At 33.4% G+C, this 72,089-nt stretch overlaps 3 protein-coding genes across 11 annotated transcripts; all 3 read left to right on the top strand.

Annotated features, from left to right (window-relative positions):
- The first annotated feature begins 16,007 nt into the window (after positions 1 to 16,007).
- Positions 16,008 to 23,318, top strand: LOC136224119 (protein ENHANCED DISEASE RESISTANCE 2-like). 6 transcript variants are annotated; one of them, XM_066012376.1, is made up of 22 exons: positions 16,363 to 16,461; positions 16,874 to 17,089; positions 17,912 to 18,014; positions 18,247 to 18,300; positions 18,383 to 18,448; positions 18,531 to 18,580; positions 18,863 to 18,990; positions 19,059 to 19,105; positions 19,183 to 19,280; positions 19,961 to 20,056; positions 20,137 to 20,201; positions 20,295 to 20,366; positions 20,577 to 20,723; positions 20,826 to 21,085; positions 21,585 to 21,648; positions 21,728 to 21,903; positions 22,103 to 22,204; positions 22,283 to 22,333; positions 22,421 to 22,564; positions 22,712 to 22,807; positions 22,885 to 22,986; positions 23,062 to 23,318. In XM_066012376.1, exons 3-22 carry the CDS (start codon positions 17,961 to 17,963, stop codon positions 23,152 to 23,154), a joined length of 1,965 nt encoding a protein of 654 aa, XP_065868448.1. In that variant the 5' UTR covers positions 16,363 to 16,461; positions 16,874 to 17,089; positions 17,912 to 17,960; the 3' UTR covers positions 23,155 to 23,318. The 6 variants fall into 6 exon arrangements, with proteins under 6 accessions (XP_065868445.1, XP_065868444.1, XP_065868446.1 ...); XM_066012373.1 differs by lacking the exon at positions 16,874 to 17,089 and having other exon boundaries at positions 16,008 to 16,461; positions 17,912 to 17,986; XM_066012372.1 differs by lacking the exon at positions 16,874 to 17,089 and having other exon boundaries at positions 16,008 to 16,461; positions 17,909 to 17,986.
- Positions 23,319 to 26,571: 3,253 nt separating this feature from the next.
- LOC136223624 (protein-tyrosine sulfotransferase) lies at positions 26,572 to 35,276 on the top strand. Of its 3 annotated transcripts, none has more exons than XM_066011735.1 (14): positions 26,572 to 26,722; positions 26,801 to 27,002; positions 27,251 to 27,309; positions 27,389 to 27,554; positions 27,652 to 27,723; positions 28,291 to 28,576; positions 31,301 to 31,441; positions 31,533 to 31,637; positions 31,745 to 31,892; positions 31,979 to 32,028; positions 32,130 to 32,198; positions 32,290 to 32,409; positions 34,151 to 34,285; positions 34,718 to 35,276. In XM_066011735.1, exons 3-14 carry the CDS (start codon positions 27,252 to 27,254, stop codon positions 34,853 to 34,855), a joined length of 1,488 nt encoding a protein of 495 aa, XP_065867807.1. In that variant the 5' UTR covers positions 26,572 to 26,722; positions 26,801 to 27,002; position 27,251; the 3' UTR covers positions 34,856 to 35,276. The 3 variants fall into 3 exon arrangements, with proteins under 3 accessions (XP_065867807.1, XP_065867809.1, XP_065867808.1); XM_066011737.1 differs by having other exon boundaries at positions 26,801 to 27,006; XM_066011736.1 differs by lacking the exon at positions 26,572 to 26,722 and having other exon boundaries at positions 26,742 to 27,002.
- Positions 35,277 to 57,376: 22,100 nt separating this feature from the next.
- On the top strand, positions 57,377 to 63,547 carry LOC136222922 (GATA transcription factor 11). Of its 2 annotated transcripts, none has more exons than XM_066010610.1 (3): positions 57,377 to 57,667; positions 58,712 to 58,948; positions 62,481 to 63,547. In XM_066010610.1, the coding sequence occupies exons 2-3, from the start codon at positions 58,721 to 58,723 to the stop codon at positions 63,174 to 63,176; spliced, it is 924 nt and encodes a 307-aa protein (XP_065866682.1). In that variant the 5' UTR covers positions 57,377 to 57,667; positions 58,712 to 58,720; the 3' UTR covers positions 63,177 to 63,547. The 2 variants fall into 2 exon arrangements, with proteins under 2 accessions (XP_065866682.1, XP_065866681.1); XM_066010609.1 differs by having other exon boundaries at positions 57,380 to 57,672.
- Positions 63,548 to 72,089: the final 8,542 nt, after the last annotated feature.

Genomic DNA, 72,089 nt, shown 5'->3' with positions numbered 1-72,089 from the left:
TTTTCCCCACCTACCATCCTATTGTGGTATGTAATATCATTTTTATCTTTTGGAAATCTCTTTTCCGGGGAGGTGGAGGTGGAACTGGAGATGGTGATGGATTGTGGTACCTACGTGTAGCTTGTTGTGCACATCGACAGGCACGACGTCCATCATCTTCAGGGGTATGAGAGGTAGCTCTATTTTTAGACATAGTTTTGTTCAATGGCGAAATCTCTGCTTTTAGTAATGCTAGTATTGTTTGGTGCCTTTCTTGTGTGGATTGGATCAGATTGCGAGCATGCCAGTAGTTTTAACTAAAACTATAAAAAGAGCTATGAATTGAATCTAACTTCTAATCAAACGAAGGTGTAAAAAGCTTAAAGGACATAAAAGTGCTTAGAGTTCGTAGATGAATCTAGAAGACTGATTATGACTAGACTAAGATGTTGCATAAAAGAGAGAATTCAAAGGTAAAATGTTGCTTGCATTGCATTGAATGAGTTGGTTGGCATAACTGAGAGACTAGAGCTAGAAATTACAAGTTGAAAGTTAAATCAATATGAATAAACTAAGGCTGTAGAATAGCTAAAGTCCGTAATGTGAGAATTGTTTGAATTCCATTAGCATTAGGGTTGATTTGATTTCATTTTGTTGGATTGGTTTTTATTGGATCTCGTTTCTTGCTTTCTCTCTTCTCTAAATACCATGGTTTGCTAGTGCTAATAACTGTCGTGCCCACGTTCTTGCTCCCATTAACCCACGTTCCTTCAATTAGTTCCTTTGTGCGACAAGTTATGTTTCTCCATTAACTACCCATGTTCCCTCTTACCCACATTCTCCTGCATTCAAGCTCCTCCAGCGTTGGTTCGTGGGGCGTGTTATTGGTTTCTCTTAAACTCTACTTCTCCTGTCGTTTCGATCAGCATGCTCCGTTTCTTGTGACTAGTTCTTGTTGAGCGGTGTTTTCCAGCTCTTTCTCTGGTTGATACTTTTTCTATGTTGATCCCTTCCAATTAGTCCTCACATAATTGTAGGGGAAACAAGTATGTGTCCAAAAAAAGAAGATAATAGTGTAGTTAAAAGGTTTGTAGTTAAACTTGTCAGGAGTTAAATGAATGCTTTTATTACCGGGAAAAGTACAAATAAAATTACCTAAAAGCCCCCACTTAAAAAGTATAAAAGAAGAATAAAAGTAAGACATAAAAGTAAAATTACAATAAAATAAAATATAGCATTTTAGCAGGACTTTGGGTTTTTAATTTTTAATTTTTTTAATAAAAACATGAACTTGCATTAAGAAGAACAATCAAAGAAAAGAAGGAAAGTCATCAATAGGGGAGATTAGACTGAGACCCCATCTAGAAAGTTCATGAAACTCCCATATTCTGCTCTATTCTAACTGGCTGAAATGGATTTGAGCATGTTCTTGAGTAAAAGTGAGGGATGTGTTTAGCACAAAAAGCTACTTTTATAAGCTAATTGTGAGAGACTTTACCAGCTTTAAATTTGTGTAATGTATGAAATTCTTATTTTTCTCATTCCTAATTGTGTAAATCTATGATTTTTTTAATGGTGTAAATGGATGATTTTATGTAGTAATTAAAGATTAATACCCAAATTTTACCATATCTTTTTCTTAGCTAGGTGGTGTAACTTCATTGGTTGGTTAGTGCAAATATAAGTGTATCTAATATTATGCTAATTAATGAAAATAAAAGTGTTGATATTTGGATTTTTCAAAAAAACAAAAAAAAAAACAAAAGTTTTGATATTTGGATGTTAATGTATGATTCATTAATTAATGCTCTCTTATTAACGGAAATGATAATTTAAGTTGCATTATTCTTCGCATTCTCTGTTCTAAAATATTAAAATCATACTAATAAAATGGTGATGTTTTCATTATTTAATTAAGGTGATATTCTAGTACTCTATCAATAGCATGCACATAGAAAAATCATGACAAATAAGAACAGGTGTAGGTGAAGTTTCACAACGGATGACAAACGTATGTCATATGGTGAAATTGAAGACGAAATTCATGTTCTTCGGGACTGCAAAGATTCCTTAGTTGTCTGGCAGGTTCTTGTTCTATGAATGCAGCTACACCAGTTTGTCTCTAGCATGTATGATGAATGGCTCCTGTCAAATTTGTCCTCTGCAGTACGGATAGGTAATGTGTCCTGGTATATTTTATTTGCTTATACCGTTTGATGGTTATGGAAATGGCGGAATGAGGCTGTTTTCAAGGGTGAGCAGGTTCGGCATTACAAGGCAGAGTTCATTACAGCCAAAGCTAAAGAATGTATTTTTGCAACCTCTCTTTTGCTTCCTGAGACAGGACAGGTGAAGACAAAAATTTGGATCAAGTGGCACCCGTCGGACCAGGGATGGATCAAATTAAATACTGATGGCGCTTGTCAAGGTAATCCAGGGAAAATTGCGGCAGGGGGAGTGCTTCGCGATTTAAGTGGCGCGTGGGTTAGAGGTTTTACCGCTAATGTGGGTATGGGGCCAGTAACTCTAGCTGAACTCTGGGTCTCTTTTATGGCATAAAACTGACATGGGAGAAAGGCCACCGATGATTGATTGTTGAACTGGATTCACAAGTAGTCATTCATTATATGACTCACCCGGTGGAGATACGTCGCCTTCATATTTGGGTCATTCAGCAGTGTCTGGAAAAGAAGAACAGAAGTTGGGAGACTCGTTTTGTACATGTCTAACGAGAGGGGAACAGAGCCGCTGACTGGATGGTAAGCTTCGCAGGGAAATTACCATTGGGTCATCACGAGTGTGATACGCCTCCTGCAGGCATTCAGGACATTCTTTTCGAAGATTGGAGTGGCTCAGTTCTCAGCAGAGTTGTGGTTGTGTAGTTCTTTCTTTTAGTACTTTGTTTGCTTTATTGTTTTCTCTTGTTTTTCTGTTTTTCCTGTTGTGTTGTCGGGTTCTTAACCCTCATTTTATTACAAAAAAAAAAATAGCATGCCTTCCAAGAATGTTTATGCATTTTCTTTGATTTATTTTATTTTAGTTTCCTCTATATCATCCTCTTTTGATTTTAATGGTTGAAATAATTGATTTTTCTTCTTATATTTACATGTTATTAATTTATTAATACAGATGTTGAGCGATTTCCGCAAGTGCACGGTTTTGCTTGTAGTAATAAAAAGATATCGATCCCATAGGGAACGTTTTTTAACAAAAACTTATTTATGTGTAGATTAAATACGACTTAAGGTTTTATAAAAATAGATAATCGTTATTTGAAATTGGTTTTGAGATTGATTGAATAAGAATTAGGTTAGAATATGTAGAATGTTAGAAATCAATTCTGTTTTGAATATGAATTACAAAACAGAAACGTTTAGTGTTTAAAATAAGAGAATAATTGTATTCGTTTGCATTAAGCAAAGAAAACAACTTTAAACTTTGTATAAATTATAAAAGTGTAATAACGTAAACTCTTTCAATTAAAAGGCTTTGAACCGCAGACAATCCTCCAACGGTCGGGTTAGATTGCTACATTAACCAAATTAATTCTCAAAGAATGATTTTGCCTAAGTGTTCAACAAAGATTGCTTTTACAAAAAATGAACTCTAATCTCTGACTCATTTCTGAGTCAGAGTTTCTACATAAATTCTGCACTCTTCTTAATTAATCCCACTCTCTATGAACTCTGAAATCAATTCTTTATTTATAGATGTTGAAGAGTCGTGTCTAAGGGTCGTGTCCGCTGCGAAGAGACGTTTCTATCCACTCGAACGGACGCGTTTCTTTGAAATTAAACATGTGAAAGATGTGCTGCAGGAATCTCTGATGTTACCGAGATCATGGAATCCCTACCGAGATTAGGGGAGCAATTTTTATCCTTCGAAACGAACAGGCGAAGTGCCTGAAAAAGGCGTGTCGCGACCAAGATTAAGGAATCTCGGTCGTGACCCGGAATCTCTACATAGATTCCAGAATCTCTGCAGAGATTCGGGATTTTCTTCTTGGTTCTGACTCCGTTCCCGTCTTCCTCGTATCGGTGTGCTGAATTCTCATCTTTTTGGCTCATAACTTAGGGTTTTTCCTTCGTTTTTGATCCATTTTCGTTCCTATTTGGATTTTACCAAATATTTAGGTACCTTGCATGAAAAAAAACATATTCGGACATAAAAGTACTTTAAATAGATATAAACAGCATAATTTTATAGCAAAACTGATGTAAATATTAATGATATTTTAGGTATATTTTGGGCTTAACAAATCTCCACATTTAATCTTTTGCTAGTCCCGAGCAAAATTTCACTGAATTTATCCTTTAACTAATCTCTTTATGAAAATAAAACATATATCTGTGTATTCCTTTTTAAATTAGTTAAGCCGAAAAGATAAACTTCGCATGGCAATTTTATATGCAAAATATCAAACTAACTAGTATAAATGCGATATATCATTCGTCTTGTATTTTCAATGTTAAAATTGAAGTATTCGGATTGATATAAGCACGCATGTTATTGAGTCTTTCGTCTCAAGGTATTTCAAAGCACAAAATTTCCTTTTCCCAAACCTAAACTATTATATGAATATAAAATGAATAAGTACTTAGGTTAATTTATTTGCTTAGTTACGCCCGTGATAAGGGTGGTCTCGATCGTAACTTTATATGCATTTTATTTGTGTTTGCTTAAGAGGTACCGACCATGCCATAGGTGGACGCAATCGTTACTTTAAACTTTAAACACGTTTAATTTTTGCTTTTTAACGTTCCTTCCATACCTCGATTGTGATAAGATTGGTCTCAATCGTGGCCAAAAGTACCGTTTACTTAGTTTTTCTTCCCTTTCATACCTTGATTGTGATAAGGTTGGTCTCAATCGTGGCCAGAAGTTAAGAATACGACTACTTGATTAATTAACATGAATTATAAAATTAAAATTGTAAAATTGGGAAAAAGAAAAATAGCACATTCATCCTATATTGACTTAAAATTCAACATGTATTATGACTAAAGTTTCCTTAAAAACTTCAATTGGTGTTAATGTAAGACGAAAATCAAACCGAGCTAAAAATTATTAGTTCAATTTAATGCCTATAAACCTAATTGAAAATTTAAAATAAGATTTATTGTATCATGAATTTACATGATATAAAATAGAGATTAAAAATAAAGAATTTATTTACTTAAGTATATTTACTCGAGACAATTTTACTTAAAATTGTATCGGAGATTTGTGAAAAATTTCAAAATATTGCCCGTATAGAAATATCATTTCTAACAATAATGATAACCTAAAAATATTCATAAGTTAAAATATTTTTTAAACATATGAAAATATTAAGTTTATGAAAAATAATGTTTATAAAATAATATCATTTTTGAAAAATGTTGCAAAATGTGTTGCATTTGCATAAAACAATTGTTACATATTGTATATTACTAAAAATTATTAACATGCATTGATATTTAAATAAATGTCAATCATTCTTATTCGTTGCATTTATTCGTACTAAAAATAAAACGATATATGCAATATCTCCTCTCACACTTAATTTGGACCATGTCCTCATTGGTGCAAAAATTGATAAAACACAAAAAATTTGTACGAAAATAAGCATACGAAATAAGATAGAAAAATATGAATTGAAATCATCCATCATAAGATAATCAAAATTGTACCAAACATAATATGAAATAGAAGCATTGTACCAAACTTTAATTAAAAACAACAAATCAAGATAAATGAGTTGAGAAAAGATAAGATAAAGCCTATTCTCATGAAGGTGAACCCGGTGGAGATGGTGTGGTCACGACGCCTTGATGACGGAAAAATGATAACAACCGGCATCGGGTTGACGTGTGCTCTCTCCTCAAAGAATGTATATTTGCATCCACCGCGTTTAATCGTGAACTCATCTCTTGATTGTTCTCCACAATATCATCGAACATAAATTCATTTGACGGTTGTGTGCACTCATGTGGTTCAAAATTCGTTGCAAATTAACTTGATCATCAACATTGTGCTCGTCACCTACATGCTCTTGTGCTTGTGTTTGGGCTTCAATATGCTCTTCCTCCTCACCATCATCCTCTTCTTCATTCACCCTCGAAGAGGAGCCAGAGTATCCAAAAGAGGTAAATCGCCATGGTAAGAGAGGTTTTGAAAATCCGTCAAGTCACCACGTGCTCCCATAACAAGCCCGGTAATAAAATTTCCTAGAGGCACGTGCTTGGTGTGTGATGTGGAAGCATGATACAAATTATCAAATAGCATTCTGATGCTATCAACCCGAAGACATTTCAACAAGCAATCAAGCACAAATAAATCCCGAACTTGAACTTTGGAACTCGCAACTCTCCCAAACAATGAAAACTCAAAAATTTGTGAAAATAAAACACACAATTATCCCTAATCATCTTGCTTGAAGTGTTTTTGGGATAAAAATAGTCGTGGCTCGAAAGTGCATGCCAAATTGTGTGTGAATCAGTCTCCCTAGGCCTATCAACAAAGCCATTAGTTGGAAAGCCAAATATGTATAAACCTATCTTTGTTAGGGTATGTAATTGGGTAAAATTGGAGGTGAGCTGATGTTTGTGTAAGGGGTAGGTATATATAGGGTGAATATAGGTGTTTGGAATTTGTGTAGGAATAGGAAAAGACAATTTTGTGTGCAAAAATCCGGAACGAACCCGCCCTACAGGTCACGACACGGAAATTTCTGGAGAATATTTCTCCAGAAATTGGCCTGTCTTGCTGAAGTTGTAGGGATTAGCTAATCCTTACCGAGATTCGGATCTGGTTGCTTCAAAAACGCGTCGAAAAACTCCATTTGGCGTAATTTATGTGTAAATATGTCCTATAATTAAATAAAGGTCTAAACCATACGCAGCCCCTTGAACTTGTCAATTTTGGTCATTTTACCCCCTGAACTTACGGGACGGCCTATTTACCCCCTCAACTGTGTAAAAATGGTACTAGCAACCCCCTATTTTTATTATAACGGAAACAAAATGAAATTCCAACATTAGTACAAGTGTTCATGGAAGTATTAGAACCAGCCTGCATATATGTAACCTTATTTGTAGCTTGTTTTAGTAGTGCATAACCATATATGTCATTTTTACAAGAGAACTTGTGTACTGTCTATACTAACCTCATTTGCAACTTATTTTAGTAGTGCACAACCCTTTTTATTATGATATTGGTGTTGGCAATGAGAAATATCATAATTGTTTCCGTTATAATAAAAACAGGGGGTTGTTAATACCACTTTTAAATAGTTGAAGGGGTAAATGGGTCGTCCTGTAAGTCCAGGGGGCAAAATAACTAAAAGTGACAAGTTCAGGGGGCTGCGTATGGTTTAGGCCTTAAATAAATGTAAACCTGAAACTTAAAAACACAAATCAAAACATTAAATACAAGGAAAACCAAAGGTTTATCCTTATTAAATCTTGAGTAATGAAACATGAAATGCCTTAATTAGAGTTAATGTATAATCAATGTATATTAATTCATATAAGTTAAATAAATAAGCATTGAATGCAAATTAATCTTCTAAGAGGTAATAAATGTACATTAACTTAAGTTCAATTAGTCACTTATTCATGTTAAAACTTAAACATTAAAACATAAGCAAATTAATTAAATTTTATACAAATTCATATGAAAAGATATACTGTTTCATTTTAGCAATTTATACTGGTACATGTTAATAATTAGCATGGTTAACATAAATGAATCAAAAACAACTAAAGAATTAATGAATCATATAAAATGAATATTAATTATTTTGTTCAATAGTTAATAATGATTATAACCTATTATCATTTAATATATATATATACAGATTCATTGATAATAGTTTATAAATTTAAACAGACATAAACCAGAACAAAAGATGAAATGAAATTAAAGTTTTATTGCATGAACATATATTTACAAAAATGAACTAGAACATATATACAAGGAAAATTAAAAAAACAAACCTATGTACAAAAATATACACAAACTGAAAACAAACAAAACAAATTAAACTAAATTCGCATCCCTTTGAATTGAGATTCGCATAGCCCGGTAACAATCAATCTTCGCATGCACGAAGATATGTCTTTCTTCTGCAGAAAAAAATCTTGGGCCAACTCGGAAAATTCTCTCGACAAATCCCTCAGTTTTCAGGAATTCATAGTCAAGGATAGGGAATGGTTCTTTATCAGTCCATGGAAACGAAACAACGTCTTTGGTTCCTAAAATAATTCCACATATTATATTCCTGTATCCAATTTTCATGTCCATGGAATGTGATGCGGCAACTAATCCCTCCATTAAGATCTTTGAGGAATTAACTGTGTTGCCTTGGAAGTGTCTCCCAAAACACATAAATCTGTATCTTGGACCTCAGATAGCAATCCATATCATTGCTGATCCTGAGTTCATCATTCAAGAACTCGTCCATATACATCATTCTGACGAACATAGCGTATCAGAATCAATAATATCACCGACCTTCATCATGGTTGAAAATCGGAAATGGTGCACCGTAGCGTTCTGACATATCAGGACGCTTATTACGTACAGCAGCATTCTTCTTTGAAGATTTATGCTTGGTGGTCATGTTTGTAAATGAAGAAAAAGTCTATTTAATTCTATTTGGAAATGGTTGATAATTGAGAAGAAATCAGAATTTGTCTGATAGAGATGAAAAGAAATGGAAGTAAAAGAAATCTGATCTTCTTCAATTATTTATAGTGGATCCAAGACAAATCAAGGTGTCTGTTGGGATTAAAAAGGTGCAAATTCACACCATTTGAACATGTGTTTGATCAAATATCGAGCTTCCCACATGCCACGCCAGAAGAAGCTGGGATTCTCACTACAAAAAATTCCTTATATTGTGACTAATTCTATTGGGACGAAATTTATTTTGTCGCAATAAATATGGTTATTATGACCAAATAAAATATTGGTCACAATATTACATTAAAAACAAAAGATTGTGATGAAATACTTATTCTGATAAAATTTTGTCACTACATGTATATATATTGGGACGAAATCAATTTGTCACTATTGTTCGTAGCTATATATATGACGGAAACTTTTGACGCAAAATTGCAAACATATGGAGACAAATATTTTGTGTCAAAAAAATACAGTTTTCTTGTGACCACTAGTTTTGTCAAAATAGTATACTTCAACAAATTTTGTTTTGTCACAATATTTGTGACTATGAAAACACATGGTGTTTGGTCACAATAAATATCGAAATTATAAGTATGATAAGGGTTTGTCATTACGAAGCTTTTATTGTGACAAAAATTTATTTTGTTTTTATATCTCAATATTATAACTTAAAGGAATATTTTGATGCTAATACAAAGTTTAGGAGTTAAATTTTTTGATGGCATGTGTAGAATATTTATGAACTCAAATGATTTATTGTAAAAAATTTGTAACTAGATTGTTATGGAATCAGATTCCAAGGTTGTAATTGATGCACTCGTATTAGGAACGCTCCCACGGGCCTTACTGTTTTTCCTTTACGAGGACGTTGTAGCATGGAGCACCGTATTTGGCTCCCGTTCCTTCTCGTTTACTCCTAGGGAGGGTAATATGGCAGCACACTCCATAGCAGCATGGGTTGGTTATCTTTCTTCGGCCCTAGTATTCATTGAGGATTACCCTGCTCCTATGTGGGAGGTGATTTGTAATGATGTTGCAAAATTTCAATGATTAATGAACAACTCTTTTCATAAAAAAGTATGAACTTCACTGCATCATTAGTATATGTTGATTAAAATGCAATTTTCAATTTTTTCAGAAAAAAACGCATATTTATTCAATCAGCAACCGACAAATCCTTACGAAGAATAGCTTCTAACCAAATAGGGATAGAAGCCGAGAAATAACAACTAGCATAGGATAAAGCATGCCTTGCAATTGTGTGAGCAGCCTCATTCGCTAGTCTAGGAATAAAAATGACATGAAAGTTTACGTTTTGAGCTAAAAGATCACTACACTCCTGTACTATACCTCCTATGTCTGAGATATCCTGTTGACTCGATTGTAACTTTTGTACGATTAATTATGCATCCACCTCCACCACCACTCGACTAAGATGCAATGAAGAGAGCCAAACATGGGTATGTCTAAGTGCAATGGCTTCCACAATCCCCATATCAAACACCCCATCATAGTGAGCACTGTAAAACGAAACAACCTCACCCTCAATATTCCTGATAATGGTGCCCATGCTGTATTTGTTTGCTTCGGCAAAGACTGATCCGTTAATATATGGTTAAGGTGCAAACATACATAACGTCTAAAATGGTGCAATTTTATCCCTAACTTCTAAAATAATGTATGAAATGGTATAATTTTATCCTTAACGTCTAAAATAGTGTCTAATGAATGGGTAAAATTTCATCATTTTAGATGTTCGGGGTAAAATTGCTCTTTATCCAAACATTAGGGGTATTTTACACATTAACCCATTAATATATCTGTTTACTTTGTTAATTTAAAAAAATGGAAAAAATAATTAAATTAGCTATCAATTTATATAAATAATATTTTGTATCTAATGAATGTGGGGAAAAGTTAAAAAAAAAACCTTTACATTTACGTAATATTCTTAAGAAAGGTAAAAAAGATATTAGTAATTATTTTCTTATTATAATTTATTTATGTTGCAAGTTTCTTAATTAATAAATTAAACTAAAATAATGATAGAACCCTAACTAAACAAAATATCCCATCCACGCCTCTCTTTCACGGTTCTCTGGAAGAACTTAGTTTTGGTATTTCAATCGTCCCTTCTCCAAATTCTTGCTTCCTCAATTCCTCCGACCAACCATCTTCGATCTTCCATTTATTTTGCTTTCCTGTTTTTATTTTTGTGAAACGGAGGAGAAGATCAATTTCGACGGTTTACAATCTCTGGCGGCATCTTGTGGTTGCAACAAGGGAGAACATAGTTCGGAGTAGCAAGGTCGCGGTTGAACCTCCAGCTTCAAGCACCACCGCCTCCCTTTCTGATTCGGAAAAGTCTCGGCCGTAGAACCCTCCAAATTTCTGTTGGAGTATTCGCCTTTAATGGTCAGTCTTTTAAAGTTTCATTGTAGAGATAAGCTTTTTATTGGGGTTTCTTTTTTCCTATTATTAAAGGGTTATTTTCTGTTTTAAATTTGTATATTTGCCTAAACTCTGTTCAAGATCCTTACAACAGTCTAACATGGCTTCCCTCTTCAAGGTAACCAGTCGATTTAGATTGATTGTCGTTAAGGTTATGGCTTTGTTCTACAATCGATTTCAACAATATATACATTACAGTATTAAGTTTTTCTTTTTCAGTAATCCTTAATTAAATATTTTTGCAAGTAAATGATCTGCCATTTTTGAGTGATTTGTTTGTTATATAGTTGTTAAGAGGACAAATAACAAGCAAGAGAGCTTATCAACAAACAAAGTTATTTAATAATCAAAACGAAAATAGATTAGAACTACTGAATCATGACCCTAAAGGAGAGTATATAGCTAAAACTTAATTAGTGAACAAGAAGAGTTTTTGAACGGAAAGATCTAAGTTATACATTTGATAAATGAAACACATGTTCTCTATTCATTTTATTTTTTTCATCAACCTGAAATCTTGCCTTTAAGCATGGCATTGATAAAATTCTTCAAGCTGTGAGTTCTTACTCCCTTTGAGTGTTCATTTTGTTGTATGACATTAATTTAGAACATTGATATGTGATCATTTTTAGGGAAAAGGAACAATATAAGAACCCAAGAAATGACAATGGTTGGAGATATCCACATGTTAAAGAGGTAAATTATTGACGTTGTGACTTTATCATCATAGGATAGTAAAAAAATTCAGTGTGCCAAATTCTTGACTTTTTGAAGTGGTTGATTGTGATTATAGTGAATCTATACTTTTCCTGCATTCGCTGAAACTTTGACCACTCATTTTCTCAGAGTTCATTAAAGGATTTGTATAGATGAAGCTGAAATTCCTAAGCATACTGTTGGTTTGACATGTAGGTTAGCATCTTGCCAATTCCTGTTCTGAATATTTTTACTTGTAGCCATAAAGTTCACAGCATCAAACACATTTTCCCCCAAACTGATCCAGCTGCTATTTAAAATAATGATTTGCAAAATCGACCATTGCACACTTTTTCATTTTGACTATTAATCTTTTGCAAAAAAAAATAAATTCCCTTAAATTAAATCTAGAAAATGTGTCAAAGTTAAGTATATGGGCTAAACTGTTAAAATGTGTCTTATTTATTAGTTGGCTGAAAGTCCTAGGCTTTGATTTTGACCAAAACATGTGTATTACATGTAAATATATCTGATCCATTTACGGTATCATTACTTACTACTTCAATATTTGTTACATGTGACTTCATATGTAAATGGATTTGACTTTTAACTGGTGTGGATCCTTAGGATATAAATCACTAGTACAGAGTAGCAGAATGATAATAAAAGATTGTGAAAATCTATTTGTGGTTTGTATAGTATTGCGTATAGGTTGGCGACAACTAGTTGAAACGACCAAAACACTTTTCCGATATAGAAATTCTTCCTTGTTTTTTTTTTTTTTTTTTTGTGGTTGTACTACTTGGAATGTAATATATCTCACACTCCAACATTCCTCTTTCTTTTTTTTTGGCAAATAACTTCTAATTTTATGTCAATGCTTAATTCGTAGTGAGACTAAACTTCTTCATCTTTTCCTTCTCAAGATTAAAGATATTTATCTCTTCAATATTATTATTATTATATATTATTATATTATGTAGGATTAGTATTTATTTTTTATACTAATTTTTTTCTTTAATTTTTAAATGCAGATGAAGCTGTTTTCTTGTGTGGATTTGGAGTTTGTTCAGCTGCCTCAAAGTTTGAGATATTTTTAGATTTAATGTTTATAAATTCCTTGTCATTAAATTAGCAATTTAATTTTTACCGCTGTCAGCATAATTTACAATAATTTACATTTCTATTGCGGATTGATGGAATATTAGATTGAGATAATAATATTAGTTATGAATTTTTTCTATTATTCTTTTTGTCAGAATTAAGTTTGATTTGTGATAAATATTATGCAACAAGTCGTGTTGTCACAATAAAAAGCAATGTGTGACTACAATAATGAATCTCTTATGATTAATATAACCATTAGAAACAAAATTTAGTTGGATTTATGACAATTTTGTAGTCACAATAAATTAAATATATAGTGTCAAATATTGTTTGTCAAAATATAATTTGTCACATTTAATTAATTTCATTATATTAGTCACAATAAAATAATTAATTAATTGTAACAAATAGTATTTGTCACATTAACAAAATTTGTCGCAATAAGTTGTATAATTTTATCAAAACCAGTAACATATTGAGACTAATATAAACTTATAGCAACCAAATATAATACATATTCTAACAAATTATTAGTCACAACATATAACACAAATGTGACTAATGAAATTTTGTCACAATATAATATTAACAACGGAGACAAATTATAATTTCGTCATAATAAACTTATTGAGACGAGCTTATTGCAACAAAATATGTGACCAATAATTTTGTCACTAAAAGTATATTGTGACGAAATTTGCTTATGTTGTGACAAAAAAATTCGTAACAATAAAGACTTTTTTTGTAGTGTATGGGTTGACGGTGCAGTCAGGAAGTCGACCTGGTTGTAGTATTTAGCCTTAATAACCTGAGAGCAAAGGATATTTAGTCTATTTAGCAAACGCCATCACTGTTTTGCCATCAAAGCTAAATTGAACGAGCATAACCAACGGAAGCCGAGCCCCCTGTCTTTAGATTGACATACTGCTTCCCATGATAACCAATGCATGACTTTTTTTTTTTAGCCTCCATCTCTCCTCACCAGAACATGCTGATAAATTTCTGCAAATCAACACAAAAAGAGATAGGTAAAAGGAAGCAAGACATAATATATTGTGGAATCGATTGTACGACTGCCTTAATCAGTACTTCCTTCCCTCGAGTTGAAAGCATTCGTTCTTCCCAACCCTTCAGTCTGCGCTGAATGCACTTCTTCACACTGGCAAAGATTTCCTTCTTTGAGCGACTAATGAAATGCAAGCTCAAATACTTAGGAAAGGCACCGGTTTCCCTTACGGTCAGTAATGTACACAGTTCCGTGCGCCCTTTTTTTACTTAGGTATAATCCTTATTTTTTTTTTTTCAATATACTGTTTAATTTTTTGTATTTTAATAATAAATTGTTTAATTTATAACTTTTATATTATTAAAATATAAAAAAGTTAAAAATATAACCACTAATAAATTATTTACCTTAACTTTTCATCCTCGGTATATATTCATCCTAAAGAAATTAACTGTGCTAATATATTCTATTTTGTAGCTACTTTTGTTGGTTGGATTGGATGAGTTGCTGTTGGACTAGTTCGGATAACCTAACAAACTTTATTTTATTTTAGTTTAGTTGGTAAATTCACTTGAAACATTTAATATCATAAAGTTATCTCATATTATAGATTACTATAAAATATTGTTAATTATTTAAGCTTGCAACGAAAGCCAATTGGTATAACTACATAATTATATTTGAATGATTACCCAACCCCAGTTAAGCCCCACCCCATCTATTTTGTTTTTGTAGACTCTATATATAATAATTAAACAAACTACATTAAATAATTAAATTTATCCCTAACCTCATAAATAGTATTAGTATTTTTCAAACATGGTAAAAGCAATGTTTACTTTATTTTTTACAAAGTAAGCCTTATTTTGTATGTTTTAACCATTAGATTAATTCTATACTCCATCATCCAATGGTGAAAACACACAAAATAATGATACTTTGTCAAAATAACCATAGAAGACACTTATATTGTATATTACTTCAACTGCATATATTATACTAATATCACTAAAAGCATCTCCAATAAAATGTGTTTAAAAGAGTGTCAGCTGATGTAACATTGAGTTTAGCGACTTTTAAAGAGTGTCTACTACTAGAGTGATGGTGGATACCAAGAAATATTGCCAATTTTTGGCAACCTTACTTTAAGATTGTCAAACTTTTTTAATATAAAAGAATGATTTACTATTAGTGGACTTTTTTATGAGTCTCTCTCATTTCACTGTTGGTTGATAATATTTATAATTAAAATAAATTATTTTTAAATAATAATTTACGGGCTATTATGACAACTTTTAAAGTTGTTTACTATTTGAGCATTTTTTAACAAAAGTTCACAAGAGTGTTGTGTGATTAAATTTATAAAATATTATATTTTAGTATGATGTGTTAAGTTTTGACACTTTCTAAAGCAACCTCTATTGGAGATTTTCTAATTGATAAAAAAAACATATGTTTTCTAATCAGAGAATAGTTTCAATATAGGACTAGTTTGTATCAGCACTTTTATTATATGTTATATCTCGTTTGTAAGCAGTATTCAGTCTTTGCTAGTTGAGACGTTGACTCTTTGTAATGTGATAACTCTAGGTAATTCAGTTTGAAACGGATGCTAAGAGGACGGTAGATTCAATAAAGGTCCATGGTATTACAGAGTTCATGATTATTTTAAAATAAATTCAAAATACAGTATGTGTTTATCTGCCGAAATTATTCTTTAACATTTATCCTTAGATTGAACAGAATACTTCATTCAATGACTTATCATTTCTGTTTTAATGCTAATTTTTTTTTTTTTAATGATGTTGTTACTTCTAATTACTGAAAATAAGCTTTTTATATTGACAATACTTATGTTTCTTGGTAATAGTGGATTTTAAAGAAAAAAATAACAGTTCATACACAACTAGCTTACCTAAACTTTTATTTAAAAAAAAAAATAGAACACCAGAATATATGTATTTTTAATAATATTAAAATTAGCCGAACTTATTAAAAAAAACAATAAGGGTAAAAAGGTCAATTGAAGTAATATTCGCCCCTGTCAATCTTTGTCTCATTCTACGCACCACTAATTCAATTTCAGTTACTTGAACAGAGAGAAACAAAAACCAAACGAAAACACAGAAAATAAAAAACAAAGTTGAATTATTTTTCTTTTCTTTTTCCAATTTCATTTCAATTTTCCTTCCTTCGTCCTTCCAAGTCCACTACATTGGAAAATTCATCTGTTTTCCCCTTTTTTTACTCTCTCGTTTCCTCTGAATCCTTTCACAGGGATCAGAGGATATCCATCTTGTACCTTTATACCTCTTTTTTTATTTACTAGGAGAGAAGAGAACTGAGTACTGGTGTTCTTTCACAATTGCTGATTTTTCAGAGAAAACAAAATGGAGGATGTTTCAGGAGATACAGAAGAAAAAATGGAAGGGTGGTTGTACCTTGTTCGTTCTTATCGGTTTGGATTGCGGTACTCACGGAAACGGTATTTCGTTCTTGAAGATCATGTTCTTAAGAGTTTCAAGTCCATTCCTACTGTTCACAATGAGGTTTTTTACTCTATCTCTATCTTTTTATATACATGCGATGTCATTGTTTTCACAGATCGTGCATTTTTATATCTTTGTGCATATATTGCTATTTTCTTTTTATTCAGATTATGGTTCTTCATTCGTTTTCTTATTTTTAGTTTGATTTTGTTTTTCTTTATCAGTAGAGACTGGATGCTACCTTTTGAACCAGTTCTAGATGGAATTTACAATCGATTTTTAGTCTGAATGGATTCCTTGATTGTGGAATAAGGCATAAAGGGAAAAAAATATTGAGTTAGATAACTTGTTTTAAATAAATACCTTGATTTTGGGATATTATGATTTTGGATTTTTATGAGTTGTTTTTTTTTTTTTTTTTGTCTTTCTTTTTTCCAAAAGAAGATTGTACTATATCATTATGTTACTGTAGGTGGTGTTAAGCTAAAAACAAAACTGGTGGCCTTAAAATGAAGCAATTATGTGGCTGAAGAAAAGACTTCTTGATCGTTTTTGCTAGCAATTCTTGAGATTTTTAAGTTTTGTTAATGTGAAGAACACGTATATTTAAGATTTATTGGTCTGTTAAACCAGCTTTTAGCCGCCTGCCTGCCTATGGTGCTAATCATACTACTGCAGAAATTCTCTGGTAAAAGTTTATTGATCCGCATAATAAGCAGCCTTAACGAAAGTAAAGTGTTTCTTGGTGCCAGCTTTTGCTTTCTTTGTCTCCTTTTTTTTTTTTTACTTTCTTCTTCTTTTATCTATTTTACGTATTTTTTCACTAACTTCCTTTTTTTCCCTTTCACTTTTCATGAATGAACCATTTATCATCGGTCTTTAAAGTATCCTGTTTGCCCTCTGCTGTCAAACTGGTGAATGGACTGGATAAAAGAATTTCAGTACTAATCTTTTCCATGTCAAGTATACTTCGTCTTTAGCATTATAGGTTTAAAAATTTGAAGACAGTAATTTATTGAGACGAACATTTGATTTCTTGATATCTGCATTAGAACCATAGTATGAAGTGTATTGAAAATACAAGTAGAACCATCTAATACTTTTTAATTTATATGCAACACAACAAAATTTTAATAGAATGCTAGACATCTTCAAATATTTAGTTCCAATTTCAGTATTTGCAAGCATTAAGTATTGAATTAGACTGTCTGTATCCAGTAAAGTATATTTAAAAGGAACTCTTTCAGTACATGTTCAGATGAATTCAAAATGTAATGTTTGAATGTTTATAATCTTGGTGAATTTAGTTCCCGGAAAATAATTTCCGAATGTAAAGCAGAGATTAGTGAATGTAAGGTTCATATTCATCTTAATGGTTCTATGATCAGTTTGCAGTCTGTTAGACAAACACAATGTACGAGAAAGCTTCATTTTCCCTGATATTAGAATAAATTAGTATGTCTTACGTTTTCTTATAATATTTTGATGGTTTTCCTTTATTTCTTAGCAGGATCCTGTTAGAAGGGCAATTATAGACTCATGCATTCGGGTCTCGGACAATGGGAGAGAGAGTATTCATAGAAAAGTGTGGAATCGATGCTATGTTTGATATGGTTTTTACACAGTTAATTGATTCTTTCCGTATAGCTCTAAAAAAAGAAAAAGAAAAAAGTTCTTGTTTTCAGATTCGAGTAATTAAGCGTTCTACAATTAAGAAACTCAATTTTTTTTGTCATAACCTGCATTTTGCAACAAAATAGATCTATTTAAACTACGATTATGAGCAAATGCTTTCCTCCCTCTGGTATGAATATTTTATAACAATAATAAATTTTCCTCTGGCAGGTATTCTTCCTATTTACACTGTATAATACTTCTAATCACAATGATCAACTTAAGGTGACTTGATTGTTCTATGAACACATTTTGTTTGTATCATAAATTTCCCTCAATTAAATTATGAAATCTAAACATATCGTAGCTGGGAGCAAGCAGTCCTGAAGAAGCAGCAAGGTGGATTCATTATATTCAGAAAGCAGCTTTAAAGGTTACATGTGGATTTTTCTATTATTATTTTACGAAAAGATGCTACATGTAAAACAATGACTAATACCTCTATATATATTCAGGGTGGACAAAATGTTATTGGTTGTTCAAAGAGCGCTTGGCAATCCTTCAAGTATGATAAAACAATCTAGCACTCGTATCTGATTTTTTTGGCTTGCTCAGTTTCCTATTCTACATGAATCAATTATTTTGACTTCCCTCTGAGTATGCTATCCTAATTATTGGACAAGTACTGTAGGCTCATAAGATATCTTGTTATTGTACATACCTTGTTTAGTTTATTTGGAGAATGTGTAAAAGTAGTAATCTGTCTTCATGGGTGCAGGCATTTTATTTTTCACTTAAATTTGTGGGGGTGATTATTTCAAACTTAAATAGATTGTTGTGCTCTCAGATTGAGTGGTTCAAGTCGCATAAGTCAGAACAAGCCAATAGACTGGACTCTCTGTTCAGTTACAAATAGTGATCCAGTAACTGATGTTATTGCGCCTTCACCTTGGACTATTTTTGGATGTCAGAATGGTAACGACAAATTCTCACTTGCTGTTTGAGATTTTTTAGATTCATACTTACGTAATTGTTTTATGTAGGTTTACGCCTTTTTAAAGAAGCAAAAGACAGGAATTCTCATGCAAAAGTACGTAGATTTGTCTATTCACGATTGACCAGTTTTTAATTATGATTGCATTATTTAAAAGTTCCTTTGTTAAGCAGTGGGATGATCATCCTGCAATAATGGCTGTGGGTGTGGTTGATGGAAGCTCAGAAGCCATTTTCCAAACTCTTATGTCCCTTGGTCCTTCAAGATCAGAGTAAGGCTTACAACAAAATTTTAATTTGTAGCTTAGCATTATCAATGGCCTTACCAGTCTATGTCATCGCATGTATATGAGCGTAAAGTTCTACATCTAGAACATTTACATGATTTGACCATGTCAGTGAATAAAGATGATTAAAACTGTCAACTCATTTCAGAGAACTTACCCAATTGAGGAAACATATTATCCTGCACATTAAGAGTAGTGCATGATTATTAGAACAAAAGTGAGCATATAACTTTCAGAATGCTAGGGACGTTGTAACTGCATGTGTATTAACAGTTTTATTGTACTCCCTCCCGTCCATATTATTTGTCACATTTGACCAAATCACACATATTAAGGAAATAACTGATTTGCATCAAATTTATAGAAAATATACTAAAATACCCGCTATCTCTCTTTATTAATAATACTCATTTTCTATAACATTCATTAAATTACACCATTCTCCGTACTTGAAAACTTAAAATGAAAAAAAAGAGTAATTAATGTTTAACTCGTTAATAGGGGTAAAATAGGAAATTTTACATTGAAAACCTAAAGTGACAAATAATATGAACCAAGAAAAATCTTCTCTCTAACAAATAATATGAACCGGAGGGAGTAATAGTTATCTTGTAATTCTTAGACAAATTTTTCACTAAATATTGATTTTCTTAATTGACTTGTAGATGGGATTTCTGTTTTTACAAGGGCAGTGTGGTTGAGCATCTTGATGGTCACACTGATATTGTTCACAAGATGTTGTATAATGACTGGTTGCCTTGGTAAATCAATGTCTTTGAAGTGTGATATATCTTCCTAGGCAATGGATTAAGATTCTGAATTTTGTCATCATAATTTTCAGGGGAATGAAACGAAGGGATTTTTTAATGCGGCGGTACTGGAGAAGGGAAGATGATGGAACATATGGTAAGAATGTTGTGGAGTGAACACTCATGAATTATATTTATAATTGGACTGTTTTCGAACTAATATAGTATGATTCTTTTTGCTTTGCTGCAGTCATTCTCTACCATTCTGTGTTTCACAAGAAGTGTCCATCCCAGAGTGGCTATGTCCGTGCCTGCCTTAAAAGTAATGTATGCTTAAAAAATTTAAGTGAATAAATTTCCTGGATCTTTGAAGCTCTTTTCTAAAATAAACATAGAATATTGCATGCAATATGTGTTATATATTGCATGTTACTTATTCTATATGTTTGCATTTATTGTGTACTAGGGTAGTGGGGTGGTTTTCCAAAAAGAGAAAACTAATTAGATGATAGCATTTTGCTTTATCTTGTAGGTGGAGGATATGTCATATCTCCTGTAAACCAAGGGAAGCGATCTGTAGTGAAGCACATGCTTGCTATTGACTGGAAATTTTGGAAATCCTACTTACGTGCTTCTTCAGCTCGGTCTATTACTATCCGAATGCTGGGAAGAGTTGCTGGTAATCTTGTACTATTGCTCAAATTGAAACATATTTCACTTTTCGTGCTCCATATATTATGATGTTTGTTACCAAGTGGAATGAAACTGTTTTGTATTTCAGCGTTACGAGAGTTATTCAGAGCAAAATTGGGAAAATGTCCATCCTCTGATTTTTCATCAGGAGAGTTGGCAAATATTATGGTGCACCAGAGTGGCGGTGGTAGGATGGTTGATGAAGTAGATAATACACCTTCAGAACATGCCATCCTAGGGGGCCTAAATGATGCTGCTGACGAGTTTTTTGATGTTCCTGAATCCTCAGACAATGAACCATCGGAAAATGGCTGGGGCTATGATTGTGGTTCTGAAATGTACTCACAGGTAGCATTTGTGACAAATTATTTCATAGTTGCTTCTTACACATGCAAACATGCAAAGGATCCAAGAATTGGTTAAAAATACTATTTAAACCCTAAAACTTGTTCTTGAGAATTTTGCTAAAAAATGACATTTTTGGGCCAAGCTTTGCCTTATTCTTGTTTTTCCATTTGTCAAAGCTCTAGACACTAGATTCAATGCTTACAAGCATCTTGGGTGAGTCAAGTGACTAGGGCAAGATCTGCAAAAAATATGGAAAGGGGAAACTAGGGCAAAAGAGTCATTTTGATTTTTGGGCTATATTATCTCATGAGTACAAATTGAGGGACTAAAATGGACTTTTAGCCTACTAGAACTGGTAATTAAGGGAAGTGCATTTATTTTCCTCTCGTTGTTTGTTTTCTCTCTTTATCCTTCATATGTTTGGATGTTCTTACTCAGCATAAAATACATCAAACATCACTGGTGTTGCTGACTTTGCTCATGTTTTTGAGAGCTGCAGGATATACGTCAACCTAAGTTATCTACTGCGGCTGGGTTTGTGAAGAAATTGCATGATCTTGCAGGTAAAGTTGGTTGCTAATTCCTTGTTAGATGAGTTTGCATGATTTATTTTCTTCTGCAACAAATTTTTGTTTCCTGCAGTTCAAAAGAAGGGATATGTGGACTTGCAAGAGATGGCAAGGGAAGACAGCATGACTTGCTGCTACGGAACCACTCTTCCAAAAGATCTCAGCTGCACTATGCCTTCCAGTTGGACAACATCTGAACCTTCTAGCTTTTTAATTCGCGGACAGAATTACCTTGAGGACCAGAAGAAGGTATGTGCACCAAATCAATTGTGTAACAGAATGGTTGATCGTGGACACTAATTGAAAAGGCACCAAATCAATTAGTGCACTGTCTCTGATAATAGAAGTATCAAAATTTTCTTCTCTTCAACATGTGAGAGTAATTACATAATCAAAAATCATACTGCATTATTGCATATAAGCTGTTCTCTTGTGTACTTTTCTCCAGTTTAAGGCGAAAGGCACTTTGATGCAAATGGTTGGTGCAGACTGGTTAAGGTCTGACAAGCGAGAAGATGATCTTGCAGGCCGTGCAGGGAGTATTGTTCAGGTACAATTTTAGTTTTGCAATTTTTTCTTTAGTCAGCTGTTCCCTTTTTGCTTCAACTTCCCAAGCTTGATTTTGCAGAAATATGCTGCTCAGGGCGGACCTGAGTTTTTCTTCATTATAAACATACAAGTAAGTCTAATTCTCTGCCAGACCTTACTTAATCCTAATTACATTTTCGGTTTCTTGTTACTCATTTGTACATCGACTATGGAGCAGGTCCCAGGTACAACTACATACAGTCTTGCCCTATACTATATGATGAATACACGTCTGGAAGATGCACCGTTGCTGGAGAAATTTGTGAAGGGGGATGATACATTTAGAAATTCAAGGTTTAAGCTCATACCTTATATATCTAAGGTTAGCACAGCTTGTGATCATTTTCTTCAAATATTTGAGAAATTGCTAAAACCGGAAACCTACCATGTTCGATATACAATCATATTCATCATGTTTATTTTGCTTTCACAAGAGATTCGTTGCTTCAATTTAATTTAATTTTCTCAGGGATCATGGATAGTAAAGCAAAGTGTGGGAAAGAAAGCATGCCTGATTGGACAAGCATTAGAAATTAATTATTTTCGTGGAGAAAACTATCTGGAGGTAAGTAAACTCTTCTCCGTGTATTGGTCCAATATGAAAAGGACTTTCCTAAATGATGTATCGGATCATGTTTTCAGCTGGGAGTTGATATAGGGTCATCCACAGTTGCGAGAGGCGTGGTCAGTCTTGTTCTTGGTTATCTCAGCAATCTAGTTATTGAAATGGCATTTTTGATACAGGTAATAAAAGACAACCTTGTCTGCTATGGTTAACTGCAGATCGTGGACACCCGAGTTAATGATTTGTTAATGCAGGCAAATACAGAAGAGGAGCTTCCTGAGTATCTTCTTGGAACATGCCGGCTTAACCATCTCGATGCCTCAAAAGCAGTTATATTGAATTCATGATTATGTTCAGTTGAGATATCATTCTTTGATTCAATCTTTTATGCTGTAAATATCATCATTCGATTTTATAGCCTTTTTTGTAAAGATAGAAAATACCATCTACCTCTCTATTTGTAGGTGGTGCCATTTGGTCTTCAATTTTAGCTTTCCTCTTCTTTTCTTTTCTTGAAGCCCAAAACACAAGAACAAAGACCAAAAGAATATAACAAGAACAAATTTGTATAATAAATAACATATGATAAATCAAAGGAGCATAGTTCACTTGATTATCTTAATAGCTGGAAGTGGAAGCGTTTAAAAATGATCTCACTTAGGGATAAACCAAAGGAGCATAGTTCACTTGATTATCTTAATAGCTGGAAGTGGAAGCGTTTAGGAGATATTTGAAACCGATGCCAAGCCCGTAGTTGATGCAATTCAGGCCCCGACTCGTGATGCATCTGAGTTTGGTGATCTCATTTCGAGATGCAAGGCAATTCTAAACACGATGACAAGCTAATGAGGTGGCTAAGCTAATGCAATTGCGAAGTCAGTTCGTTTTAATAATTGTCTTTCATTCTTTAACTCTTTACCGAGTTGTGTTTCCTCGAGTTTGTTACATTCTTGCCAAATGATGGCTCATTAATTCATTCATTCGTTCTTTGATTAAAAAAAAAAAATCTCACTTAGGGATGGCAATGGAACGGTGATTCTAGGAAAAATTTAAATTTTTAGGTGTGGGAGTGGGGGCGAGGGAAGTTTTACCCACAATGTCGAAATTTATATATATTAATTATTTTTAATTAAAATAAAAAATCTTAAGGAATATCCTTTTTTTTTTTGGTAATACAAAGTGATTAAAACCAGAAACACCAGCAAACAAAAGCTAAAAAAACCAACAGCACAGCAGAAAAAAACACAGACAAACAGGAAAACAAACGACACGAACAAACACAACAGCTAACAGGCTGCCTTAGGCAGCTACTCGCCTGGGTAAGGCAAACCCAATGTTGTCTTTAGATAGAACCTCTCGCATATCCGCTGGAGCCGCAACAAGGTCTCTGATCCCCACTGGAAAGTCGTGAGCTTTTTTTGCAAGCCAGTCTGCACTTTGATTTCCTTCTCGAAGAACATGGCTAATACGAACGTCACTGAAGTTGGACAATAGCAATTGTACCTGACGAATTAAGGATCGCGAGGGATGGTGTAAAGGGCATTCGTGGGTTATGAAATTGACCACTTCCAGGCAGTCAGATTCAATCAACAAATCATTAATTTCCATATTTCTGGCATTTTCAAGCCAGTAATAATACCCCAAAGTTCAGCTTTAAAAGAGGAGCCTCTTCCTTTTAACAACAACAGAAGTTACACAAAGTATAGAAATTTAAATAAAAAAAAGTTAGGCTTTATAAAAAAAACTAAAACAAAAGTAAGAAACCTAAAGCAAAACTAAACAACCTAGCGTGTTTTATCCTGAAAATAACATTCTCTCGCTCACACATCGTATTATATATTTAACTTCATAAGCTTTTTTTTTTGAGAAAAATGTTTGTAATTTCATTAGATGAAAAAATAAGAAGTACAACAAGCAAAATGTAAGGAATAAAACCTCACACGATTACAGGCTAAAACAAAAATATCCACGAATGGATGAAAATGACTACAAAGAGCAAAAAAAAACGCATAAAAGACATAAAAACACAAAACAATATATTTATCGTAAATCCAAATCTATAGAAAGTCATCCGCAATCCAAACTTCATATTAATACTAGTAGAAAAATGTAGTTATACTAGTTAGGGATAGTAACGGGTACTATACCCACAAGTATCTGGTACTATTCGACCCTAATAGGACTAAGTTGTTACTAGTTATATATTACGAATGTAACAAAGTTGTTACTAGTCCTCTACCGTTACTTAATAGTGTAACTACTGTGTTACATTTGTAATATATTAATACATTACAAGTTAATAAAAACCTCCATGAAACAAATTACTAATAACTTTTTTTTTATTGGTAATACATGTTTCTTTTTTTTTTTTTTTTTGATGACATGGTTTCTTTTGCGGGTGGTGGAAATCTCAGTAATCATGGCGGTTTGGGGACGAGGTGAAAAAATTCTGAATCTTTTTTTTTATTTCCAAATCTATCCACAAACTATTAAGGATGGAATGAGAAATACATCCCGCCTCCGCCTCCCATTCCGTCCCGTCCATCCCGTAGTGTCTCACTCACTAGGAAAAGTATTTTTAAGATACCTATGTTGTTGTTGTGATACTTAGGTCATCTCTAACCATTCTCTATAATCTATTTTTAGAGTAAAAATGCACTCAAATGGAAATAAAAAAAATACTAGTAAGGTTTAATAATTGTTCAATAATAAAAATATTATTTTATATAATAAATGGTATGTAAAATTAATATAATAATAGTAAAATATTATTTGTTAATAGAAATATTCTTTTTAGAGTTATAAATAGAGTAGATGGTTGGAGAAGTGTTACTGTAGTAACTCTATAATTGAAGATGGGGTAGAAAAAAGTAGAGTTGAAGTGGGAAAAATAGAGTAGATGGTTGGAGATGACCTTATACAATTTTTGAGCTCACTTTTCCACTTATACAAAAATAGGCAAACAACATGTAATCGTGCAAGGATATAAATTTCAGTTTGAATCAAGAATTAGTAGTATAATTTTTTCTTAAATAAAAAAATTGACATGATGATTAATGCTCTTATATATCTATTTCGGGATAAGGTACCAAAATAGGCCTAAGGTTTTTGACGAAGTACCAATTTAGGCTCAACGTTCAAAATAGCATCAATATAGGCTTAATGTTTACAATATAATATCAATTTAAGCTTAACGTTTACAATATAGCATCAATTTAGGCCTCACGTACAAAATAGCACCAATATAGGTTTAACGTTTACAAAATAATACGAATTTAAGCTTAACGTTTACAAAATATATACAATTTAAGTTAAACGTCATAATTAAATTAATCATATTATATTCTTTCCCTATTAACTTTATATGTTATCTTTTATTTAGTTCTATATTGTTATTTATTATAATACAATTAATTAGTATTCTTGCCCATTAAAACCTTACATTTGTTTTTCATCAACCATTCCATGTCTCCTAAATTTTATGGCTCATGTAAAATAATATTGATACATGTCAATATTCGAAATATTGTGGATATTCAATTACTTTTAGTTTGCATATATTACATAAGCTTAAATTCGTATTATTTTGTAAACGTTAAACCTATATTAGTTCTATTTTGTACGTGAGACCTAAATTGATGATATATTATAAACGTTAAATCTAAATTGATACTATTATATTGTAAAAATTGGTGTTATTTTGAACGTTGAACCTAAATTACTTACTTAAAAAGCTTAAGCCTATTTTGCTAACATATCCCGTACATTTCCGGCAAGGTAGGTAGACAGAATTTCAGTTTGATTCAACTCAAGAATATTCATCATACACAAAATAAAAAGGAATATGAAACATCAGAGACTTGGTTTTGACTTTTGAAATGACACAACAGTAGAAACACCATTCGCTACCCTTTGGTATTTTCTTCTTCTTCTTCTTCTTTTCTTACTATTTGATAATTATTGTTCGAATCACCGATTCTTGCTTTGCTTCAGCAATACCGGAGAATTACAAAAGATCAAAGGTCAGCGGGGTGAAAATACATTTATAATTCCTACCTTCTGTTTGACTCCCGAGGAAATTCCGACTAACTATATCTCGAAAGCTCTCACTGTTTCATGTGGGCGCCTAATTTCTAACCGCTCTTTTTGTCTCATCCATGAATTTATGAGCACGAGATCCCTAAACTCGATACTGGTTGGTAGGCCACTATATGTTGTTCCTTCTTATTTTATTTTATTTTTCTTTTCAATGCCCATTTGGGGTTCTGTTTTTTTGTTGGGTTTTTTCAATTCCCATTTCTTTGTTTTCCTTAGGGTTTAGTACTTTCGTATTCGTAGTTTTTACTCTAGAATGCTTTGATTTTGTTCTTTAATGTGCAAATTGAGGGGGTAATAGTATCGTTTCAAGTTTGTAACTGTATGCATTGGCATTTGTTGAAGCAGAATGAAGGGGATGCACCCTACTCTGGGGTTTGCTGTGCTTTTTATGCTTCTTGGATTGGGTATGTACCTGTTAGTTTCAGTTACTTATTTTTCTTGCGGAGTGGATTCTGATTTTTTTTTTTCTCCTTCCTTCATTAGGATGCGTCTCTGCTATCGGAAATGATTTTGGCCGGTGTGAAAATATTGTTAAAAAATGGGCTTTTGCTTCTCTTGAAGAAGAAGTTAGAGATGACAAACACACCCTTCAGGACTTGTTGTTTTTCCTCCACGTTCCAAGAACTGGAGGGCGCACGTATTTCCATTGGTAATTCCACATTGGCACATTACTCTCACCTGAAGATAGAGCTAAACATTCTTGAACTATATTAATTTATGCTTTTTGCTATTTGTTTCCCGTGCAGTTTTCTGAGAAAGTTGTACTCTAACTCTCAGGAATGTCCCCGTTCATATGATAAGCTACGGTTTGATCCAAGGTACCATTGCTCGAAAACTGTAGTTGCTTTTCTTTATTTTGCCTAATGTTTATGGAATACTGTAATCCTCTTCTTGTGAACCAATATTACCTTTTCAATTTCTTGGTATTTCTTTCTTTCTGTTCAACAAAATGGGAGTCTTGCTTATCAACTATTCTGGCTGTCTTTTAGAAGGCTGAACTGTTGTCAGAAATCCCGTGTTCATTTTAAAGGGATCTTCTACTTGAATTATGACTATTATTAAGTTTGTTATCGGTGTCCGTGGCCTCAATGAGTCTACTACTGAATTTACCTTATTGCTACAGCTAGAAATATTTCTTATATCTTATTTAGGAATTCCTGATATGCTATGTTCTTGTGGGGGTAGGCATTGCAAAGGTTTTGCTTTGCACTGCGAAGGTTTGATGTAGCAACTTTTATAACTCTTGAGTACTGTAGGTTCTAGAAAAAGGGAGCTAATATTTCTGTTATGTGTTTTTTTTTTTTTTTTTTTTTTTTTTGAGGATTCTTGCACCATTGTTACTTCTGTGTGACATCTTTAACTATGTAATTTTACTTTTTGTGCAGCAAAAAGAAATGTAGACTGTTGGTTACTCATGATGACTATAGCATGATGTCCAAACTTCCCAGGGAGAACACATCAGTGGTGACCATACTTCGGAATCCAGTTGATCGCATCTTTAGTACTTATGAATTTTCAGTTGAGGTGGCTGCTAGGTTTTTGGTACATCCTAACTTAACTTCTGCCACACAAATGTCTAAACGACTGCATCTTCGCAATGGAGTAAGCACGCTGGACATATGGCCATGGAAGTACTTGGTTCCATGGATGAGGGAAGATCTATTTGATAGGGTATGTCTGTCTGGCAATCTGCTGTTTGATGCCTCATGTCTATCTAATATTTTTACTTTCTACTGCACAATGAGTCTCATTTTTTTTATTCTTTCGTGGCACAAAAATGATAAATCTGAGAATTGAACATCGTAGCTGGTCTTTCTCCTCTTAACGTTTCTAGTACTGGGGTCTGCATTTCCCTGCCTTATGTTTCTTATTCTAATCTTGGCTAACTTGGTATGTGGTTTAATTTGGTCATGATGCAGCTCTACCATAAGTTTTGTCAAACTACCCCCTTAAGCTCTTTTGTCGCTTTGCCAACAGATCATGAATACCCTTTTGCTCAACAACTAAGTGCTCTTTGGCAAATTTTACACAGTAGTTTTGCCTAGATTTCTATCGACACGAGACTAGAGCTGTCACCTGAATATCATTTCACCCTAACTTCTTTACCCCGTGTATCCCAGTAATCCTTATCCCTTCCAAAAGCAAGTCCACCGGGAGATGATCTGGTTGACAAGTGTTGGTTGATGCATGTCTTCTGCCCTACTATATTAGTAATTAAAGACTTTACTGTTCATCAATGATTTCTTATAGTTACCAATTACCACCTGACACTCTTATGATATGACCAGCAACCTTAGAAACTGCATCCTTTGGGGAAAAGAGCTAAACTATACAATATATAAATTACTTTGGCCGTTGTGAGAAAACCAGAGCTAGATTCTTATGTTGTTTTTCTCTACAACAACAACAACAACAACAACAACAAAGCCTTAGTCCCGAAATGATTCGGGGTCGGCTAACATGAACCATCATATAAAACCGTGAAATCAAGTCGTGTCAGCGACACAAATTCGCTCCCTCCACTCCGTCCTATCCACTACCATATTTTCCTCAATTCCCAGTAAACTCATATCACTCTCGATCACTCTCCTCCAAGTTTGCTTAGGTCTTCCCCTACCCCTCACCACTACATCCCTTTGCCACTCTTCGGTTCTCCTAACCGGCGCATCAAGCGCTCTACGTCTCACATGGCCAAACCACCTTAGGCCTTGTTTGGATGGAGGTATTGTAAAGTAAAGTAAAGTAAAGTAAAGTAAAGTAAGGTAGGGTAAGGTAAGTGAAGTGAAGTGAATGAAATAATTTGTTGTGTTTGGATAGAAGGTAAGTTAAGTGATGGTTTAATAATGTAATTGTGTTTGGTTTGATGGTAAGGTAAAGTAAGGTAAGGTAAGTTATATACAAAATTACTTTTATATCTAAACAATGTCTTATTTTAAAATAAAATATAGAGGGCAATTTTGGAAAAGAAAAATCTGTCACCTCCCTACCCTCCAATTTGGGGTGTAAAGAAAATCACCCAAATTTCACCTCACCTACCTTCACTTACTATTACATTCAATTACACCTCAAAACAAACAAGATTAGCTACCCTCACTTACTTTAAAATACCTCCATCCAAACAACCCCTTAGTCGGTTTTCTCTCATTTTATTCTCAATAGATGTGACCCCTACTTTTGTCCTAATTATTTCATTACTCACCCTATCCTTTCTCATATGACCACACATCCATCTCAACATACGCATCTCCGCCACCGACATCTTATGCATGTGGCAGTGTTTCACTGCCCAACACTCTGTACCATATAACAATGCTGGTCTAATTGCCGTCCGGTAGAACTTTCCCTTCAATCTATTAGGCATGCCGGGGTCACAAAGGAAACCCGTAGCACTCTTCCACTTCGACCAACCAGCTTTAATCCTATGAGCAACATCTCCATCTACTTCTCCATCCGTTTGGATAATAGATCCTAAATACCGGAAGCAATCCGAGGCTTGAACAACTCTCCCATCTAGGGTGATTGTCCCTGCCTTCCTACTCTTATGGCCGCTAAACTTACACTCCAAATATTCTGTCTTACTTCGGCTCAACTTAAAGCCTCTAGATTTTAGAGTTTGTCTCCATAGTTCCAATTTCCTCTCCACTCCTTCTTTCGTCCCATCAACCAACACAATATCATCTGCAAACAGCATGCACCATGGTATATCATCTTGAAGTGAACTTGTTAGTTCATCCATAACGATGGCAAAAAGAAATGGGCTTAGTGCGGAACCTTGATGCACTCCAATCGTAATAGGAAACTCTTCAGTCTTCCCAACACTAGTACGTACACTCGTGCATGCTCCCTCATACATGTCCTTTATGATGTCAATATATTTCCGCGAAATGCCTTTCCTTATCAAGGCCCACCAAAGTACTTCCCTTGGTACCTTATCATATGCTTTCTCCAAGTCAATGAAAACCATATGCAAGTCTTTCTTCTTATTTCGATAGTGCTCCATTAATTGTCTCATTAGATGGATGACTTCCATAATTGATCTTCCCGGCATAAAGCCAAACTGGTTTTCTGAGATCTTCACCGTCCTCCTTAGCCTTTGTTCGATCACTCGCTCCCAAAGTTTCATAGTGTGACTCATTAATTTGATTCCCCTATAGTTGGCACAATCTTGGACATCGCCTTTGTTCTTATATAAAGGGATTAAGATATTTTTCCTCCATTCTGATGGCATCTTATTGTTTCTCCAAATTTTGTTGAAGAACGTCGTCAACCATTCGATTCCTCTTTCTCCCAAACATCTCCAAATCTCAATACATTAGGATAGTTTGCATCATGATATGTAAGAGTACCTTTCTAGTGGCTCATTTTGTTTTTGTGTATTTGCATTTTGATGGACAGAGAGATGCTATGAAACTTATTGGCTCAAATCACGTGAAGAGCAAAATTCCATACAACATGGAGGAAATTGTCATGCCATTACATGAATATATTAATGACCCTATAGCTCATGATGTTATCCATAATGGAGCGACATTTCAGGTACTTCCACTGCTTAATACCTCTGCTTGCGACATTTATTATTTTGCTCCTTAATCCGTGCCTTTCGTTTTTTGTTTTTTTTAATTAACAGGTTGCAGGATTGACAAACAACTCTTATTCTATGGAATCACATGAAGTACGCCATTGTGTTCAGAAGTATAAGATTCTTGGTGAACATGTACTGCAAGTTGCAAAGGTAAACATGATAGGTTTTCCATGCTTTTGAGCTATGCAATTTCATGGGAGTGTTTCTCTGATTTTTTCCCTCATGGTTTTCATGTTAGATGCTTGTAAATCTTGCAGAGGAGGCTGGATGAGATGCTATATGTAGGTCTCACTGAGGACCACAGAGAATCTGCAACAATGTTCGCCAATGTGGTTGGTGCACAGGTGATTGCACAGGCATTAGCATTGAACTCCAGCATGGAGGGTGTAGCTGATAATAAATCAGGTTGGTGAATCAAAGAACCTGTTTCCCTCTGCCAAGAATCGGCTATGATTTATTTTGTTGTAATTTAGTGTCAACTTATGGTACAGAGCATAGCACCTCTATTGCAGATTCTGAGTCTGAAAATGACGATCATCAGGTAAGTGGTAGTTATTCGTTTGCATTTGGCACGGCATATGGTAACTGAATAGTGCATACTAATAAGAGTATTGGGTGATCTTGCTGCTTTTGCTGAATCAGGGTAGCGCCCCAGACCTAAAGGCAAGTAGAATTGCTTCTACAGAAAATTTGGATGTGAAGCAAGAAAATGTAAGGCTCTTTTTGCACAGACGTTTTATTAATGACATGTTCTTTTAAAAAGCAGAAAACATAACACGGGTCCACTTATCCTCTATATTAGATGACTGTAAAGAAACTTATGCATGCTTACGAGGAGTGCATTTCTACTTTACGAAAGACCCAGACACGTCGTCGGACCGTTTCCTTGAAGAGAATAGCTCCAGCAAACTTTTCAAAGGAGGTATTTCTATAACATTAGTCACGTGTATATGAGACTTGAATTTTTCTCCATGCTTGTTAATAGGTTTCTGAATTAAACAATTTTGTCAAATCACCTGATCTCACTGTGCCTAGACTAGAGTAGATCTTGATGCAGCAAAAAAGTCAATGTCATGCTTTACTTCACACTGCATTTGGCTCTTATCACTTTTTTTGAGGTGTCCGTGTCTTTGATCCTTCAAGAGAAATCTAGCATAATTGATGTTTTTTTGCTTCTCTTGGAATTGTCCTATGAGTGTCCTGGATGGCCTCGTGTGTCATTTAGCTTGCTGGGAAATCTATACTTAAAGAAAAGGTTATGGGAACAACACTGGAACCAATTAGCTGTTCCATTCCTGGTAGGCTGTAGAGTTTCCCATTGTTGGAGAGGAATCCATTTGCCGATGTAGAGTTTCTCATTTTCCTAGTCATTTTTTTCACTGCTTGATAGAGTTCATATGCTATCTGATATAAAGCTGCTAATGTTTTTTTCTTTGGTTTGTCGACTTCTCTCAGCCACCAAATCTGAAGTTATTTAGTTGTCTACCCTGCTCATTCTGTGTAGTTATGTCATTTTATCAGTGCTATCCACTATTGTTAGGATCTTACGATTCACGATTCGAATCGTACTATTAGATTCGATTCCGCTCTAATTCAAGCCGAATTTATAGGATCTTACAATTCACGATTCGAATCGTACGATTAGATTCAATTCCGCTCTAATTCAAGCCGAATTTATAGGGTGAATCTAAATTGTAACAAAATCTTAAGATTCACTATTCGATTCGATTTAGCTCTATTTCGAGTCAAATCTTCATCACTGTTCATCAAAAACTTCAACAACACTCAAACTAGTTTCATTCCATCATTATCAAGTTGACAACAAAGACAAAAAAAGCTCAAACTCTCCATCTCCACTAAGTTATTAAACAAAAGTCCGATTTGTGAATTAGTGTTATTAGGATTGCATCTGCATTAGATTTGAATTGTAAGTATTTGGTTGATATGATTTCTTTTTTGACATTAAAATTGCATTTCTAGACTAATACTCCCTTCGTTTTTTATTATATGACGTTTTAGACTTTTTATTTTGTTCATTTTTATATGTCGTTTTGTATTACCAATGCACTTTTGATAATGTTTTCTCTAATTTGTCCTTATTTATGGTAAGAGAGAGGTATAGCTATTAATGCAATAATTAAGCCATAAAAAATTTGAAGAGAGAGAAATTTTGCATAGAAAGTGGAGATTTAAGAGAGAAGTATTAAAGGTAAATTAGTCATTTTAATAGTTTCATTAATATTGCATTGGTTTTGATGAAAAACCTTAAATGACATATAAAAAGAACGGATTTGATAATCTTTTGAGTTCAACATGGTAAATATTTTATTTTTTTTATAGTATTATGAATTTGAACTGAATTTTACGATTCACGAGTCACGATTCACAAACTGTGGATTTCGATTCATGAATCCAATCTCAATTTGACAACTATACTTAGCGATTGAAAGTGTAACAATTTCCTAAATAGATATCTTGAATTTAATATAAAACATAATGAAGCCGCGACACTAAGGCACTTATTCTGGATACAGGTGACTAATAGAACACATCATCTTTTACTTCCTGAAACACTTTCGATGTAATTATATTGACTTTTGGAGTGGATCGGGATGATCTAGAAATTGTTTGATACTAACTTGTATGGTTATGAAATTCCACAGGATCGTAAACATGTCCCTGAGGCGATTCTCAAGCAGATCAGAATGCTTAACCATCTTGACTTGGAGCTTTATAAATATGCTCAAGAAATTTTTTCAAAGCAAAACAAACATATGCAGCAGAACCAGGCAGACGCAGTGAGTATTTATAATATTCATTTCACAATTTTTATTATTATTTGTGTTTTTTCTGTCACTTACTACCAAATTTATTGGTGGTTGCATCAATGACAAATCAGATGCAGTCTTGCATTCAGCTGGAAAGTTTCAAATTTTCCTTTTCTGAGAACATGATGAATTCTTGCGTTGATTACCAGTTGTGAAGAGCACGGCATTACATTAATTAACTTCAGACTTTACATTAAAAGTTCTGAGACATGCTATCCTTTCTTGTTTTAACAATAAGGCGGTCAATTGACTTGAGTTGTTTCGATATGATTGGTTTTCTGTTCTCAAAACCCATCATTGTTCCTTAGGGTCCAGAATAATTGTCGTTTTTGAGCTGCCACTTCAATTACTTGTAGAAATTATCACTTCTACTCTGATGCTTTATAATATTTTACACTGCAGGAAGGATTGGAGGTGCTGAACAATTTGAGTGGGCTTATGGTAGGGAGAAGCATTTCAATGGTCATGTGCATTGTCTTTCTCCTTGTACTAGTCTTATTTGTAAATGCTAGAAGAAGAACATCAAAAGTTAAGGTATGAATGTTTGCTTCTTGCCGAAATAGTGGGAGGAAAAAACAAATATATGTTTACAACTTAGTAGGAAACACATGCACAAAAAAGCAGCCTAATGGATAGGAAAGTTCAATTCCCAATTTTGGTGGATGCCGATGTTTGAGATAGCGGGTTTTGATGTTGAAGCGCGAATAGTAGTATTGTATATGTATGGAGAAAGAAGTTTGGTATATGGTCTGTTCTGTTGAGAAATCATGTTCTGAAATGGTGTGGTTTGTCTCTCTCTGGGATTGGGATGGCAACATTGTAACAATCTTTATATGAACATTTGAACAAACGTTTTGAATGGCAGAATGAATGTATGATTAGTCAAGAAATGATACATCAAACGTCCACAACTTTATGTTTTTTTGCTCTACACTTGCAATCTAAGTATAGTTTGCTCCTCCATTTGCTAACAAAATGACAAACTACAACAAGGAAGGATGACTTATATGGTGTTTTGCTTGTTTGTATTGTCTAATTATTAATGAAGGCCAACTCAAAGTTTGAAATGACTTTATGCATCCGGCCGTTGAACTTGGCTTGGATTTGGAAACTTTGGCCATGTTTTATTAACTCTCTCAACCTGTTAAAATCTTTTCTTACTTTGTCATGTAGCATTTAAGGTTAATTATGTTACTTTTAGTAAGTTCAGGGGCTAACGAGATATTTTTATTTTTATTTTTTTTGATAAAGGGCTAATGAGATATTTTTAAAGCAATATAATAAAACAATTTAAGCTCAATTAATAAATATCATTGTCCTAGAATTTCAACTCTGCTCTGAGCATTTGTAAGAAACATAAATATGTAATGATTGAAGGAAAAAAAGAAAAAGAAAAATCATACCAATTATATTCCCCCAAAATTGAAGGTGTTTTCATATATAATGATAAATATGACTTGACTTCTCATAAATCAACAACAATTAATTTACTAAAAGTGATATATTGATCGTTTAAAATTCATGTTGCAGTGTGTATACTTTAACGGGGTGTTTATTAGAAGGGATATAGGAAGTGAGATAGGGATAAAAAAAAATACAAGATAAGTTATCCCGTGTTTGTTTGGGAGATAGAAGAGTGAGCCGGATGAGGGATAAGCCTCTTATCACTCAAATCCTATACCTAGGAGGGGGTGGTATAAAGAGGGGGATAAGCTTCTGTGATTTTAATACCAAACGCCCCGTAAGTAAATTTAGGAGGTCAATCAATTATTATAAGACTAGTTTAAGGGATTAAGTCACTCAAGCAAACTGAGAGTTTTAATAAGTCAATTAAGTAAGTTTGTGAGTAAATAAAATGTTTTTAAAGTATAGAAGTAAGATGGCTTTTTTTTAATCAATACAAAGAGTTAAAAATGTAATTAATTCTTTTGGACAATTACTATTAAGGTGATTATAAACTTAGAAAAGGAGCATTAAAAAAGTAGATGGACTCCATACCATACCCAACCAAGTATGATGTGATGACAAAATATACATGTATTGTTTTTTAAATGTCACGTTGGGGTATGTTTTATCACTATTATTATTATTATTAGAAAGAAATGGTCAATTTGACTCGCATCCATATGAAAAAAGAAATTAGAGAGTAATTAATATATATAATTGAGGAAGAAGAAGTGTATGAAGAGCATGTGAAAGCACATGATATAGAAAATAGATCTTTGCATCCAAAACAAATAAAATTTTAAAAAAAGAATAGATCTCGGGTTGGATCTATTTGGGCATACAAAAAAACAATAATTAATTTATCACCTTTTTGAACTTAACTTTGGAAAAAAAATTTTATATATATATATATAGATGTACTTGTCATTTGAACTAATTTAAAACGATTTATAACCACTTAAATTTACGTATTGAGTTTTTAAATCTATTTAAAATAATATATATTTTAATTTATCTAAATTATATTATATAATTTTAAATTTATCATATAATATTATTAGTCTCTTCACTTGTTAACTCCTTAAAATTTAGGTTAAGATGATATAAATTTAAAAGTATTAATTATGTGATTGCATTTTAAAAAAGTTTGTAAACTGAAAAAAAAAAAAGAAAGATGAAGAATAGTAATGGTGAAATGTTAGAGTGGGGCCAAAGATGAACAGCAGTGCCAGGCTGGCTATCTCTTTCCCTTAATCGTCGGTGCTCTTTCAAATCTTTCCCATACATTATGTTTCCCTAAGCCTCTCCACCCACCGCCCTTTGATTTTCTTTCCCCATCATTATTCAACTCTTCTATTTACTCTTTTCTTTTTTATATTTCTAATTTTGGTGCCTTCTTTTTCTTTTATTATTATCATTTTTATACTATTTACAAAAGTTTAATATTAACTAATTAAAAAAGAGTAAAATTCTTTTTAAGGTTGATGGTCTTTAAAAAAAGAGGAATAAAAATAAGCAGCTACGTTAGGGCAATCAGTTAAACAGAAATTAAAAAGCTCGAAATATAAAAAAAAACAACATGGAACAAAATAAAAACGAAAAGATTGAGTCAAGACTGAGCCACTTCATTAGCTTGTTGTCTAATAAAATTGACAAAGTAATTTGTTATTTAAAAAAAAAAAAAGTGTGACAACTAATGATAGAACCAAACGCATAGATGTCATTCTTAGATGAGTGAATAGCATCCACAACGAGCTTAGCATCCAACTCAAAGATCATGTGTCGATAAAACAAAGCAAATCGCCCAAGAGATAGCTTGAAGGATGGCAAAAGCTTCACATTTTTTTACTTAAGGAATGCCATGAGAAGATCCAGTAGCTACAAAAGCACATCTGGAGTCACACAAAAATAGCATCAACTCCGATCTGAGAAGTATCAGAAAAAATTATTGCATCAGTGTTGCATTTAAGAAAATTAGGGAGACACCAAACTGGACCCTACAACACTAAAGACGTTAGTATCTGCTTTTTGATTCCTAGCTTTTACCCAGTCATACAACACATCCATAGTTACATACATAGTTTGGCGAGGGGAGATAGCATCATTCTTCCATAATTTGTCATTCCTTTGACACCAAAAGCTTTAAAGGAGCATAAGAAGCTTGTCTAGGATAGCCTTGTTAAAGCTTTACAATAAACTGAAGAAAATTCAACAAAGCTTTCGATTGAGGAAGCTTTCAAATTAATTAAACGAAATAGCCCAAATTCATGGAAACCTCTTTAGCGAAACCATAACTAACAAAAACATGCCAATTATCTTCAATGTCCATGCCACATAGAACACAACTATTGGCCACATTCAATCCCTTTCGCAAAATATTATGCCTGATGGGAAAACAGTTTTAAACAAACCTTCATGCGAAGTAGACTTTATAGGGAATATCAGCTATCCAAATCCTATTTCAGACCTTATGAGCAATGACGAATACATGATTGGTCTGGTCGGTGCTAATTTTACACATACGTGCCTAAAAAAATGCTAAATCGAACTCGCTCAATTTTTTATATATACATGTTATCATCTGATGGTCAAGGACCAATTTTTACGTATCGCTTTAAAACTTCTCAAAATTACGCTAGATTTGGACTACAAAAATAAGATTGAGTCGGTTTGAATAAACTTAGAGAAATTTCCTATCATATATCAATCAAGTTAGATCTTGTAATTAAATATAAAATCAATGAGTTAATTAACCATCTTGAACCATAATTTGTAGAAATATGGAGCCGAACCCATCCATGGTAGGGGTAGTTCCAATGGCTAGGAGGCCGAAACTATTAATGGTAGAGGTGGTTCCGGTGGCTGAGGGGGCCTGGCCCCTCCACCTCCTGTCTCCGCCACTACTTAGGAGCATGGAAATGCTCATTTGGAGATAAAACTGCGGTAGCAAAATGATACGCGCTCTTTACAGAAAATAAACTTGTTCTGCCACCATTCTATATGATTGAATTCAGATAACCTCCCAACCTAGGTGGCAAATTCAAATTTTATTGAACATCCCTAAGCACAAAAAGCTCCACTAAAAGCTTCACATCCCAGTCCAATGTATTAGGAATAAAAAGGTCACAACCCCTCAAATCCTCCATGTTATCAATGATGGGAGTTTGGAGCATCAAATTAATCATACCATGTGCAAAGAGTATTTCCAAACATTAATAGCGGTACCATCTCTAATATTCTATTGAAAACTATCTTTAAGTAATAATTGAGGATTCTAAAGACTCCTCCAGATATAACTCAGAGAATTCTCAATCGATCATTTATAAAATCCTCCTTAGCGTAATATTTAGCTTTGAAAATCGGGCTAACAAAAGAGTTTAGGTCAGTCATGTATTGCCAACCTTGCTTACCTAACATTGCTAAGTTGAATGCGGTGAAATCTTGAAAACTCAGTCTCCCATTGCATTTTTTATATTAAAAGGTAGGGAACAAGGAAATAAGGTTCGGGCCATCCCAACAAGGTTGGCACCCCCAGACAACCACTTCCGAACCCAAATCAATAAAAAGAATAAAAAATACAAATAATGTCAAAGAATGAAATGGTAAAACTAAGCGAACCGATATAAGTCTCGCTCGTTACAGTTTTCACGGAAGAGATGGACACCAAGATAATGGAACAACAGTGATCCAATCCTGATTCCATTAATCCCAGTAAGACGAGCCCTCCGCCTAGCCGTAATAGCACAACCAAAGAAGGATTCTGACTTCTGTCAATTAGCATATTGACCACAAAGAGAGCCATAATGTGTAAAAGTCGCATGCAGGGTCCAAAGATTAGAATAAGAAGCTCTAAAGAATACAAGGACATCATCAGCATAGAGCAAGTGAGTAGGGAACTGAAAAGAATGGGAATAAGTCACATGAATAAGACTTCTCGCCAACACCAAAGATGAAAGCAGCATACTAAGGTAATCCTCAGCAATCCCAAATAAAATAGGGGACAAAGGGCCCCCCTGACGAACTCCTCTAGAACAAGAGAAATAGCCTTAGGGACCCACTGAGGTCATAATAGAAATCCGAGCAGAAGAAAAAATATTAAGGATCCAATCATGGAACGGCAGGGAGAAGCCAAAAGCCTGAAGAACCTCAATTAGTTCCAATCAAGCGTGTCAAAAGCCTTTCGAATGTCAATTTTCATACCCATATTACCGCCAAAACATTTTTTATCAAGAATATTCACAGCAATACAATGACGAATGTTCCTTCTTTTTACAAATCCAAACTGGTTATTAGAAACAATCTTGCTAGCAACCTGAGCCAACCTATCCGCGAGGATCTTAGTTATTATTTTATAGCAAAAATTGCTCATAATAATTGGACGAAATTGATCAATTGTAATTGCTCCATCCACCTTGGGAATCAGGGCTATGATGTTTGAGTTCAGACCAAGGGTAATGGAACCATGTTCAAAGAACCAAAAAACCATAAGACACACATCAGCCCTAACAATATCCCAACCCCATTGCATTTAGAAACACAAAATCTCTCCCAAGACATTCATTAAATAAACTTGGGACACGACTATTTATATAACAATTGAGAGGTTATTACTAAATAGAGGTTGGTACAACAAAAAAATCTCAACATTTTAAAAGTTTAAATGTAAACATCAATGAAAATATTAAATATTTTTAGACTTTCAAATTAGAATTTGTGTTTGCAACTCATATATAGAGGCATAGTTTCTTAAAGTGGGACTTTAAAAATGTATAACAAATAACATTTTACCAATTAAGATTGACTTGAATGGTTAAATATCTCAAGTCGTTTACTCTAGATTTCGAGTTTGAGTCCTAGCATACACATAAAGCATTACTTGGGAGAAGATTCACCTAAAAGATGCCCGACGAGCCTACATAAGTGTACCATTTTACTTAAATGTAGATAAAGGACACTTTTGACCTGATTTGGTAAAAAAAACATGTTTACTCCCCCATTCTGAATTATATGCCGTTTAAGGAATATATAATTTTTTTTTTTGAATTATAAGTCATTTTTACTCGATTTCACTCATTTTTCCAATTTTTCATTTGCTAAAAATTCTCATTTTAATAACGCATCTTTCCAAGAACATGGAAAGTTTATGAAAGAATATTGGGTGAGAATATGTAAAAAATTGCGCCACTTATAAATTTATCTATTTTAATCATATTGTAATTAATGAGAATAGAGTAAATATTGTGTGGGAATTAGTCATTCAATAATAGATGACGCGGTGTTTTATATCTATGTGTTTGGTCTTTGAATGTTGAATAAGCTTCTTCACTAGATTGATTGCACTTGTGTTGTCACATCGTATAGGGATATGATCAAATTTTAAACCATAATCTTGTAGATGTTATTTTATCTAAAGGATTTGTGCACGCAATTACTCACATAGACATATTCAGCTTCAGTTACAGAAGTAGTTATAATAGTCTGCTTCTTACTTGATCATAAGATCAATGCTTGACCCAAGAATTCACAAGTACATATGTACTTTTTCTTTCTAGTTTGCATCCCACATAGTCAACACCACTGTATCCAATAGGATCAAATTCTTTGCATTTTGAATACCAAATTCCTACATCTAGAGTTCCATTTAGATATTTAAAAATTCTTTTAATTGCAGACTCTTTAGGGTTTAGCTTGAAATCTAGCACATAAAATAAATTTTAAACGGAATATCAAGTCTACTAGCAGTAAGATAAGGTAAAGAACCAATTTTACCTCAGTACTTCTTTGTATCTAAACTTTTGACTTTTTCATCTTTGTCCAGTGACACTGTTGTGCTCATATGTGTTTTATCACTCTTTGAGTTTTCTAACTCATATTTTTTCACAGTTCCTTCACATACTTGGACCGACACAAGAAATTTCCTTTCTTTCTTTATTTGTTTTGTAAACTAAGAAAAAAACTTAATTCTCTCATCATTTATATTTCAAATTCACTATGCATATCTTGAGAAAATTCTAGCACAATAACTCATTAGTAGAACCAAAGATAATATCATCTATATAAATTTGTATAATTAAATTCTTTATATTTTTGTAAATAGAGTTGTTTGAACTTTATTTTGTGAAAAACCCCTTTTAATAAGAAAGAGCTTAACCTTTCATTCAAGCTCTTAGAGCTTGTATCAAATGATAAAGAGCTTTGGTTAGTTTATAGACATAATTAGGGTGATGACTATCTTCAAATCCTGGTGGTTACTTTAAATATATCTCTTGAGTAAGGTATCGATTCATGAATGTAGTTTTCACGTCTGTTTTATATAACTTGAAATTTTTGTAATAAAAAAATGCACATAACATTCTAATTACTTCTAATCTAGATAATAATGCAAAAGTTTCATCATAGCTTATGCCTTCTTGTTGATTGTATCCTTGAGCTACGAGTCTAGCTTTATTTCGCACAACATTTTTTTAATTCATCTAACTTGTTCTTGAAAATCCATTTAGTTCCAACCAATGTTTGATCTTGGGTTTAGGAACTAGTTCCTGGAAGAAAATCTGATGTCCCCATTTTAGTGTTCCCTTCTATGTCCCTCTCACAAAAAGTAATCACTTTAATATGGGTTCTCCTAGTTGATAAAATATATTATTTGAATTAAATAGGGATTAATTTTTGTGAGAGGGACATAGAAGGGGACATTGAAATGAGGACAACAGATTTTCTTCCCTAGTTCTCATACTTACTTTCTTTTGAACTGATCGAGCTCTTCTTGCATAGTCATGATCTAAATTTTATATATCTTCAACTTCTTTGAAGTTATTTGACTCCAGTTTAGAAACAAATGCAGTATTAGCAAAATATCTTTGTAATTGGCTTATTGTCATTACCTTTTTAGTAGGACATTCAATAAGATTTCCCACATAATGATATTTATGAAATCGGAACTCTTTAGGTAGATCATTGTGTTGATTTTCTTTTTGTTGAAGTACAGTAGTGTTGTCATCATCATCATCTTCATTTGCATCTTTTTGTTTTTAGTTTTTCAGTTTCCTTATCTTGTCTAGGAACATTTTTAACATCTATATTTTTTGAAGAAGGATTAGGTTCATCAAATACAACATGTATAGTCTCTTCCAAATTTTTTTTTTGTTAAAAATCCTATTTGCTTTACTATGTGATGAGGATCCTAAAAACATACATACTTTAGATTTTGAATCGAATTTAACAAGATATTCTTTATTGTTGAAGATAAGACAAACAAACTCAAATGCATGAAATATTTTATGATGAGTTTTCTTTCATTCCATAATTCGTATGGAGTTTTTTTTTAGAATGTGTCTGATTAAAGCTCTATTTTAAAATATAGCAAATTGCATTTATAGGTTAGCTCAAAAATACTTTGACACATTATTTTTATTTAACATGGTTCTAGCCATTTCTGTAAGAGTTCTATTTTTCCTTTCTACTACATCATTTTATTGAGGATTTCTTGGTTTAGATTAATTATGAGAAATAACTACAGAATGATTTAAAAGATGATTTTCAAATATTTTTCCATGATCCCCTCTAGTAGCAACAATATAAAGGTTTTTCAAATACTGTAATTTTTACCAAGATGTGAAAAGTTTTCAAATATTTCATCTTTGTGTTTTAAAAACAATGTCTATGTAAAATGAAAATAGTAATTACTTATGACTAATGCATGTTTCTTACCACCAAGATTAGTTGGATGAATAGTGTAACAATTCTAATGGTATAGAGGTATAAGCAACTCCTTTATAATTAAATAAGATTATAGTTTGTGTACCTCTTTGACATGCATTACAAACATGAGTTTTATAGAAATCAATTTTAGGCAAACCATTCATTAGATCTTTTTTGAAAGTTTTGAAACAGTATGCATGCTTACATGAGTTAATCTACGATGCTAAAGACAACTTTCTTTTTCTTGTGAGATAAGAAACTTGTCATAAGTAAGAGACTTTGTATTGAGCAAATAAATATTACCAAGTCTAGGTATGATGAATAAAGTCATTCTTGATGCATTTTGCACCTCACATTTTTTTAGTAAAAAAATAACTCTTTTACCTTTATCACATTATTGACTCATACTAAGAAGGTTATACTTTAAGCTTTTCATTAGTGAAACATTTTTTATAATTAGATTGACTCCAATTTGATCTATACCAATGATAAGACCTTCTTGATTTTCTCCAAATTTGACACTATCTCCCTTAAGTTGTTTTGCTTGGTGAACTTGCTTTTGTTACTAGTAATGTGTCTTGAACAAGCAATATCAATATACCAACCGCAAGATTCAAGAGTGCGTTTTAAACTAACCTATAAAATAAGTTAATGAGATTTAGGTACCCAATTTACATTGGATCCTTTAGAGTTAGGCCCTGTTCTTTTTGACTTAATTTCAGCATAAGTAAGTTCAGTTCAGTTAAGTTCAGTTCAGTTCAGTTAACTTAAGTTAAGTTCAATTAATTTAATTTCAATAATTATTACTATTATTTATATATAATTTATAATTTAATATTATAATTTATAATTTGATATTATTTATATTCTTCATTATTTATTGTAATTATAATTATTTATATATAATTTATAATTTAGTGCATCTTTATTTATTATAATTATTTATATATAATGTATTATTCTTTACTATTCTTTATATATAATTAGTATTATTTATATATAATTAATCATTATTTATTATAATTGTAATTATTTATATATAATGTATTATTATTAATTATCATTTATATATAATTCATAATTATTTATTATAATTATAATTACTTATATATAATTTATAATTTATTATATATAATTTATCATTTTTTATTATAATTATAATTATTTATATATAAAATATATCATTATATATATAATTTACTATAATTATAATTATTTGGTGTAGTTAAGTTAAGTTAAGTTAAGTTCAGTTCAGTTCAGTAGCATTCAGTTCAGTTCAGTTCAGTTAATTTAATTTAATTTAATTTCAGTCAAAAAGAACAGGGCCTTAGTGTAATTAGATTTATTTCTCTTTGGAACTTAAATTAACTTTCCTTTAAAAAAACCTCTTTTGTATTTACATGTTTGAATAATATGATTATCATGGTTACAATAAAAACATGTAGTTTTTTTCGTTGTATGAGGAATCTTATAAGTAGAATGTGACTGACTGTTCTTTTGATATTTCTGGAATTTTAATGCTTTCAAAGAGCTGTTAATTGAACTTGATTTTTGAAACCAATTCTAGATTTTGCATAGGAGTTTTCCTGAGATGTTAATATCTTTTCAAGCATATATTATCTTTATGAGTAAATCTTGTAAAGTTTAAGTTCAATTTTTTACATTTACTTTCAAGATTGATAGTCTTGATTATTAGTTCATGATTTATCTCTTCAAGAAATTTGATCTTTCTTTTGCATTCAAGATTGGCCTTTTTCATCTCAATATATTTATTGTTGTATCGTTTGTACTTTGAGATGGTTTCTTGAGACAAATCATAAAGTTCACAATAAGCCTCAATTATTTCAAAATGAGATACAAAGTTTAGAATTACCAAATTACTTTCTTCTTCTTCTTCACTTGACCATGTATGCGTTGCTTCCTATATTTGTTGATCTTTTGCCATTAAGCATATTTAAGAAATTTATTCATCATTTTATTCGTCACTTGAAGATGAGCAGTCACTATCACTCAATGTTGCAACCATGGTCTTTTAGTCTTTCTTTTTAAAATGCTTTTTTGATCTTGGATAATGTGGTTTGATATGGTCAGATTTTTTGCAATTGAAACATATGACATTGATAACACGGGGAAAAATCCTTGATCAGAGCACGTCCCTGTGAGGCGCCTTTGGGATCGGCCGGGGACACTCCGATGCCAAAGTCAGTAAGGAAGATCAAGAGAGCAAACTGAATTGACAAAGAATAAGTGAATGCGTGTACCTTGATAGCCTAGGGATGTAGGCTATATATAGTTGGGGAATTCGTAACCTCTAGGTAACTAGAAAGTCTCCATTAATGCTCATTTAATGGCGGTTACAAGTTACTCTTAACCTGGTGGTTTAAGACTATTAATGATTCATTTAATGATCTTTATGGCCGAGTTGGCGGTTAGCCATTACTGTGATGAATCAGGTGAAAGAGGAGATTCGCCTCATAGGTTCGCCAGCGGATCTCACTGAGCTGAACCGTGGAGATCCGCCATCTGGTTCTTCTTGCGGCGTTCTCAAGGTGAATATCCCTTTTGGTCCTTGGGATAATATTCTTTGATCCGTCAAGGCATATGTACGCTCTCCTTGAGAGATATGGCGGGTCTCTGCTACTTGCTCTCATTGGGCGTATCTCGCCATGGTCCACGTGGCGTGGCATAGTGCTAGAAACTCCTTCTTTTTCCTCATTATTTGCATATTCTCCCCTGCATTAATTATCATTAATGCCACATTAATCATGTATAAATATCTCTTTTAGAAGGAATAATGGTTTGCCATTATTTCTATTAATTTTCCCTTATTCTTTATTCAAGAATAATTTGGTTTGTTATCAGAAACCCCCCTAAAGGTATAAAAAGCTCTTTAGGACTGTCTAATCGTATTCCATGCTATTGATCTTTTAAGTGTTCAAACTTGTCATGAATTTTCCGAAGGTTTCAATCTTGTTATGAATTTTCCGAAGGTTTCAAACTTGTTATGTCTCGAGGTAGGTGGCCAACCATATCCCTAGAAGCTTATGATAAGCTTCATGGATTTCTTTCCCTAGGATCCAATATATGGAGATTTTTACGTTGTCTGTGAACTCTGACCGTTTATAAGGAGAAATGCCTTAGAGATCCGCCCGTGGATCTCATATGGCTTAGTCTTGATGATCAACTTGCTACCTATCTTTGAGTGATCTGTCCAAGGCAACTTAGAGTAGGTGGCCAGCCATACCCTTGTATGAAAACCTTTGTGAAGGCTTGAACCTTGGTGAAGGTTTGTGTGCTTGGTATTCCTTTTGAGGGAATCAAGCTACCGTAAGCGTTTGATCTGCTTCCTCTCTTTGAGGTGGATCAATCTGCCATAGGTGTAGAAAACTCCTCTTTTTGAGAGAAGTTTTGAAGGATGTAAAGATCTCACGTCTGAGAAATGTTTTAATCCTGGCGGTGATCAGGGCTTGATCCGTCGTGTTTTATTTTTCTATCTTAGAGGAAAGTGGACCCGCCCTAGATGGGGCCATTTGTTCCTACCGTATAGGATTATGATTCGCCTTAGGGACTTCTTTTCTTCAGTTCTGCCATATTGAGGAGAATGACCCGCCCTTAGGTATCAGTAAGAATGATCAGCCATTTAGGGACCTTTGTGCATTTTATGGAGGCGAGACTTTGTTATTTCTATGATGAAGATGCGGATTCATTAATTTGATGAAAACGAGACTTCATTAATTGGATAAAGACGAGGCTTTATGAATTGGATGAAGACGAGGCTTCATTAATTGAATAGGATGAAGACGAGGCTTCATTACTTAGAGATGAAGACGAGGCTTCATTACTTGGAGATGAAGACGAGGCTTCATTACTTGGAGATGAAGACGAGGCTTCATTATTTGGAGATGAATCCCTTTGCTTTCCAGAACTATTTTTACTAATGCATTATATCTTTTAGCAAGTAATTTTCTAGAATCTGGTTTACGATTTCTCCGATTGTTTAGGGTAGGTGGCCAGCCGTACCCCAATGTGTGAACCTTTGTGAAGGTTTAGAAGCTGTTCTATTCCTTCTAGAGGAAGTAAAGCTGCCCAGGGGATTAACTTGCTACCTATCTTTGAGGTGAAGCGATCCGCCCGTAGGACTTGTGAACCCTTCTTTGGGAAGGGAGTGAGAGAGTGTAAAGTCCTTGCGTCCAAAGAATGTTTTAACTCGTTTATGGTGTCCGACCGAATGGTGTCCGACCGAATGGTGTCCGACCGAATGGTGTCCAATCGAATGGTGTCCGACCGAATGGTGATCATCTAAAGATGGATCCGCCCATGAGAGTGTTCTCCTATCTTTGAGGAGAAAGTTGAGCTTATTTGAAAGCTCCTGAGGGTTTGTGCTTCTTACCTTTATGGAAAGGGGATCCGCCCGTGATGGGATCAATTGTCCTATCTTTGAGGTAATTGATCCACCTGTGGAACTTATGATTCGCCAGCCACTGGACTTATATCAGCACTAAAAGCTAGGCAAGTGAATATAAGAAGTATGGCGAGAAAGAATAAATTATAAAATATAGGATACTATAACAGTTTAATGCACATATAAGAATATGTAAAAATACTGATTTTAGGCCCATGGTTCCGTCTTTTCTGAGCAACTAGAACCACATCCTTAATGATGTTTAACTTATGAGTGATCATATCTGGGCTTATTCCTGTACGGATCTCATTCTCCTATGCAAATAGGCTTTCAGACTCAATGATGTTTAATCCTTTGGCGATTCGTACCCGCTTTCCATCAGCAATAAGGAGCGTTTCTGTGTCGCCCAAAGCTGTAGTGACAAGTTTATATTTCTCACCTTCGTCCTCTTTGGATTGTGGGCGAATTGATAGTGACGCTGAGTAGGTCTCTTGAACCGTCTTTTGGTTCCCGCTAATCATTACTCCTCCTTTGTTGGTGAGAATGTACCTATAGTGATGATATTGCAAGAACTGCCCGTGTCTACCATTACCCGCCTCATTTCATCTTCCATCCTTCAATTGTCAACGCATCTGTATGTGGAGAGATTACTGGACCTGTTTCTGCAAAAGGAGCAATGGAGGGATGTTTTATCTAGAGCGGATATTTTTTGCTTTTTCCATGGGTGGCTGATACCCTGGTCCATCCGCCATGACATTAATGACATTTTTGAATTTATTTTTGGGATCTGTCTTCTGCTTGTCATCTTGTTATTTGTTATTCTGGACAAAGCTATCTAGTTTGCCAGCTCCCAGCAAGCTTCAGTGTGGTGGCCAACCAAAGGGTGGTAATAATCTTAGATTGGTTACCCCCTCAAATTTGACCACTGGAATATTTATATTACTTGTACTAAAGTCCTGTTTATGGAGGAAGAACCCCGATTTTTGTCTTTCTCACGATCTCGATTGTGAGATTCGCCTTTGGTTTTATGTGATGGAGATAACGATTCGCGGCGTATGTCATCTACCTCCCTGAATGCTTTGCATCGTTCAATTAGATTCGCCATATTGCGGGGTTTTCTCCGGATCAGATCCTCCTGTAAGCTTTTACATGTTGTATTTTTGGCCAATGCTTCTGCAGCTGATCCACCGCCGCCTGAACCGCCTATATGTAATCGGTCATGACCTCCTTGGTTTCCTACGGGGACATGACCAATGTCTCCTGGTCGGGAGGATGATGGTGGTGGGCCGGTACTCCGGGGTGTATCAATAGGCCTCTTACTACGTCAGCGTATTGGAGAGGGTGGTGACCTACCTCTGCGAGAAGAGCCCTGTCTTCATGGCGAAGATGTTTTACGATGCTTCTCATTCGAAACTGACATTTGCACAGTTTTGTAGTTAGCTCAAGACATGAAAGTTTTGTTTATCCAATTTGGCAATTCATCAACCCATAATGGCCTTAATAGTTAGGGACAGTTACATGATGATCACAAATTGATTTAATATGTTCAATTCTCTTACGTCGGTAAAAGAAATTCTAATAATGTCAGATAAACAGTTTTTATATGAATAAACACATCCTTGTAAAAAAGGGAATGAAATAACCGTTTGACAAAACAATATTCAAAAATATGAATTTTTGATATTAAAAGTACTAAATAGGAGAAAAGCCATATATAGATGGTGAATTGTACAAGGAAAACCAAATATGATTTTTTGCAATTTCTTCTAATAATTATATGCATGTTCACCCAAAAGACCGACTAGATCTAAATCCTTTGCAATTACATGAGCAATTTTATGATATTTTAATATCAAATGACAAAATCACATTGAATGGATGATTTTTCCTTTTGTAAATCCCAAGATCACGGGTCTTATACATGCGTTTGTACTGGTTCAATGATAATATCATATTACACTTGTCATGCATAAAAATATGAGGGCATAGTAAGCATGCAAGGTTTAATGAAAGATTTGCGTCTATGACTTCACCTTTTACAATTTATTAGATTTATCATAATAACATGTAACGATATTCATAGCACTTTATAAGAGTGAGGGATCTCAATTTTCTTTAATAAAAAATGGAATAAGAAATGGGAGGAAACTTATCTTTTTCATCATAAAATTCCAGATTTAATGTAGAAAACTCTTTCCCACCAATATATGGAGAACCGTATCTTTGGATAGATTTGTTGTACTGATTGAGCCAAAGTTGGAGATTGTGATTTCTATTCTGTTGACTCCATTGTTTTGTTCTTTGTGAAACTCTATACAATCAAGATTTTGTGATCTTCTGTTTGTTAGAGATCCACGTTCACCGCACCAATTGATAACACGGGGAAAAATCCTTGATCAGAGCACGTCCCTGTGAGGCGCCTTTGGGATCGGTCGGGGACACTCCGATGCCAAAGTCAGTAAGGAAGATCAAGAGAGCAAACTGAATTGACAAAGAATAAGTGAATGTGTGTACCTTGATAGCCTAGGGATGTAGGCTATATATAGTTGGGGAATTCGTAACCTCTAGGTAACTAGAAAGTCTCCATTAATGCTCATTTAATGGCGGTTACAAGTTACTCTTAACCTGGTGGTTTAAGACTATTAATGATTCATTTAATGATCTTTATGGCCGAGTTGGCGGTTAGCCGTTACTGTGATGAATTAGGTGAAAGAGGAGATTCGCCTCATAGGTTCGCCAGCGGATCTCACTGAGCTGAACCGTGGAGATCCGCCATCTGGTTCTTCTTGCGGCGTTCTCAAGGTGAATATCCCTTTTGGTCCTTGGGATAATATTCTTTGATCCGTCAAGGCATATGTACGCTCTCCTTGAGAGATATGGCGGGTCTCTGCTACTTGCTCTCATTGGGCGTATCTCGTTATGGCGTATCTCGCCATGGTCCACGTGGCGTGGCATAGTGCTAGAAACTCCTTCTTTTTCCTCATTATTTGCATATTCTCCCCTGCATTAATTATCATTAATGCCACATTAATCATGTATAAATATCTCTTTTAGAAGGAATAATGGTTTGCCATTATTTCTATTAATTTTCCCTTATTATTTATTCAAGAATAATTTGGTTTGTTATCAGACATCTTGTTGAGTATATTCTATACTTTATCTCATTTGTTAAAGTTTTTCTATTTTTTTCTTCAGAATTTTTAAACTGTCTAGATAGAATAACTTCATCATATTCGAATTTCGTCTCTGATGCATCAGTGCCTGAATCAGCTTCCAAAACAATATTTTTTTTCTCATCACTGGTTCGACTATTGATTGAATTGATCTACATTTCCTAAGTAAGCAAATACCCTATGAATTCATCATATGAATAGTTTGACAAATCTTTAGCTTCATCTATTGTTGCGAGCTTTAAATCCCATATTGCTACATTGTTAATTTCTTGATAAGTTCTTCATCTATGTATTATCTTCCTAGATTCTTTAAACTGTTCATAATTGTGGTGAATCTAGTGTTCATGTTAGATGTGGATTTATTTTGCTCCATCTTGAATAGCTAGAACTCTCCTACTAGAATGTTGATTTTAATCATTAGAATCAAGTTAACATGAAACATATTTGTACCTTTAGCATTCACGAAGATTTTGTTCCAGTTATTTTGATCAAAATCATTTTCTGATTTAGAAACAATTTTTCCATCAACAATAGCTGCAAGAATATAAGGTCCATCATTGATTAATCTCTAGACCTGTATATCCTACTACGCCAAATGGCCTCTCAGACGATGGTTAAAAACCGCCGTCTCGTAAGATATAAATCTGTCACGGGGCTCGCTATCATCTGATTTACCTTTAGATGACGGTTACATTCTGTCATGTGAAGGCACATCACATGACATTAGCATATTTGCGTGATGTCATATTACTCGTGTTACGATGACAACTTATTTATTATTACCGTCACCTTTAATTTAATCGCATGACATCCTAATAATTAAAAACGTCAATTATACATATTGGAAATTGGCATATTTAATTTATGATGACAATTTGTATAATAGTTTATGCCGTTCTAGCTTGTTTTAGATGACATATGTCTTAATCAAGCATGTCAATGGATTTATTTTCAGATGACAGATTCGTTTATTTTAATGTCTTTTTTATTGTTGTTTAGATGACAGTTTTTTTTTATAAATAAAATGTCACTTTTTGCCTTCTTTTTCGAATGAATTTCTAGTTTTTACCTGAATAATGAAACATACTCAAATGAACATAAAATTCTGTATATCAATGGTTTTAATTTTATTGAAAACCAATGCTCATAATCTGTTTACATTTGTACATATAAATTTCTGAATTAAAACTCAAAAAATAAGCAATACATATCCAATTTCTGAAACAAATCGATCTTGATGTATCTGCATATCTTGAAGTCATTATTAGGTCTATAATCCCAAAGTTTTGATATCTGCAAAACCAAATACAGGTCATTAATACACTAACATCATTACACAAAACCCTAAACGCACTAAGGACCTTTCCCCTTTCACGACCCTTCACTTAGCCACTATCATATCAGTATAAATAATAAGCTTTTCAATCGTTCAGTTGTATACACTGTCAATCCATACATTCAACCTAGAAAACTTACATTGTATAATGGATAACCTTGCAAGTCTTCAGGAAAAGGTAATTTCAGACCTATGACAATTGTACCTGGAGAACCCAGGGTGGCTTCTGGCCATCGAAGGTATTACATTGTTAATCTATATTTTCTTCTTTAACTCTTCCTGATTTCATCTTTCTACTTGTAATGATTCTTCTTATCTTTAATGATAACAGGTCCTCTGGATGATAGCTTCTTAAAATGGGCGGTCAGAATAAAAGGCCCCCAATATACCCCATATGAAAGGGGTGTATTTCAAATCCGAATCAGCTACCCTTTGGAGTTTCCAAACAGACCTCCAATAGTAATATTAACTTATCTCATTAAGATATATGAACCTACATGACATTGTATATACACATACACTAATCAATGTATCCTCTTATTCTTAGTTTCGCTTCAGGACTAAGATTTATCATCTTAACATGACTCTTGAGGGGATGATTTCTCTTCCCCGTCTCCTTTCTCACCCTCCCTATCCCATTGCCACGGTATAGATTTGCCACAATTTATCCAGTTCATTTGATAAACACTTAATCATGTTTGTGATCTAATTAGTTTATACATTTTGTAGCTGTTGTGGCATATATATGATCTACTAGTACAACCCCTCACTGAGGAGCCGTTTCCTGGGCAAGAAGAAGTTGCTGAGCAATACCTCAGCAACATGGAAGATTATGAGGGGCTCGCCTGGAGATGGACTGAGGAGCATGCAATGTGGATATGAGCTCCAAATGTGGTTATCTTTAAAATTCCAAATCTCATTTACTATCATATAGTAAAGGAGATTTGGAATTTCAAGGATAACTGAATGGCAACACTCACCCCCCTTTTTTGTAATATAACGTAGAACTTTCTATTCAGTTCATATGTATATGTATATTCAAGTCACATCAAAAGACATCTTATCGTTTGCAAGTCATATCAGAATATTCAAGTAGCCTAAATTGACCCGTTACTACATGCTTCATACATGCTCAATGAACTTTTTACAATGTTCCTGCCACTTAGATTGTACTAGTTGAAAAATGAACATGGTAATGAAGTCTATGATGTTGTCACCACAAGGGACTCTCTTTGTGCTGAATGCATCATAAACATATCACCATGCTGAATGCTTTTGTTTATGATAACAATCCAAGTGAAAAGGAACATCGTAAACAAGATACATATACTCATACAAATAAACATGCTTCATACATATACACATACTCAATTAGTTCTAGAAGTATAACTCGTAGATATAAGAGTATAGTCAATCACAATGAACATTCAAAGCTTAAGAGTATGTCTAATCAGCTACATGCTCAATGAACATTCATACACATACTCAATGAGTTCTATCTTCCTAAATAGAACATCAAACATAAACATGCTTCATACACATACATATACTCAGTCAGTTCTAGCAGTAACAGTTATAGTAGTATAACTCGTAGATATAAGAATATGGCCAATCACAATGAACATTCAAAGCTTAAGAGTATGCCTAATCAGCTACATGCTCAATGAACATTCATACACATACTCAATGAGTTCTAGCTTCCTAAACAGAACATCAAACATAAACATGCTTCATACACATACACATACTCAGTCAGTTCTAGCAGTATAACTCGTAGGTATAAGAGTATGTCCAATCACAATGAACATTTAAAGCTAATCAGTTACATGCTCAATGAACATTCATACACATGATCAATGAGTTCTAGCTTCCTAAACAGAACATCAAACATAAACATGCTTCATACACATACACATACTCAGTCAATTCTAGCAGTATAACTCGTAAGTATAAGAGTTTGGTCAATCACAATGAAAATTCAAAGCTTAAGATTATGCATAATCAGCTACATACTCAATGAACATTCATACATATGCTCAATGAGTTCTAGCTTCCTAAACAGAACATCAAACATAAACATGCTTCATACACATACACATACTCAGTCAGTTTTAGCAGTATAACTCATAGGTATAAGAGCATGACCAATCACAATGAACATTCAAAGCTTAAGAGCATGCCTAATCAACTACATGCTCAATGAACATTCATACACATATTCAATGAGTTCTAGCTTCCTAAACAGAACATCAAACATAAATATGCTCCATACACATACGCATACTCAGTCAGTTCTAGCTTCATAAACAGTTCTATCCAACCGATCAGTTCATACCAATCATTTCATAGCAATATAACTCATATTCATGTATGGTTAAGGTATTCAACCAATCAGTTAATAGCAATACACATACATAACCCTTTACGATATACTTGCCACTTGGGTTATACTCATTGAAAAGTGAGCACGGTGATGAAGTTTGCGATGCTGTCACCACAAGTGCAAAACTTATACTGATAGCATCGAAAACCTATCACCATTCTGAATGCTTTCAATCAGATAACAAGACAAATGGAAGATATATCGTAAACATATCTCGACATCACACACAACAACATCATACATGCAACCAATCAGTTCAAACCAACATAATAATATATATACTCAATAAGTGAAAGAAATCTTCCCTTATGCTGAAGGCATGAACTGATTGACAATCTCTTCAGTCACCCTTCCTATGTACTTAAGCATTTTTACTATCCCTACAAATATTATGTTCAAATAAAAAGGAAACAAATGAGTTCATAACATTTTCAGCATCACACACTATATTGCCCTAGATTAAAAAATATAAAGACCCAAACTTTTCATTGGTGAATCTAATAATGAATACAATAAAATCAGTGTATCTAACCGAGAGATCTAACCTTTTCAACAAAAGGTTTGAAAATTAATAGATCCTTATTCCAGCTGCTGAAATCCACATACACAAGAGTAAATCGGATGAGGAAAAGATAGAGTAAGGAACAATGAAACTCTAATACATCCAGGAACGAAAAAAATATGGCTTACCAGTACCATGTTTTGATCTCAGTCCCAGTGATTGCATGTAGAAAGCAACCATGAAGATAAAGAGGGATGATAGGGATGAAGAGGGCGAAACCTAAAATGATGTTTGGGATGAGAGAGATGAGTTTATATATGAGCTGTGAAATTTCAGTCAAACGATTGAGCGCCTAAATTTGGTATATGTTTTAGTTAGCCGCGTAAGTGAAATTTCATTTGCCGTTTTTTTTTGTTTTTCCGCATACAATGACAGTCATTTATTACAAGTGTCATTTGATGAGTAAGTAAATTTTAACGAAAACACGCGTTTTCTTTGGATGACATAATTATGTCATCGAAAGGCCACATGTGAATAACGTTGGTTTAAATTTACGCATTCAGATGACAGAATTTTAAAATACTGTCATGAAAAATAATCAGACGACACAAAAATAAATGTCTGTCATTTATCTTGTGTCATGTGAAAGGGAAAATGACATCGTGTCCACAAATTTAATAAAAATACTCATAATTGTTTTCTAAAAAATATAGTAATTTGTATCATAAAACAAAGATGATTTTGTTATAGATTGACCATTTGGAAAAATATTTAGAATGTTATTTCACGAATCTTTAGATCTCTTACTTGACTTTAGTCATTTTACTTTTTCAAGACTCATGCAACATACTTTTTGCATGCAATTTGTTTTTTTTCCATCGAGTAATTAATTGACTGTGCTTTAAACAAGTTGGGGAGTGAGACATTTTAAACAAGTTAAAGAAGCTATCAAGACACATTAAAAAATCAAGAGATCAATGAAACTTTTAGGACAAGTTTACAAGACGAATAATGTATTAAATTAGATATTAAGAGCCTGTTTGGTTCAACTGTTAGCTAATAGTTGTTGCTGTTGCTGTTAGCTGTTTAATTATTAGTGTTTGATAAAATTATATTGAACTGTTGTTGTTAGTATTTAAAATGTCTAATATGGACATGTTTTGAATTAATCAACAAATAAATTATAAATAAAAAATGTATTACAGAAACTAATAAAAATAATCTAAATAAAAAAACAAAAATAAAAAATTTATTGAACGCAATAAAACCTTGTTCTTTTGGTAATTATGTTATAGAAATAGATATTTCATAGAAATAAAATGCATAATTTTGTCAATAACAAATAACTACAAACAACTATTAATGAAAAACTCAAAAAACGAGCTTTTCGTGAAAAGCTCCAAAATATTTCAGTTTTCAGAAAAAATACTAAACGTTGCGGTTATATAAACCTAACCAAACGCCATATCTCACGCGGTTTAGAGTGAAAACGCTAAACGCTCTTTCAAAAAGCTGAAATAACACCCTCTATATATGAGTTTTAGGGCCCGTTTGTTTTACCTACCGTTTGCTGTTGCTGTTTGCTGTTTGATGTTACGGTTTGCTGTTGGGAAAAACTGCTTTTCCAAAAAGCAGAGATTCTCTGCTTTTGTAAAAGGCTGCTTTTCAAGTGTAAAAAACAAACAGGAGGTCACTAACTAAACATCTAATGCTGATTTCCAAATGTAAAAGGCAAACAAGAATGTCACTAACCAAACACCTAAAACTCTTCATTTCGAACTAAAAAGGCAAACATGAGTACGAAAAGGAGCACCCAAACACCCCATTAGTATAATAAAAATACATTATCTATATTTAAAGATAATACTTTTTTTTTCTAAGGATAAATATTAATTACATAAGCTTTTTTATAGTAAATAATCCTGTTCAATAGGTTAATTTAGAGGGGCTTTTGACTAATATTTAAAATAATTCCAAAATGAATAAATATAAAGATTGTAAATCAAATCCTCCTCACAGTTCCCAATTATTCCATATATACAAGATATTCCTAAATTAAACAGCGTGTAATATCATGCGAGATACACACAAAAGAAAACCATACCCCACTTCAAGTTCATGCACCTGACCTCACTGAATCACTGCTCCTCTCACCTCATAAGAAACCTAAAAATCCTCATCTCAGACACAGAGAGATTCAAAAGGATTCTCATTTTTCCACTATTATCTTCTTCTTCTTCTCTGGTTCTGCTGTCTGCATTTAATTTGTACAATGTCTATCTCCATGCACTGAAACGCCGCCGATTTAACAGTCTATTTTGGTCGGAGCTCGCTCTTTTGTCCCTGCTCTAGGGTTTTCATGTGGATTACCTCTGTTTATGGCTTGATTTGGTCTTATTTACAGCTTCTTCTGTAAGGTTTGGCTGATTTTTTTCCTTCGAATTGCTTCATTTCTTGTTTTGCTTGTATGAATGTCAGTTGCATTGTGTTTATTTTGCTTTTCATTTTTACTTTTTTTTTCTGCTTGGTTCTCGAGAAAGTGACGGAAACTGGCGGTGGAAACTTTCGTATGGTTACAGCATTTTAATGTGAAAAATTAGAAAAAAAAAAAAATTATTAGTTAATGAGCACACAGGGCTCTGTTTTTTTTCTTCTTCAGTGTAATATTTATATTTCCCCCGCTAAAAAAAGAAGGATAAATGCGACTTAAAACTGGAATTTAATTTTTGACTTTTCGTTTTCCTGCATTAATTTTCTCGGTAACCAAATGAACCCGATGAAGTAGTATTTTATAATAATTAATAATTAATAATACTTATTGTTATTATTATTTGCTAATTTTAGCTGCTGCCTGTTCATTGGTTAAAACACGTCATAACAGCAGCGAAAGCGACATCGTATCGGTTTGAAAAGGATTTCCATGCGTGTTAATTCATAATTAAGCTTCTCTCTTAATTGTTTTGAATTGGAAAGATTAGCATAGTTAATATTCAAAACGCTTCTTCCTATTTTAGAAGACTCCTACCAACATTTTTCGTTTTCTCCCAGTTTTTAAATAGGAGTGTATACACAAGGAAGTATGTGTTTTTCCCTTTCATATGCAATGTATTACTTAGTTTTTTTTATGAAAGATGCAACGTGTTACTTGTTACAATGTATAAAGAGTCTGGCGTTTGAACCCATTTTTTACACAATTCAATTTTACTGAAACCTACTTGTGCTTTAATGTGGCTATCAACTTAACCTAGCCACGTCAAAGACATATAAAGCTTAACTGACATTTGTGTTGGAGTTGGATTTATTTTGGACATCTATAAAAACCTAAGTTCTCAGGTATTATTTGTTAAACAAGCAGCGTTGAACTTGAACCCACCCCTTTGCATTGGAGGAATTTTGACAATGGCTTTCAAGAAGAGTTGCCTGATCTTTTTCTTCTTTTTGCTTGATGGTTCACAGGGTAATAACATGAACAGTTCTTGGTTCTTTGACGAAAATTTTAATGGCGTCCCTGATGATTTTTTTGATGATGCCATGAAGTTTCTTGATTTCCCCTTAGAGGATGTGGATTCAAATGATGCTGTTGAAGATTGGGATGCCAAATTTCAACACCTGGTACCTCCAACATCAAATGTCTTGCCTGGATTCACTGAAAATAGTAACGAGCTGAAAGTTAAAAAAAGCTGCTCAATTTCGGTGAGTTTTATACAAGTATATGAATTTCTTTTCCTTGCCAAGAAGCAAACTGGAACCTACTATGCTTTATCCTTAACTATGTTACACGGAAACTCTTCTTCAATAAACTCTCTTCAATGGCTTTCCTTTTCCTAGCTATATCTTATTTTTGTAGAAATAATGTTTCCGTGCAAAGGATGCTTTTCCATTCTAGTAACATGCTGGATATGCAAAATTACAGTTAGAAGTTTCGTTTATCTTTTTGGTGTGAAATTATGTTTATTCTGGTCTATTTTTTAGATGTACTCGTAGCATGTTCCAAAAGTTACTGTCTACTCTGCCAAAAAACATGTTTGTCCTGAATTTTATGGGTACATTTTGCTTAATTTCATAGTGTATTTTAATAAGACCCTTGTCAAAGATATTCGCAAAATATGCTTCTACACAAATGCGGAAGAGTTCAGAAATAGTAATAAACTAAATGCATAAGTCTAGAGGACATGTATTGTTCGCTTATATACGACATTTAGAATTGGCTGGACAAGGAATCTACGAAGGATTAAAACACAATGCGTGGAAAAGTATTATTGCAATAGTTTATTCTGAGCATGCTTTCAGTAATGGTTGTGCGAAGAATCCCTATTATAGAACCTGGAGTTGCAAAGGGGTTTAGAAGTCTTAATTTGGTTGAGTACCTTAATTGGTCGGTGGGTGAACACTGAACATTATTCTAAAAAGGAAAATTAGCTATTTAAATTTTGAGAAACTTCCGAATCATGAAAATTCTTTTCTAATTCAACACATTTCATGTTTTGAGCCTAAGTGTTCATTTGATAGCCCACATGTGTTTATCGAATCAAAGAAACAACGTAATAATTCGTCTTATCAAAATTTGAAACATTGCACATTGTCTTTTTTCCTTTTTTTTTTTTTTTGAAAATAAAGGGAAATATATTAAGGGGAAACCAAAGCATTAAACAGAAACAGAGGGACAGAACCCCAGACTCCATGCCCAGACACAGAATCAACAGCTCGTGCAAGAACATGCGCCAAATGATTCACTGATCTATTAATAAAACTGATAGAACAGTTGACTAGATCCGAAAGCAAGAATTTGCGATGGGAGATCAAAATACCTAACAAAGACTCTGAATCTACTCCACTACGGAGGGCTGAAACAACAGTCTGAGAATCGGATTCAATAAGAACATATTTGTACCCATTATCCTTCAACCAGCTCAAAGCTTCCCTGACGCTCAAACTCTCAGCTAACAACTTGCACGAAAGTACACTGCAAGAAGCCTGATTTGGCAGCAATAAGATCACCTCGTTCAAAACCAAAACTAGTAGACTTGTTATGCTTGAAAAGCGCTGTGTAGATGTTACATTTTAGGAATCCCATCCGAGGAGGAGACCAGGACGTTGAAGGACTGCTGACATAGGACATGCTGATATAGGTTTGTCTGGCTTGCTTCCAGCTGCTCAAAAACACAGTGGCATTGCTGAACATAGTTCCCGCTGGAGATGAGTGTTTATTCCATAACACAGTTTTTCTGCTGTTCCAGATGCTCCAACAGATAACCGCTGCCAACTAAACAATCTGACGCGTTTTACTGCTGCAAATTAACCTCCATTGGTAGTTACACTGCTCAAATCCCCAACTTCTGAAAAAAGCCAAACTTGGTTTGCAAAGGCGCAACTGACCAGCGCATGATGCACATCTTCCATCGTATCACAACTGGACACCCATTAGCAATAGGAATATGTCGAGAAGAAAGGGCCACTGTGGTTGGAAGGCAGTCGGAGATTGCTCTCCAAATGAAATTTTTAACCTTCGGTGGGATGGAAATATTCCAGACAGAGTTCCAAACAGTGGCAGAAATTTGCGGAACAGCAATTACGCCCTCCCTTAAGCGTTTATAAGCGTCCCTGACTGAAAAACGACCTTTGTGATCCCACAACCAATACCAACTATCTGTACACAGCCGACGACTATAGGTGATTTGCTTTATGAGAAGCTTATCACTATCAGAGAGAAGGGAGGAGAGAGGTTCCTTATCCCAAAGGTAACCATTATGCATTTTAAGATCAGCAACAGTTAAGTCGTCCATCCCAATCGGACAAGGGCTGTCAACAAATGGATTAATACCCGGTAACCATGGCTCTTGCCATACATTGATGCTCATACCCGTACCAACAAGTCATCACGCACCGCTCTTAATAAGCTCGTGGGCAGCCATAATGCTTCTCTAGATGTAACTTGGATTGTGCTTAATTTCTCCTTCTAAAAAAGAGGAATTCGGGGAGTAGCGGGCTTTGTACACACGAGCTACCAGAGAATTAGGAGATGTAAGCAACCGCCACCCCTGCTTGGCCAACAAAGCAAGATTAAAATCCCAAAAACCATATCTTTTTCCCTTTTGTTATGTATTTTGTAATTAGTTTAATTGAGGGCATATAAGTTCTTGTTCGGTGTGTAGGCACATTTTTGCATATATTCGTGGGATGGAGTAAGTACATTATATATAGATGTTAATTTATATAATGAATTCGCTTAAAACTGTTTTGGCATAGGAAGGAAGAGCGGAAAACTATGAACTATAAATCTTCTTGTGTATATTTTAAGTTGCCTCCTTTTTATCTGCTGATGGTCTCAGGTAGGTTATTGGATTCATTATTCTGCAGAAATTTGAGCTTTGACGACTTTCACCAAACTTGATCAAGCTTACACTTGTTTACCTCTAGATGAACTATTTATAGATTGAAGATAAACAGTTTTACCAGAAATCACATTATTTGTGTTCATAAAGTTTTATCATCTCTTTGTGATTTTTAAATTCCTGTAGCTAAGAATTTTTAAGCACAGTTAATGGATTGTTTTTCTCATAATACTTGTATCTGACTATAATTTGGGAGTATTTTTCTGTTAATATCGTACTTGTACTTTGTTAATATTATACTTGTAACTTGTGTGTTCGCATCAACAATCTAATGTTGATAATACACAAACGGATGATTATTTAGTTAAAAACCAAGTAACCATAGAATTTATCATGCTAGTGATGTTGTTTCAATGTTTGTTTGTTGGGTTTGTCTCGAGCAAGAAATCACATGGGAAGCTTCCTTTTGGTTGGTATTTTCAATCTCTGTTAAAGAATATGTTGCTTCTCCCTTCATTTTTTTTGGAGAATGTTTTGCTTATCACTGATTAGTGTGAGGTTAACTTTTGATCATACAAGGGATAGGACGGAAATGACTATTAGACGTGATCGAACTTCTGTTTGCCTATGTATTCATATATTTTCAGTTGCTCTTCTTGACTATGATCTGACTATTCACTGTGGTCATTTCATACTTGTAATTTATGTCTAGAGAACTTTGTTTGGTATTTTTAATGGACTCTTACTTCTGTAAGAGTAGGATGCTTGTTGAGCTAAAATTTGTTATTATTTTTATTCGGGTGTTTCTAGATAGACGCAACATGTATTTCTCATGTGATTTATTTTCTGAAATTGGCTTTTTATTTGATGTCCACTGTGATGAATCTTCTCAGCTGAAACAGTGGCCAAGCACTGCAGAAGCATCCTCCAATAGAAGCATTCCCCTTAACTATGATTTGTTGGAAGGGAAATATTTACGGCCGTTCTGGACAACTTCCAGTCCAGTTTCTGTCCTTGAAAGCAGCAGCAGCTCGTCATCAGCAGAAAATCCAGCAGTCTATCACCCTAAATTACACATCCCAGTGAAACGTCCTCGAAGCAAACGCCCACGTCCCCTGAGGCGCACATTCCCTTTCATCTCCATTACATATGCTCCAAAACGAAAGGAATCATCCGAATCACAATCAGAGACATATCTTGACGAGGCACTTGCAAAGAAAAAGCAGCAGAAAAGAAAGAATCTGATGCTACTCTCTAGTTCCATAGAAACGAAGAAGCCCCCCTCGCAGCAGAAACCAGTGGAGATTAGAAAATGCACACACTGCGAGGTGACAAAAACTCCGCAATGGAGAGAAGGACCAATGGGGCCTAAAACACTTTGCAATGCTTGTGGGGTTCGTTACAGGTCAGGCAGACTCTTCCCGGAGTACCGTCCTGCTGCTAGTCCTACCTTTGTTCCTGCAGTTCACTCCAACTCTCACAGGAAGGTGATTGAGATGAGAAAGACCGGTAGGCATGTGCGTGGACCAGGTGCAAGTGACGGATATCCTCCGCTGCGGCCGTCGGAGTCAGAGCAGTACTCATTTTGATAGCACTATATTTGTTTGATTATTATTAATTAGGAGAGTAGGTTTGTAGCTGGGCATTGTCTAGTTGTCTAATTTTTTTTTTTTTTTAAATTTTTGTTGTCTGGTTGGTTTGTTCTTTTTGTACATTTGATGGAATAAGAAGTAGGTGTATGTTAGAAGATTAGATGTCAGTCTTCAGAAGTAGGAAGCTAAAACGTTTGTGTCTTTTGCTTATCTAAGCAAGTGACTGAACTAGCAATGTCAGGTCTAAATCTGTAGACTTATTAAATTTTTTTTTTTGTCTTTTATTTTCAGATGTTGCTATTTCGTTATTTTTTGTAGTCTCAGATTCATATAAAGATTGAACAGCTACTTGCTGCTAATTTTCTATACTTCTGAGATGAATAGCCTAGTATTTCTTGTGTCAAATTATTAGTACTCCGGATGGAGATGGGGAATTTCCGAATTTTTTTCTCATCTCGTGTAAGAGGTGGAGATGGATTTTTTTTTTCTCTGAAGTTGGGAAGGAGATGAGGAATGTCCTTTTAGTTCCGTTGGGGGGATTCGACAATTCTAGGAATTTCAAAATTATTAGTATTTCTTGTGTCAAATATTTAGTATTTCTAGGAGATGAATAACCCAGTATTTCTTGTGTCAAATTATTAGTAATCCGATGGAGATGGAGAATTTTTTTCTCATCTCATGTAAGAGGTGGAGATGATTTTTTTTTTTTTTTTTTTTTTTAATCTCTGAAGTTGGGAAGGAGACGAGAATGTCCTTTTCGTTCCGTTGGGGGATTCGACAATCGACTTTCTAGGAATTTCAAAATTATTAATAAAATAAAAAATTTAGTGTTTTTTTTTTTTTTCAATTTATATATGAGAACGGAGAGGAATCATTTTTCGTGCAACTCTAAATTTAATTGTTGTCAAGTACTAATCTTTAGATAAGATTCATCACTATTATCGGTAAAAGTTCAATACACAACTAAAGTATAAAAGAATTAATGCATATTAATGTTTTACTAAATAGAAGTATAAAAGAATCCATGGGCATCAATGTTTTACTAAATAGGTTAAATTTTAAGATTGGATTAAGATAGTCAAGATTTTAAGTCAGAATATATTAATTTACCAATCCGAAAATGACACGTGTGAGGCACAAACATGTTTTAATAAGTAGGTTGTAGGTTGAATTAATTAGGGTTGATTTAAATTTTAAGATTGGATTAAAGTTGATTTATTAGTTGGAAAATGATAAGGTATTTAAAATTATTATTATGTTTTTTTTACATATTAGTTTTAATAAAATGTAAAATTTTAGTTGATATATGAACATAAATGAATAGTGGTTTACTAAGGGATGTTTGTTTACATACTTTTCACTTTCTGTTTGTCTTTTCATTTTAAAATTTAGAGTTCTAGGTGTTTGGTTAGAAATCTCATATTTGTTTTTTTGACATGAAAAGTAGTTTCTTATAAAAGTAGAGAATCTATGTTTTCTAAAAAAGCATAATTTTCCAACAACAAACAACAAATCATAATAGCGAACAATAGATTAACCAAATAGACTTTAAATAGATTTTAGGGAAAAGTACAAAAATAAACCTTGTGGTTACACCTGTTTTTGATGGGCACCCTTGTGGTTTAAAAGTTTGCAAAATGGTACCTTAAGGTTCATTCCGTTAGCAAACACAGGCCAAATTGACTAACGGTGTTAAAAGTCAAATGGAAAAGAGTTAATTTATTCCTTATATTTATTTATTTCATAAATTAACCCCCTTATTATCTAATTATTACATACAAACCCCAAAATAAAAAATAAAAATCAAATACACCATCTTATCAATTTCTTTTTAATTTCTTTTCTTTCTCTTTCTCCTCTATGTTAATTTCTCTCTCTAAAACTAATTGAATTTCTCTCTCTCCTCTTTGTTAATTTCTCTCTAAAATCAATTGAAACCTTTTGTAAATTACAATTCATAATTAGTCGGAATTATTCAGCAGAAAAAAAAAAAGTGATGGAGACTGACAGACACTCCATTTGTCTGAAAAACGTCTGGTTGTTCTGCAACAGAACAGAATGAATTTTAAGGTAAGTGAATTTGGATAGACATATAAAATAGATAGACACCAAGGATAAGGAGAAGGGTAGTGAACCTTGAGTGCGAGGATTGGATACAGCACTGCATCTTGTGCGAATATCAAAGCTATCTCTTTTGTCTTTAGGCCCATTGAAGCAACCACCTACACATCAAAGTAATTTTGTTCCTCAGTTCGTAAGCATTATTATTTTGGATTATTATATATAGCTTTTGTGGTCAGATGCATGAAGAATGAATTGAATAATACTCCAATATCCAAAATATAAACAAATTCATGAACGCGGAATGCTGATAAAATGAATAAAAATTCCCAAGACAGAAGTTAGAGAAAAAGGAAAGAAAGAAAAGAAGAGTGAATTTGGGTAATTAAGGAGAAGGTTGATGATAGATAGATAGATAGATGGGATAGATGGTAATTCATGGCGATATATGAAGCTGCATTTTCATATATTAATCAAAACAGCAATTTCATTCAAAAAATAACTCAGCAACTTGTTTATTTTAATAAAATGAAAGTAGTAATAGAAATGAGGGAGAAAATGGGATGTAAAAAGAAAGGAAGGAGTTTAGAGTAGCTATCACTTAGCTAAACTTGCTTAGTAAAGATTAGATTTAAAGTTAAAGATTTGATTGGGTTAGAGTTAGACTTAGAGTTAATGATTAGATTTGGAAAGAGATGTAAATTTAATTGATTTTAGAGAGAGAAATTAACAAAGAGGAGAGAGAAAAGAGAGAGAAAGAAAAGAAATTAAAAAGAGATGGAGAAGATGGTGTATTTTATTTTTATTTTTAATTTTGGGGTTTGTTTATAACAATTAGATAATAAGAGAGTTTAGTTTATAAAATAAATAAATATAAGGACTAAATTAACTCTTTTCCCTTTGACTTTTAACACCGTTAGTCAATTTGGTCTGTGTTTGCTAACGGAATGAACCTCAAGGTACCACTTTGCAAACTTTTAAACCACAAATGTGCCTATTGAAAACAGGTGTAACCACAAGGTTTATTTTTGATTTTAGGTTAAGATTTTGAGTCTGAACATATTCATTCCCCAGTTCGAAAATGATATGAATATAAAAAATTATTACTATATGATGTGGTTGAATCCTGAAAGTCCATATGTCAATCTATAACTGCACATAATCAAAGTCAAAGGGAGTCTATTGTACAACGAACCCATTCTGATGTCTAAATCAGTTTATGGAAAAGATTGGAGATGAGCACAATCAATAAACAAATTTGTAATGTAAGCTTAATATAAAAATGAATATCGTTACCTTGAGCTGAACTTACTGTATTTATATTGATTTTAAGCTGTAAAATACGGTTACAGATTGTGGAGCGAGGTGGGCCACGTGTCTTCTTCTGATAGGAGAGAGTGTGTCCAGATAATGGGGCCTGATATTTCTCAAGACCATTTGGTTCGTGATTTCCAGGATTGAGTGATATTATGGCAACAATTAGATCATTGACTAGGTTAAAGGAGGCTTCCTGAGTCAAATTTTTGGTACGCATTCCTTTTGATATACCTACTTGAGGAGACATTACATCTTCTGTCTTTTAATAGTAGGTTCGACTTTCTGTGGCGTCACGTGACAGAGTTCTATTTATCTGATATCACTCTATATATATTCTCATATTTTTAAATGTCATTCTTAATAAAAGTAATAAAACTATATGTGAGGCACAAACACGACACGATTTGTCACCCATAATCAATATAATAACAAACACTAAACATTAGTCGGACGGATAGGCCTCTCGGAGATTAGTTAAGAATTAATCACATTTGTATTTTTGTATTTTCTTATTTGTTAATAAGCAAATATTATATAAATACAATTAAAATAGGTATTATATAAATACAATTAAAATAAACAAATATTATATAGTTTACTTTGTCAAAAACAAAGTAAGTATAGAAGACACCTGTATTATATATTTTTAAAAGAATATGTATTATATTTCTATATAGAAAAACACGTATATTTGTAACATATATAAAGTGAAAAATATACTAACACAACTCAAACAAGTAAACTAATATTGTCCATAAGTATTATAATTCATCAAAAACTATGAAACAATATCCTTAAAATTTTATATGGGAAAACACAAGTAACTAAAATATCCAAAAATGATAAACACAATTCACCAATAATCATAGGGTAAATTACACCAATAGTACCTGAACTTTACCCATTTCACACTTTGGTATCTAGATTACATTTTGTCCCAAAAATATACCCGAAGTAACAATGACCGGACAATTTAGTAAATTTTACTGGTAAATGACCGGTCAATGCAAGTTTGTCTGAGTAAATTACATCAATGGTACTTGAACTTTTCCTAATTCACACTTTGATACCTGGATTTTTTTTGTCCTAAAAATATAACTCAAGTGAAGGTGACCGGATAATTTAGTACATCTGATCGGTTAATGACCAATCAACGAGAGTTTGACCATTTTGAATTAAAAATTAGGACCTACAATACACCCAATTAACATAAAATTATAATACTACCCTTTAATATATATGTAGAGCTAAATGGTAGTATTGTATATGTTAATTGAGTATATGATGGGTCTAAATTTCTAATTTAAAATGGTCAAACTCACGTTGACTGGTCAAATATACTAAATTATCGATTCATCTTTACTTGAAGTGTATTTTTTGGACAAAATAAAATTTAGGTACCAAAGTGTGAATTAAGATAAAGTTTAGGTACCATTAGTGTAATTTACTCATCAAACCCGTATTGACCGGTAAAATGTACTAAATTGTCTGGTCATCGTTAGTTCAGGTATATTTTTGGGACAAAATGTAATCTAGGTACCAAAATGTGAATTAGGATAAAGTTCAGGTACTATTGGTGTAATTTACTCAATAATCGTATGACAATTTTAAAAATGAATTTTAATAAAAAAAATTTAATTTTATTTTGACCACCGCCTAAGCAGACCTGACGGCCTAGGGCCTTCTAAGCAGCAAAAAAAAAAAAATGACAACATGGGGCTAAAAAACATGATAACATCCGAACATTACTTCCAAGGACAAACCATGAAAATTCACAAGTTAAAGAATCAATTGGTATAAAAGCACAATCATGGAATGGTATTCCACATCCACTTTCTGATGGTTCAGATTGTCGGATCCAGCCATAATGACTTTATTAACACAAATTTGCTACTTTAGTAATTCTGTTGGGTTAAAACTAATGATTGGTGCACACACTCCTACTTTAGTGACTATAAAGATTTTTTTTTTAATCCATGAGTGCTCAATTGATATTTTGTTAGACTTTTGCTGAAAATTAAAGCTCCGCCATAAACAACTTCCTTAAAGTTTTCGATATTTTTAAGTGACTTTTAGATGCTCAAGCCATGCGGTCTCCATAAGATCCTTCCTCAAGTCCAATCTTATAAAAAAAATAGTGTGAACTATCCACGATTGTAAAAACGCTAGACTTTAGTCCAGCGAAACGGGCATTCGAGGATTAATTAGGATTCAGTCGGGAATTAATTGGATTTGTATTTTTATATTTTCTAATTATTAATAAACAAATTCTTATATAAATGGAATTAAAATATGTACATATAATACTATCTAAAAATAACAATATAAAATGATTTACTATAAAAACTATATATATTTGTAAGAGAAAAGTATAAAAATAAATTTTGTAGTTTGACCGATTTGCAAAACAGTCTCGTGATTAACAGTTTGTAAACATGAATTATGTGGTTTGTAAAATTTGCAGTTTAATGATATATGAGTATTTTTTTCGATCAAACAACACTTGTGCTTTAGTTAATTTGCATAGTTAGACTTTGTATTTTGAGTAGTTTGCAAAGCCAGTTTTTGTAATTGCTCCAAATCGTTCCCTTTTGGAGTCTATAGTCATGACAATAATTATTGATAGAATAACTGAGTTTGTAAACTGCACAAAGCACAAAACCCATGTTTGCAAACTTTTAAACAATGAGAATGGTCTTCATAAATCGGCTAAGCCATAAAGTTTATTTCTGTACTATTTGTAACATATATCTTTAAAATATGCCAACAACATTTAAAGAGCAATATCATTGAAGCAATGTAATCCACCAAAAAAACCACGAAACAATATCCTTAAAATATTAAACCATATCATCTAAACAAGTAAATAATGCATTTAAATAAAAATACTTAAAAATAATATACACAGTTCGCTAAAAAATGATTTGAGAATATTAAAAAATGAATTATACTAAATTAATAAATTAATAAAATAAAAAAATAAAAAATTATTTTTTTATAAGCCAAAAAATATCTGATAAAAAAAATTAGAATAGATTCTCGATTTTGAAATGTAAACGTGACTTAGATAGTCATATCGGGTTTTTTTCCCTTAAAACACTGAACCTATCTTTCCTACACAAATAATCCTTATTCTTACCTAAGTATAATAATGGGCAGAAACATGGCCGAACTCCTGCAAACCCAACTAGCATCAAAGGCTTAGTAATCTCTTCAATTTTATTTTTAATAGTCCAAGTTGCCCAATTATTATTGTTGTTTTAATTATAAACTACTGTTAGAGATTTTGATGCAACATTTATAAAATCTATCTTTAGATAAAATGTTTAAGATTTGACTACAAAATCCAAATTTAATAATGAATAAGATAGAAGTAATATTAATAAGAAGCATCTAAAACTCACAACTACAAACCTAACATTCAAAAGCAAAATCAAATAATAATAATGGTGAATGAGCAAATTCTACATGCTTATTAAGGTGCGTGTGATCAAGACTGATATAGGTTTTTATTTAAAAATATAGAAATGTTCTCATGCACCTTAATAAGCAAGTGATTTTGCTCATTCACCTTTAGATATATGCTTATTAAATCTAAGTCTCATGATGCTTTGAATCTCCACCTTAAGATTCTAATAATCCTAGATTTAATAGTGAATGAGCAAATTCTACATGCTCATTAAGATACATATGATGAAGACTGGAATAATGAATAAACTAAAAACGACATAAAAGTAAAAAGAAAATTTAATAGTTACAATTATAGATTGGATTGATTATATTTAATGGATTAATTATATTTTGTACATCCTTATGCAATATGTCTAGAAATTTTAATGTGCACATAATGCACTACGACCATATGTGCACTAAACCAACAATTTAATGTTACATAACCAATAATTTAATACATTAACAAATATTTAATTGGAAAAAGATATTTTTTTGGTGAATAAAAGTTTAGGTAATGGTGTTTACCAGTCCCGAAATCATGACAAACTACAGATTTCTATGAGGATTTAAAGTGAAATTTACAAATCAAATTAATTATATATAAAAGTGCTGTATTTTATTAGTTTAAACGTAACATGATATTAAATTATTGGTTTTAACGTTTGAATATATAATGGTTGTTTGAATAAAATGAATAACTTTTATTATAATTTTTGACATTATCCTTTAACCAAGTTAGATTATAATAGCATGAGAAGAATTTGATAAGTTGGTCCTCATTGTTAGAAACGAACATGGTTACAGAAAAACCAATCGGAAATTGAAACAGAAAATGAACTGTGCTGTGGAGGAAGTCACTGCCTCGAAAGCGATTTCGGCAGATCGAGGTGCAATTTGAAATCTGGTCACCCCCAAGGTTAACATAGAGACCTTCGAACTTGTGCACTCAAAATCGAAGATAATGGAACAGCAAGAGTGTTTAATTGCGCAGAAAGATTGTGAAGAGAAGAGATTAAAAAAAATGGTATTTCTTCAAAGCTGAAAACTTGTATTTATAAGCTTGAAAAATAAGAACGTTAGGACGTGTATATAAACATTAGAACGTAGAGGCAGAACATGAAGAAAAACCAGGATCCGTTTTTGGCTAAATAAATTGTTGAAGAAAACTTCAAAGGAGTGAAACGGATATTGTGAAGAAAATTAAAAATAAAAATAAAATTCGGATCCAGTCCCGTCGGGACGGATGTCGAGCGAGCGCACGCGTATGGTATATTTGCTAAAACTCACTAAACACAATTTAAAAGTTTATAAAGCCCAACTGTTTATATACCTTGGAAACTTTGATAAGTTTCCCATGTGGGATAGAAAAAGAGCTCCTAAGAGCAAAATCACAATTTAAAAATATACCCACACATATCAAAGCCATTTTCTCACAATCCCTCACAATAAATCAAAGCCATTTCCCACAGATATTTATTGCCTAGGGCCTCCAAAATATTGGAGATTGCCCTACATGTCGGTCATGTGATAGCTAAACCTAGAAAGGAAGAGATATACCGCCGACGTGTGATATACATTGTTTTGTGGACGTGTGTGTGTGCAGAGAGTGAAAGGCTGCTTCCGTCGATGTGTTGAGATTCAGAGCATCAAAATAATTTCCATCGACGTTCGAGTGTAGAGAGAGGGATCTACGACGTGTGATCTACATCGCTTGTCTATCGTGGGCGTGCACGCGCAAAGCGTGTAAGGTACGCACCACAACTTCCATCTATGTTTTGAGATTCAAAGCTACAAAATAATTTTCCATCCACATTCGAGTGCAAAGAGAGTGATCTACGACGTGCGATCTACATTGTTACGTGCGACGTGCAGAGAGAGCGACGTGCGATCTACATTGTTTCATGGACGCGTGCGTGCAGAGAGAGAGGTATGTACCACACCCTCGATATATGTGCTGCTGAGATTAAGAGCTTTTGAATAAATTGGGATATATTATGGTAACATTCACAAAAAAATTATTTGAATTGTAAGTCTGTGAAAATTAGTATGAGCAACAAGCTTAATCAGTAATCCCATTGA

This window comes from Euphorbia lathyris, chromosome 3, assembly GCF_963576675.1.
Source record: "Euphorbia lathyris chromosome 3, ddEupLath1.1, whole genome shotgun sequence".
NCBI classification, from domain to species: Eukaryota; Viridiplantae; Streptophyta; class Magnoliopsida; order Malpighiales; family Euphorbiaceae; genus Euphorbia; species Euphorbia lathyris.
Note: the sequence above shows the minus strand (reverse complement) of the source record. Positions and strands in the feature narration are given on the sequence as shown.

Coding starts and splice junctions, on each gene's coding strand:
- LOC136223624 (XM_066011735.1), top strand. CDS start 27,252: ATGAAGGGGATGCACCCTACTCTGGGGTTTGCTGTGCTTTTTATGCTT. Junction 27,310..27,388: donor TTTTATGCTTCTTGGATTGG/GTATGTACCTGT, acceptor TTCCTTCATTAG/GATGCGTCTCTGCTATCGGA. Junction 31,638..31,744: donor ATGTACTGCAAGTTGCAAAG/GTAAACATGATA, acceptor TAAATCTTGCAG/AGGAGGCTGGATGAGATGCT.
- LOC136222922 (XM_066010610.1), top strand. CDS start 58,721: ATGAACAGTTCTTGGTTCTTTGACGAAAATTTTAATGGCGTCCCTGAT. Junction 58,949..62,480: donor AAAAAAGCTGCTCAATTTCG/GTGAGTTTTATA, acceptor GAATCTTCTCAG/CTGAAACAGTGGCCAAGCAC.
- LOC136224119 (XM_066012372.1), top strand. CDS start 16,303: ATGGAGGATGTTTCAGGAGATACAGAAGAAAAAATGGAAGGGTGGTTG. Junction 18,301..18,382: donor ATCACAATGATCAACTTAAG/GTGACTTGATTG, acceptor AACATATCGTAG/CTGGGAGCAAGCAGTCCTGA. Junction 19,106..19,182: donor ACAGGAATTCTCATGCAAAA/GTACGTAGATTT, acceptor TTTGTTAAGCAG/TGGGATGATCATCCTGCAAT.